Source organism: Electrona antarctica, assembly GCF_951216825.1.
Source record: "Electrona antarctica genome assembly, chromosome: 5".
Lineage (NCBI taxonomy): Eukaryota > Metazoa > Chordata > Actinopteri > Myctophiformes > Myctophidae > Electrona > Electrona antarctica.
Genome location: NC_136810.1, coordinates 55,790,665 through 55,862,064, shown reverse-complemented (window position 1 = coordinate 55,862,064; position 71,400 = coordinate 55,790,665). Strand labels below are relative to the sequence as shown.

General features: G+C 45.1%; 5 protein-coding genes across 6 annotated transcripts in view; 2 read left to right on the top strand and 3 right to left on the bottom strand.

Annotated features, from left to right (window-relative positions):
- LOC306923735 (zinc finger C3H1 domain-containing protein-like) overlaps positions 1-254 on the bottom strand; it is a 3,042-nt gene extending 2,788 nt beyond the window's left edge. The window contains exon 1 of the mRNA XM_079502008.1: positions 223-254. Within this exon, the coding sequence (XP_079358134.1) occupies positions 223-251 (29 nt within the window). The 5' untranslated portion in view covers positions 252-254. The remainder of the gene's footprint in view (positions 1-222) is intronic.
- A 12,597-nt stretch (positions 255-12,851) lies between these two features.
- LOC306923725 (leucine-rich repeat-containing G-protein coupled receptor 5-like) lies at positions 12,852-36,278 on the top strand. Its single transcript, XM_079501997.1, has 10 exons — positions 12,852-12,932; positions 15,880-15,951; positions 17,366-17,437; positions 17,981-18,049; positions 19,219-19,290; positions 24,801-24,866; positions 31,465-31,590; positions 33,736-33,893; positions 34,048-34,131; positions 34,219-36,278. The coding sequence occupies exons 1-10, from the start codon at positions 12,886-12,888 to the stop codon at positions 35,265-35,267; spliced, it is 1,815 nt and encodes a 604-aa protein (XP_079358123.1). The 5' UTR covers positions 12,852-12,885; the 3' UTR covers positions 35,268-36,278.
- A 1,405-nt stretch (positions 36,279-37,683) lies between these two features.
- Positions 37,684-41,418, bottom strand: LOC306923730 (zinc finger C3H1 domain-containing protein-like). The gene is made up of 5 exons (XM_079502003.1): positions 41,322-41,418; positions 40,758-40,859; positions 39,706-39,745; positions 39,146-39,208; positions 37,684-38,952 (listed from the first exon to the last, which is right to left on the bottom strand). The coding sequence occupies exons 1-5, from the start codon at positions 41,348-41,350 to the stop codon at positions 38,815-38,817; spliced, it is 372 nt and encodes a 123-aa protein (XP_079358129.1). The 5' UTR covers positions 41,351-41,418; the 3' UTR covers positions 37,684-38,814.
- Positions 41,419-51,751: 10,333 nt separating this feature from the next.
- LOC306923728 (leucine-rich repeat-containing G-protein coupled receptor 5-like) lies at positions 51,752-58,302 on the top strand. 2 transcript variants are annotated; one of them, XM_079502000.1, is made up of 6 exons: positions 51,792-51,815; positions 52,180-52,245; positions 53,799-53,924; positions 55,740-55,897; positions 56,054-56,137; positions 56,224-58,302. In XM_079502000.1, the coding sequence occupies exons 1-6, from the start codon at positions 51,811-51,813 to the stop codon at positions 57,270-57,272; spliced, it is 1,488 nt and encodes a 495-aa protein (XP_079358126.1). In that variant the 5' UTR covers positions 51,792-51,810; the 3' UTR covers positions 57,273-58,302. The 2 variants fall into 2 exon arrangements, with proteins under 2 accessions (XP_079358127.1, XP_079358126.1); XM_079502001.1 differs by lacking the exon at positions 52,180-52,245 and having other exon boundaries at positions 51,752-51,815.
- Positions 58,303-60,560: 2,258 nt separating this feature from the next.
- LOC306923733 (zinc finger C3H1 domain-containing protein-like) lies at positions 60,561-63,837 on the bottom strand. The gene is made up of 5 exons (XM_079502006.1): positions 63,741-63,837; positions 62,976-63,077; positions 61,918-61,957; positions 61,357-61,419; positions 60,561-61,170 (listed from the first exon to the last, which is right to left on the bottom strand). The coding sequence occupies exons 1-5, from the start codon at positions 63,767-63,769 to the stop codon at positions 61,033-61,035; spliced, it is 372 nt and encodes a 123-aa protein (XP_079358132.1). The 5' UTR covers positions 63,770-63,837; the 3' UTR covers positions 60,561-61,032.
- Positions 63,838-71,400: the final 7,563 nt, after the last annotated feature.

The window sequence follows — 71,400 nt, the reverse complement described above, 5'->3', positions numbered from 1 at the left end:
ACCCCAATATGACCTCGTGCACATGTTCATTCCAGAGGCAAAATACTCCTCTAGAATCTAGTCTAGATACCCTGCACTAACACACTTCACACAATGAAGCTACAACCATTTAAGTTACCACAGAAAGACCAGTGATAAGTCATCCCCCAATAGGCTGAAGGTGTGCTCCACTCATGCTAGGCATGCATGTGCAGGGTGGGCGATGACAGTGGTGAACGGTACCTTAGGCCCAGCTCGGTGTTGTTGGGCATGGAGTATCTCAGTCTCTCCAGGACCACGGCATGCTGGGACTTGTGCAGGCAGCTTAAATAGTGGGTGACCACCTGAAGAAGGGGCCGACGCAGAAGCAGAGCATTAGCAGTGCTTTGGGAGGCAATCACACAGAGATGCAGCGTGCAGTGTTGTTCCTACATATTTGTTTTACCAATGAATTTCCAAAACCTTTCCAAAAACCAGTCCAGAATATTAAACCCAATTTCCAGGCTTATAACAATCATTCAGCGCAATAAAAAGTCTCTTAGGTTAAGGTTAGGTTTAGGTGTGCTGCCCCGTGGGAGGTTAGGTTTAGGGTGAGGGTTTGAGATAGGTTGTAGTTGTAGGACTAATGACTGGTCTAACCAATGACTAAACCAAAAACTGTCTGAAAAAAACTGCACACGTCTCTTACTCAAAGACAGGCAGTGTAGCAAAAAATAAAGCATAGAATATAGAAATGTTAAAATTCCATACCAAATTTCATGACAATTTACACCACCTATCCTAGGGCATAGCATCACGCTGCAGCACGGTGTGAGCTTGTAGATCTGTTCTTTTTTTATCACGTCAAAATTTGTATAATGTTATACACGTTTTGTAAAATGTTTTTATTAACAAAATCAATAATCTAATTTCAAAACTTTCCATAAATGTGGGATCCCTGATCATGGAAAAAAAACAATTCAATTGAGATTTTACTGGCTTACATTATATAGTTACATTATACAGACAGACAGACAGACAGACAGACAGACAGACAGACAGACAGACAGACAGACAATACGAGCTTGTAGATCTGCTATTTAAAACCTTTGCTTCTGTAGAACGCCACAACGGTAAGGCCTTCCGGTCTGATTTTCAAATATGTTATAGAGCTCCCCGAGACGCACGCGTGGAACTGTAGTACGTCCTCGGGCGACCTTTCTAGTCGACATGGCGCGAGCGAACGTTCCACTACACCGAGTGGCGCGCTACGAGCTTGTAGATCTGCTATTTAAAACCTTTGCTTCTGTAGAACGCCACAACGGTAAGGCCTTCCGGTCTGATTTTCAAATATGTTATAGAGCTCCCCGAGACGCACGCGTGGAACTGTAGTACGTCCTCGGGCGACCTTTATAGTCGACATGGCGCGCGCGAACGTAAAAACCTTTGCTTCTGTAGAACGCCACAACGGTGAGGCCTTCCGGTCTGACCTACAAGCTCACAGCGCGGCACTCTGTGCCACTTCTTGGTCTGCTATTTTTGGAAAATCTCGATAGATAATTCTGTGGGTCACCCAGGAAGCCTTGGAGGTGTCGGCCTGGGCCTGCTGTGTGGCAAAAGGGCACAGGGACTTGTTGTATGGTTAACCCATTCTGGGTTCAGGAAACCCCTTTTGGTGTTTTAAACATTATGTTATAATTTAGCAGATCTACAAGCTCATAGCGCAGTGCCGAGTGCCGCGCGCCGCGCTATGAACTTGTAGGTCTGCTATTTTTGGAAAATAATGTGGTACTGTGAACACATGTAGCGTCTTTACACTCTAGTGAAATAGTGCCTTTCATATTGAATGTAAACACACAACAGGACTATAAGGTGAGGCAGTCAGCAGGTCACAGCGCTGTAGGGATTCGAACCCTATACCCAGGCGGACGCTCGGATAGTGCACATTACTACCAGCGCTTTTGTTGCTCTGCCAAAACCATGCCTTGCATGTGAATTATTTTGTTACGACTGTACTTACACTGTTGTACATGTAGCGGCCCCTATCCCACCCCGATGTCAGAAAACAAGAGGCGCCAGACATCTACCTAGGTCCGTTTAGTGGTTACCCTTAAATAAGAGTTGAATGTTGAGTTGAACAGTATTGCCTCAGCACAGTATCTGTCAATTAAACACAATACAAACATACAGTTGCAGCGCTGCAATATAGAAAATAAGAAAGAGAGCTCTTGAAATAAAAGGAATGAATTGAATTGTCCTTAAGGGTGTTAAAACCCTTACCCTAATTATTCCCTTTTGTTAAGGGTTGATCCCTAAATCCTTAGTGTGTGTGTTCAGTTTCTCAGTTCAAGGTGTGTGTGCGAGACCTCGGGGAGAGGTATTAGTATACGTGAGTGAGGGGACTGCTGCTCGGGCAGAGACAGCAGTGGTTCTTATCTGTATCTGTCGATGAAACCGTGAACAGACGGATCCTCTGTAGCTGGTCCTGCGGTTGGCCACACCGCTCCACAACCATGCACAGACGTCGATCACTTCACTGGACTAAGCTCGCCATCAGATTTCAGACTGGGGTTTCTCTGGGTTGTCAAGAAACCAATCTACACGAAGTGCAGAATAGCAAATTACTCTGTGTTCTTATGAGACCTCATTCATTTTCTCCCAATATCTTTTAGTATACAGTATAACCAAGAAAGGATATACTTCAAATACAATGAAATAATAATGTACAGTATAGCTACTGATCATAGTAATACATACATGAAATGAAATAGCATAAAATGCAAAAACATATAAATAACATGTCACATTAATTATATGCACAATGAATTTCTTATGTTCACCTGTTAAATGTAACATAACCATTTTTAGGCTTTTTAACCTTTCTAATACTCCATTGTTGTAAATTGTATAATCAACTTTACTCCAAGAGTGACTTGAACCATTGAAACCAAATGGTTGTAATGTAAACACCATAGGCTACTGTATGTACAAACTAGTGCTTCTACATGCTACTGCATCATCACAGCTAGTGGATGCAGTTAGCTTAATGCTAATTCCGATTAGCATAGTTAGCTTCTTATCCATGCTACAGTACTTAATACCATATCAGTAATTTAGTCTGTTTTTAGATCAATAATAAACATTACTGTATTCTGGTGACTGGTTTAGCACAATACAAACTCGGACTCATTACATAACATGCAAATCACACCACCACTCAATATAAAAATAAAACGTTGTCTTATAAAGCAGCATATACTTTGTTTACATTCAGACCCATGGCTTTGTACAACTACTGGCCAAAGTTGAATAATACATGTTCATATAGTTGTAAAACATTCACCATAAAAGCCAAAATCGCGACAGAGTCAGCTATTCATTCATTACAAACTATTCCACAGACCTTGATGTGACTGTTAGCTGTGATAAAGTAAAGTAAACAAAGTGATGATGAATGACACGACACGAAACACACACACACACACACACACACACACACACACACACACACACACACACAAACACACGCACACACAGGAAGTCAGAGAAACGAGTCAAAGAAAAGACCATCCACACCCACTCTGTGGCCAGATATAGTTATTACATGGCCAGTGAGCTGTATGAAGGCATATGCCTCTCCCCTCCTCTCCTCTCCTTTCTTTTTGAATGAACAGACAAAACACAAAACACAACAGGTTCATTAATGTTATTCTTCACAAACTAGACATTTTATTCATATTTAGAAAATGCAGAATCCAATGGCGTCGGTCTGGGCTCTCCACGCCGTTTGCAAAGGTCAATGGTCAGCAAAAAGACTGCCTCTTCCCTCCCTCCTCTCCTCTCCTCTCTCCCCTCTCTCCACAGAAGTGAAATCAGACAAAACACACCTTTAAAACATGTTCCCTAACCCTATTCTTCGCAAACGAGACATTTTATTCATATTTAGAGCGTCCCAAATTCAATGGGGCCGGTCTCGACTTTCCAGGACGTTTGCAAAGGTCAATGGTCAGCAAAAAGACTGCAACGGTGACCCTTTGGGCCAAATTCTTAAAAACACGGGGTGATATATATTTTTAAAAATATGTAAGAACCTCCAATATCCATATTCAGGACATGTCGAATCCAATGGAACCGGTCTCGAATTTTCACGACGTTTGCAAAGGTCAAAGGTCATCCGAAAGACTGCCACGGTGACCTTTGGGCCAAATGCCTTAAAAATTAAGTGATAGATATTTTTTTAAATATGTAACACCCCCGAATATCCTTATTCAGGCCATGGCGAATAAAATGGCGTTGGTCTCGATTTTGTGGGACTCTTACAAGCGTCCGATAAAGGGAACTACACTGCAATGCTAGGCCTCGGGTCAGATTTGAGGTTCCCGAGGTCGCAGAAGAAAACTCAGACCATCACGAAGATCGGCTCGTCGCCGCGATCACAGAGGTGTTCGGCCCATCCCAAACAGACTTACGATCGTCGGCGTAGGCGCGCGTGAACGTCAAACTTTGCTTCACTGTAACGCCACGACGGTGAGGCCTTCCGGGCTGATTTTCGGATATGTTATAGAGCTCCCGGAGACGTCCTCGGGCGACCTTTCTAGGAGGCGCGGTCTCGTTTCACTTTTTCAGCCAGGACGCTGTTAGAGTCTATGGGTCTATGACGTGTCTGCATGCACATAGCCAAAGTGAAGGACGTTTTGTACGACTGTCGGAGGCGTACGTCCGAGAACCGTTTGTCTCGGCTGGCTCTCCGACATATCCGAACGTCGGACCGTGATGTTTTATCGTTGGCACGTTGTCGCGCAAAGTCGGCAATTTGTAGGCGTTCGTTCAAGGCTACCGCCGCAACCGTATGTCTGTTTAGCCCGAAACCTATACGGCTGCGATTGCGGCCGCGACCCGGCAACAGTGATGGTCTCGGATTTGTTCTGCGAATTTCGCGACTTTTCTCGCTAACTTAGGCCTTACTTTGTGGGAGCGGTTTATGCAAATGAAGGGCGTGGTTCCGGCTACTTTGTGGGTGTGGGCTATGCAAATTAGTGGGTGTCGCTTATGCAAATTAATGGGTGTCGCCCGCCTACTTTGTGGGAGCGGTTTATGCAAATGAAGGGCGTGGTTCCGGCTACTTTGTGAGAGTGGGTTATGCAAATTTAATGGGCGTGGTTTCGGCTACTTTGTGGCTGTGGTATATGCAAATTAGTGGGTGTCAATTAGGCAAATTAGTGGGTGTCACCCCGCCTACTTTGTGGGAGTGGTTTATGCTAATGAAGGGCGTGGTTCCGGCTACTTTGTGGGTGTGGGCTATGCAAATTGGTGGGTGTTGCCCGCCTACTTTGTGGGAGCGGTTTATGCAAATTAAGGGTGTGGTTCCGGCTACTTTGTGGGTGTGAGCTATGCAAATTAGTGGGTGTCGCTTATGCAAATTAGTGGGTGTCGCCCGTCTAGTTTGTGGGAGTAGTTTATGCAAATTAAGGGCGTCGTTCCGGCTACTTTGTGGGTGTGGGCAATGCAAATTAGTGAGTGTCGCTTATGCAAATTAGTGGGTGTCACTTGTGCAAATTTCTGGGTGTCGCTTATGCAAATTAGTGGGTGTCGCCCGCCTACTTTGTGGGAGATGTTTATGCAAATGAAGTGTGTGGTTCCGGCTACTTTGTGGGTGTGGGCTATGCAAATTAGTGGGTGTCGCTTATGCAAATTAGTGGGTGTCGCTTATGCAAATTAGTGGGTGTCGCCCGCCTACTTTGTGGGAGCTGTTTATGCAAATGAAGGGCGTGGTTCCGGCTGCTTTGTGGGTGTGTTTTATGCAAATGAAGGGGCATGTTTCCCGCTACTTTGTGGGAGTGGGTTATGCAAATTAGTGGGTGTCAAGTATGCAAATTAGTGGGTGTCACTTATGCAAATTAGTGGGTGTCGCTTATGCAAATTAGTGGGTGTCGCCCGCCTACTTTGTGGGAGCGGTTTATGCAAATGAAGGGCGTGGTTCCGGCTACTTTGTGGCTGTGGTTTATGCAAATGAAGGGGCGTGGTTCCCGCTACTTTGTGAGAGTGGGTTATGCAAATTTGATGGGTGTGGTTCCGGCTACTTTGTGGCTGTGGTATATGCAAATTAGTGGGTGTCAATTATGCAAATTAGTGGGTGTCGCCCGTCTAGTTTTCGGGATTTGTTTTTGCAAATTAAGGGCGTCGTTCCGGCTACTTTGTGGGTGTGGGCAATGCAAATTAGTGAGTGCCGCTTATGCAAATTAGTGGGTGTCACTTATGCAAATTTCTGGGTGTCGCTTATGCAAATTAGTGGGTGTTGCCCGCCTACTTTGTGGGAGCTGTTTATGCAAATGAAGTGTGTGGTTCCGGCTACTTTGTGGGTGTGGGCTATGCAAATTAGTGGGTGTCACTTATGCAAATTAGTGGGTGTCGCTTATGCAAATTAGTGGGTGTCACCCGCCTACTTTGTGGGAGCTGTTTATGCAAATGAAGGGCGTGGTTCCGGCTACTTTGTGGGTGTGGTTTATGCACATGAAGGCGCGTGTTTCCCGCTACTTTGTGGGAGTGGGTTATGCAAATTAGTGGGTGTCAAGTATGCAAATTAGTGGGTGTCACTTATGCAAATTAGTGGGTGTCGCTTATGCAAATTAGTGTGTGTCGCCCGCCTACTTTGTGGGAGCTGTTTATGCAAATGAAGGGCGTGGTTCCGGCTACTTTGTGGGTGTGGTTTATGCAAATGAAGGGGCGTGTTTCCCGCTACTTTGTGGGAGTGGGTTATGCAAATTAGTGGGTGTCAAGTATGCAAATTAGTGGGTGTCACCCCGCCTACTTTGTGGGAGTGGTTTATGCTAATGAACGGCGTGGTTTCGGCTACTTTGTGGGTGTGGGCTATGCAAATTAGTGGGTGTCACCCGCCTACTTTGTGGGTGTCAATTATGCAAATTAGTGGGTGTCGCCCCGCCTACTTTGTGGGAGTGGTTTATGCAAATGAAGGGGCGTGGTTATGCAAATAAAGTAGCCGAAACATACATAAGCCACTCCGGCAAAGTAGCCGAAACACGCCCTTCATTTGCATAACACGCCCCTTCATTTGCATACCACTCCCCTTAATTTGCATAAGCAAATCCCACAAAGTAGCCGAAACACGCCCTTCATTTACATAAGCCACTCCCGCAAAGTAGCCGAAACACACCCTTAATTTGCATAAACAGCTCCCACAAAGTAGGCGGGCGACACCCACTAATTTGCATAAGCGACACCCACTAATTTGCATAAGTGACACCCACTAATTTGCATAGCCCACACCCACAAAGTAGCCGGAACCACACACTTCATTTGCATAAACAGCTCCCACAAAGTAGCCGAAACACACCCTTAATTTGCATAAACAGCTCCCACAAAGTAGGCGGGCGACACCCACTAATTTGCATAAGCGACACCCACTAATTTGCATAAGTGACACCCACTAATTTGCATAGCCCACACCCACAAAGTAGCCGGAACCACACAGTTCATTTGCATAAACAGCTCCCACAAAGTAGCCGAAACACACCCTTAATTTGCATAAACAGCTCCCGCAAAGTAGCCGAAACACCCCCTTAATTTGCATAAACAGCTCCCACAAAGTAGGCGGGCGACACCCACTAATTTGCATAAGCGACACCCACTAATTTGCATAAGTGACACCCACTAATTTGCATAGCCCACACCCACAAAGTAGCCGGAACCACACACTTCATTTGCATAAACAGCTCCCACAAAGTAGGCGGGCGACACCCACTAATTTGCATAAGCGACACCCACTAATTTGCATAAGCGACACCCACTAATTTGCATAGCCCACACCCACAAAGTAGCCGGAACCACACCCTTCATTTGCATAAACAGCTCCCACAAAGTAGGCGGGCGACACCCACTAATTTGCATAAGCGACACCCATAAATTTGCATAAGTGACACCCACTAATTTGCATAAGCGACACCCACTAATTTGCATAACCCACTCTCACAAAGTAGCGGGAACCACGCCCCTTCATTTGCATAAACCACACCCACAAAGTAGGCGGGCGACACCCACTAATTTGCATAAGCGACACCCACTAATTTGCATAGCCCACACCCACAAAGTAGCCGGAACCACACACTTCATTTGCATAAACAGCTCCCACAAAGTAGGCGGGCGACACCCACTAATTTGCATAAGCGACACCCACTAATTTGCATAAGTGACACCCACTAATTTGCATAGCCCACACCCACAAAGTAGCCGGAACCACACACTTCATTTGCATAAACAGCTCCCACAAAGTAGGCGGGCGACACCCACTAATTTGCATAAGCGACACCCACTAATTTGCATACGCGACACCCATAAATTTGCATAAGTGACACCCACTAATTTGCATAAGCGACACTCACTAATTTGCATTGCCCACACCCACAAAGTAGCCGGAACCACGCCCTTAATTTGCATAAACTACTCCCACAAACTAGACGGGCGACACCCACTAATTTGCATAAGCGACACCCACTAATTTGCATAGCTCACACCCACAAAGTAGCTGGAAGTACGCCCTTAATTTGCATAAACCACTCCCACAAAGTAGGCGGGCGACACCCACTAATTTGCATAATTGACACCCACTAATTTGCATATACCACAGCCACAAAGTAGCCGAAACCACGCCCATCAAATTTGCATAACCCACTCCCACAAAGTAGCGGGAAACACGCCCCTTCATGTGCATAAACCACACCCACAAAGTAGCCGGAACCACGCCCTTCATTTGCATAAACAGCTCCCACAAAGTAGGCGGGCGACACCCACTAATTTGTATAAGCGACACCCACTAATTTGCATAAGTGACACCCACTAATTTGCATAGCCCACACCCACAAAGTAGCCGGAACCACACCCTTCATTTGCATAAACAGCTCCCACAAAGTAGGCGGGCGACACCCACTAATTTGCATAAGCGACACCCACTAATTTGCATAAGCGACACCCATAAATTTGCATAAGTGACACCCACTAATTTGCATAAGCGACACTCACTAATTTGCATTGCCCACACCCACAAAGTAGCCGGAACCACGCCCTTAATTTGCATAAACTACTCCCACAAACTAGACGGGCGACACCCACTAATTTGCATAAGCGACACCCACTAATTTGCATAGCTCACACCCACAAAGTAGCCGGAACCACGCCCTTAATTTGCATAAACCACTCCCACAAAGTAGGCGGGCGACACCCACTAATTTGCATAATTGACACCCACTAATTTGCATATACCACAGCCACAAAATAGCCGAAACCACGCCCATCAAATTTGCATAACCCACTCCCACAAAGTAGCGGGAAACACGCCCCTTCATGTGCATAAACCACACCCACAAAGTAGCCGGAACCACGCCCTTCATTTGCATAAACAGCTCCCACAAAGTAGGCGGGCGACACCCACTAATTTGCATAAGCGACACCCACTAATTTGCATAAGTGACACCCACTAATTTGCATAGCCCACACCCACAAAGTAGCCGGAACCACACACTTCATTTGCATAAACAGCTCCCACAAAGTAGGCGGGCGACACCCACTAATTTGCATAAGCGACACCCACTAATTTGCATAAGCGACACCCACTAATTTGCATAGCCCACACCCACAAAGTAGCCGGAACCACACCCTTCATTTGCATAAACAGCTCCCACAAAGTAGGCGGGCGACACCCACTAATTTGCATAAGCGACACCCACTAATTTGCATAAGCGACACCCATAAATTTGCATAAGTGACACCCACTAATTTGCATAAGCGACACTCACTAATTTGCATTGCCCACACCCACAAAGTAGCCGGAACCACGCCCTTAATTTGCATAAACTACTCCCACAAACTAGACGGGCGACACCCACTAATTTGCATAAGCGACACCCACTAATTTGCATACGCGACACCCATAAATTTGCATAAGTGACACCCACTAATTTGCATAAGCGACACTCACTAATTTGCATTGCCCACACCCACAAAGTAGCCGGAACCACGCCCTTAATTTGCATAAACTACTCCCACAAACTAGACGGGCGACACCCACTAATTTGCATAAGCGACACCCACTAATTTGCATAGCTCACACCCACAAAGTAGCTGGAACCACGCCCTTAATTTGCATAAACCACTCCCACAAAGTAGGCGGGCGACACCCACTAATTTGCATAATTGACACCCACTAATTTGCATATACCACAGCCACAAAGTAGCCGAAACCACGCCCATCAAATTTGCATAACCCACTCCCACAAAGTAGCGGGAAACACGCCCCTTCATGTGCATAAACCACACCCACAAAGTAGCCGGAACCACGCCCTTCATTTGCATAAACAGCTCCCACAAAGTAGGCGGGCGACACCCACTAATTTGTATAAGCGACACCCACTAATTTGCATAAGTGACACCCACTAATTTGCATAGCCCACACCCACAAAGTAGCCGGAACCACACACTTCATTTGCATAAACAGCTCCCACAAAGTAGGCGGGCGACACCCACTAATTTGCATAAGCGACACCCACTAATTTGCATAAGCGACACCCATAAATTTGCATAAGTGACACCCACTAATTTGCATAAGCGACACTCACTAATTTGCATTGCCCACACCCACAAAGTAGCCGGAACCACGCCCTTAATTTGCATAAACTACTCCCACAAACTAGACGGGCGACACCCACTAATTTGCATAAGCGACACCCACTAATTTGCATAGCTCACACCCACAAAGTAGCCGGAACCACGCCCTTAATTTGCATAAACCACTCCCACAAAGTAGGCGGGCGACACCCACTAATTTGCATAATTGACACCCACTAATTTGCATATACCACAGCCACAAAATAGCCGAAACCACGCCCATCAAATTTGCATAACCCACTCCCACAAAGTAGCGGGAAACACGCCCCTTCATGTGCATAAACCACACCCACAAAGTAGCCGGAACCACGCCCTTCATTTGCATAAACAGCTCCCACAAAGTAGTCGAAACCACACCCACAAAGCAGGTGCATAAGCAAAATGTGAGGTGTGTGTGTATAGTAGTAGTAGTAGTAGTAGTAGTAGTAGTAGTAGTAGTAGTAGTAGAAGTAATACAACATACGAGATGATGCCTGATCTTCTGACATCCATAGTTGGTTGACTGGATGGCGTTGTCCTCACCTGGAGAGAAATGCCCCCGGAAATATGATCCATCCATCCATCCATCCATCCATCCATCCATCCATCCATCCATCTATTTATTTATTTATTTATTTATTTATTTATTTATTTATTTATTTATTTATTTATTTATTTATTTATTTATTTATTTATTTATTTATTTATTTATTTATTTATTTATTTATTTATTTATTTATTTATTTATTTATTTATTTATTTATTTATTCATTCATTCATTCATTCATTCATTCCCCCCGGAAATAAATAAATAAACAATGCTAATCATCCATCCATGTGTGACAATTGTTTGACACACATCATGTCATGTCATGTCATGTCATGTCATGTCATGTCATGTCATGTCATGTCATGTCTGTCTATAGCAAGAGGTGGAGGGGGGGGGGGATTCAGTATTGACCATATTAAGCCAGGTCTCACGGAAGACAGCACTAATATAATAAACAAACGTGAACGGAGCACTGCTGCCAACATAGTACACGCATAATGTGGCCATACTGGCATACTCACCATAGCCTGGTCAAGGTTTCCCCCTGGTGGACGTGTAATTTCCAACTATTGCCAGCACATGGAAACTAGGGGCTACTGATATATACTATTCTCTGCCTATCGGGACGTAACTCGGACGGCGCTGAGTCGGGTCTTAAATACATTTCAATTGTACATTTAGGTAAAGTGTGATTTATTTGGATTTATCCTTATTATTGTGAAAGATGTCCCCAAATGTAAATTATTCATTTATTATTATTATTTTAATAATTATTATAAATGTGCAAAAAATATATATATAATTTATTTGACATGATTTCCTCTGATAAGTCCTAGTAGTAAAAAGTAGTAGTAAGGTTGAAATCGTTTTTTTGCAAGTAGAAATTAATCCGGGTTTTACAGGGTTAGTCATTCATTCATTCATTCATTCATTCATTCATTCATTCCCCCCGGAAATAAATAAATAAACACGGCTAATCATCCATCCATGTGTGACAATTGTTTGACACACATCATGTCATGTCATGTCTATCTATAGCAAGAGGTGGAATTGAGGTCAGATCTTCTACACAAAGCAAAACAAAAGGGAGCAGTGCACCACCCTGTGGCACCAACTGGCACTGCTGACTGTTACAAGTTGACAGAGTGGATTATCTTGGATTATGTCCGCCAAAATACATTCCAATAGTACATTTACTTGACCAAAAGGTAAAGTGTGATTTATTTTGATTTATCCTTAGTCCTTTAGTCCTTGTCTTGACTTTTGACTTGTTGGCTAAAAGGTAAAGAGTGATTTATTTTTGATTTATCCTCAATCCTCTGTCCGAGGTCACGAATCTTGACTTGTCCCGAACCAGCGTCCTCTCACACCATAGGTAACTCACAGAACCACTGAGCCACCGTGGAATACTCTGAGTCAAGGATTGAGGGTATATTTATCGTCTTGTTTTTTTGTGAGACCTGTGGGTCTGTTCTCTTCTTAGTACATTTGTCTTCATAAATTGTAACAAGTGTATTTCACCAATATTGTCATAATGTACTTCTGTATGTTACTATGTGTTTGTTATGGAAAGGGAAAAGTGTTTTAAAGGCGTAGTGAAATGGAAATGGTGGACATTTTATTTTGAAGTTTCAGACGGTTGCTATGAAGTTTCTGAACCAATCAGAGTGTCGCATCCCTTCAGGGGATGGGACGGTAGCTATGCTACGCAGGACAGCGTGTGGATGTTTGTTTACAAATCAGATATTCGGCCAGCTTTACCAGTTTACTCGTAGGTGGCTTATTTCTACCCTATAATGTTTTCAGATACATTTCTTAGCGTGATGATTAAGTTGAAACCGAGTAATACACTCTCTGGATGTTATCTAGAATGGGAATAAAAACGGAAGATTTCTGTAATCAGTAGCAGCTGTGCAGCACGCCAGTGTAAACCAGGTGTAGTACCAGAACGAGCACTTTGTTTTTCCTGTCTTCATTGCATGTGAACAGCCTGTACATTTAGCCAATAATGTTGAAAAAAACGAAATGTTATCATGCTGTCGGTTCTACATGACAACTCACCTTTGCATATAGAAAATAAATGTCATATTTGACCACCACTCTGACAGCTGTCTGATGCTCCACACAATGTACACAAATTGAACATACAGTAAATAATCCAAATAATATTCCTATTTCTGACTAATACCACGTGATACAAGACATCAAAACGGTTGCATTGTGAGTATGAATGGACACACTGAAATATTCTCTCACTCTTCTATTATAGACATAGACGTAGACAAGTGACTGACGAAAAATACATGGAAACTAAATTAAAACTATTCAAGGGACTGAAATGAGTTTGCTGCCAAAAACACAACACTGCATGATGTCACCGTCTCCTCCTACAAGCTCTAACGTGCCACTTGTAGGTCTGCTATTTTTGAAAAATAGCAGACCTACAAGCTCGTAGCGTGCCACTTGTAGCAGACCTACAAGCTGTAGCGTGCCACTTGTAGCAGACCTACAAGCTGTAGCGTGCCACTTGTAGCAGACCTACAAGCTCGTTAGCAACTACACACACCTGTTGCAAGGTCCCCTTTTGGTGTTTTAAATGTTTACTGGGGACCCCCTGGAAATCCCACAAGGGCCCCTGGTGGTCCACGGACCCTGAATTGAGAAGCACTGGTATACATTCTAAACAATTGTATTCAGTCAGCTTTTATAAATTACATTTTAAACGTGAAAACAGTCTCTTGTAATAGATATTATAGTTGTAGTTAAAGTACACAGTGTGAATGGCCCTTAACATAACACCAATGCTGAATAGTACTAGGGAGAACATGATAGTATCCGTCCATAGACTGGCCTCTGGTGACCAGATAGGAGCATTACTGCATCTACATTAAGGACAAGTATACAGCCTACTGTACATCCTCAGGGTTCATTGATATAATCTCTTCACATTTATGTACTCTTAGTTTAACCCATTTAGGCCTGACGTCAAAATAAAAAAAATGTCTTCTAAATTCTGACAGTTTTCTGAAATACCTATGATTTCTGTATTAGTGGTGCTCAATATTTCATGCCAAGGACCCCAAAAATGATATGTAATTGGCCTCCGACCCCCATCTGAAAATATGTTCCCCCTAGGTCTGCTATTTTTGGGGGCCACTGTATGTCTGTCTGTCTGTCTAACAATCTGTCTTGTCTGTCTGTCTGTCTGTCTGTCTGTCCGTCTAAAATAGCAGACCTACAAGCTCGTAGCACGGCACCGAGTGCCGCGCTACGAGCTTGTAGGTCTGCTATTTTTGGGGGCCCGGCCACTGTCTGTGTGTCTGTCTGGTCTGTCTGTCTGTCTAAAATAGCAGACCTACAAGCTCGTAGTCTGCTATTTTGGGGGCCACTGTCTGTCTGTCTGTCTGTCTGTCTGTCTGTCTGTCTAACAATCTGTCTTGTCTGTCTGTCTGTCTGTCTGTCTGTCTGTCTGTCCGTCTAAAATAGCAGACCTACAAGCTCGTAGCACGGCACCGAGTGCCGCGCTACGAGCTTGTAGGTCTGCTATTTTGGGGGCCACTGTCTGTCTGTCTGTCTGTCTAACAATCTGTCTTGTCTGTCTGTCTGTCTGTCCGTCTAAAATAGCAGACCTACAAGCTCGTAGCACGGCACCGAGTGCCGCGCTACGAGCTTGTAGGTCTGCTATTTTTGGGGGCCACTGTCTGTCTGTCTGTCTGTCTGTCTGTCTGTCTGTCTGTCTAAAATAGCAGACCTACAAGCTCGTAGCGCAGCACCGAGTGCCGCGCTACGAGCTTGTAGATTTGCTATTTTGGGGGCCACTGTCTGTCTGTCTGTCTAACAATCTGTCTTGTCTGTCTGTCTGTCTGTCTGTCTGTCTGTCTGTCTAAAATAGCAGACGTACAAGCTCGTAGCGCGCCACTCAGTGGCGCGCTATGAGCTTGTAGATCTGCTATTTTTCAATAGCTAAATCATAACATAATGTTTAAAACACCAAAAGGCGTTCCCGCCCAGAATGGGTTAAACCCTCTATACTTGGTAAATGAATACTAAGTTGACCATGGGGTCGGTTCTGTATACTTCGCCCTCATTTGACCAGGGTCGGTTCTGTATACTTCCCCCTCAGTTTGACCAGGGTCGGTTCTGTATACTTCCCCCTCAGTTTGACCAGGGTCGATTCTGTATACTTCCCCCTCAGTTTGACCAGGGTCGGTTCTGTATACTTCCCCCTCATTTTTCCCTTGTACACCAAATCTGTTTGGTGTCCGAACACAGCCCATACATACATGTATAATATAATGTGTCACGCACGACGCGTTGTTGTGCTCTGCAATTGTTTGCCGAATGTTCCCCTCAGACGGGGATGCGTAACAAACGAAAAGGAGTTTCATCTTTAATTTTGAATCAATTGAACAGAAAACAGGGCGGGTGTGTAGACAGGGCTCAATGTATTCAGAAACTCAGAAACAGAACTTTATTGGCAACGTTTCGGTCAAAGACCTGATGCCTGAAGAAGGTCTTTGACCGAAAAGTTGCCAATAAAGTTCGTATTGCAAGTGCAGACGGTGTGCGGGTCTTCTTTGTGCACTTTGTGTGCATTTTTCTGAATCAATTGAACAGAATATACTACTACACTGTACACAAATGCATCAATGCAACTTCTGCAGCCAAAACTGCGTATGCTTTTGCCTGATGTGATCTCGCATGCTCATCTTCCTCAGAATTCTTCAGAGCAACCACATCACATCCATCCCAGGACATGCCTTCATTGGAAACCCTTCCATAGAGACCATGTAGGTTACTGTAGCATAGGTTACCTTCCATAGAGACCATGTAGGTTACCGTAGCATAGGTTACCTTCCATAGAGACCATGTAGGTTACCGTAGCATAGGTTACCTTCCATAGAGACCATGTAGGTTACCGTAGCATAGGTTACCTTCCATAGAGACCATGTAGGTTACCGTAGCATAGGTTACCTTCCATAAAGACCATGTAGGTTACCGTAGCATAGGTTACCTTCCATAGAGACCATGTAGGTTACCGTAGCATAGGTTACCTTCCATAGAGACCATGTAGGTTACCGTAGCATAGGTTACCTTCCATAGAGACCATGTAGGTTACCGTAGCATAGGTTACCTTCCATAGAGACCATGTAGGTTACCGTAGCATAGGTTACCTTCCATAGAGACCATGTAGGTTACCGTAGCATAGGTTACCTTCCATAAAGACCATGTAGGTTACCGTAGCATAGGTTACCTTCCATAGAGACCATGTAGGTTACCGTAGCATAGGTTACCTTCCATAGAGACCATGTAGGTTACCGTAGCATAGGTTACCTTCCATAGAGACCATGTAGGTTACCGTAGCATAGGTTACCTTCCATAGAGACCATGTAGGTTACCGTAGCATAGGTTACCTTCCATAGAGACCATGTAGGTTACCGTAGCATAGGTTACCTTCCATAGAGACCATGTAGGTTACCGTAGCATAGGTTACCTTCCATAGAGACCATGTAGGTTACCGTAGCATAGGTTACCTTCCATAGAGACCATGTAGGTTACCGTAGCATAGGTTACCTTCCATAGAGACCATGTAGGTTACCGTAGCATAGGTTACCTTCCATAGAGACCATGTAGGTTACCGTAGCATAGGTTACCTTCCATAGAGACCATGTAGGTTACCGTAGCATAGGTTACCTTCCATAGAGACCATGTAGGTTACCGTAGCATAGGTTACCTTCCATAGAGACCATGTAGGTTACCGTAGCATAGGTTACCTTCCATAGAGACCATGTAGGTTACCGTAGCATAGGTTACCTTCCATAGAGACCATGTAGGTTACCGTAGCATAGGTTACCTTCCATAGAGACCATGCACGGTAGGTTACCGTAGCATTCCCAAACCCTTTCCATAGAAACCATGTAGGTTACCGTAGCATCCCATAGAACGTAATCGTTCTACATAATGAGCACGATTCAGAAGTATATAGATTACTCTTCATAAATGTAAAGAGTCAAGACATGTAATACATTAATAACTTGTTTACGTTTGCAATTCTCCATCATACATGATCATTTATTTTCTTTGTCTGTTCTCCCTTACATCTCATTATTACTAAATGGTTCATTGCAAATAAAAGGCATTTATTCACCATCAACTTCATTAACAGTGGTGCTAATTAAGCCGTGTTATTCTTCCCCCCAAAAGAAACCTCCAGAACAATCCTGTCCAGGTTCTAGACCAGTCAGCCTTCCAGCGTCTCCCGGAGCTCAGAACCCTGTAAGTCCCCATCAGTCCCACACCAGAACCCTGTAAGTCACCATCAGTCCCACACCAGAACCCTGTAAGTCACCATCAGTCCGACACCAGAACCCTGTAAGTCACCATCAGTCCCACACCAGAACCCTGTAAGTCACCATCAGTCCCACACCAGAACCCTGTAAGTCACCATCAGTCCCACACCACGCTTACTGAGTGAGAGAACCCTGTAAGTCACCATCAGCCCCACACCACGCTTACTGAGTGAGTATATCTTCACATGCCGTACGGATTGTTGTCGTGTGTCACACATCTTACAGACCATTTGTTTGTCGGTTGGGATCCTAACTTCCTTGCTACGGGGCGTAGTATAGTAAGCCCTATGGCTTTGTTTGTCTGGAAAAACATGTCGTGCTACCATTGGTATTTTTCAATCACATATTTATTTCTAACTTCACGTGCTAGTAAACACCAGACCAAACACATGCTCTAAAACCCCTCGGACATGTGTCTTTTTTCTTCTTTCTCTCTCTCCCTCTCCTGCGATCTCATCTGTGTGTTTAGATCTCTCAGTGGAGCCAAAGACATCACAGTCTTCCCAGACCTCACTGGAGCGAACAGACTGGAGACCCTGTAAGTCCCCTACACTACAACAAGCCACCCCAGGATCCCTTATTATTATCCTATTCTGGACGGGAACCCCTTTTGGTGTTTTAACTATTGAAAAATAGCAGATCTACAAGCTCATAGCGTGGCACCGAGTGCCGCGCTACGAGCTTGTAGGTCTGCTATTTTTTGAAAAATCGTGAAAATGTGGCGCAAATCTTTGAATATATTCTTTCAAATATTTGCTTCTGGGGGGGTCCCAGCTGGAACAACATATTTTGAGATGGGGGTCGGAGGCCAAATACATTTTTTGGGGGGTCCTTGAAATGAAATAGTTTGAGCACCACTGACATAGAAACATGTTTTTTTCCCCAGAAAACTCATGATTTAGATTTTAGAAGACATTTTGTAGAATCGAGCTCAGGCCTAAATGGGCTATTATGGTGTCCCGCACCAGCAGCCCCACAAGCAGCCCCCCCCTCTGATTCATTTGCCAACATGTATGTGTTGTTGACGTGTGTGGAGAGTGTTGAAGTTGTGGAGAAAGCCCTAATCCAATGTTTCCCATCCTGCTGCCTGGCCACCCTCCCTGCTCTGCAGAGCTGCTGCCTGTTTGGATTGTATTTCACTGGAGGGGTTTCTTTGTGATGTTTTGGGGGAGAGAGGCAGAGAGGGTGGTCGTCGGGTCATTTGAAAGATCATCGTGTGATTAAAACCCATTTTGGGCGGGAATTATCCCTTTTGGTGTTTTAAGGATTATGTTATGCTTTAGCTATTGAAAAAATAGCAGATCTACAAGCTCATAGCGCGGAGCTTGTAGGTCTGCTATTTTTGAATAATCGTGAAAATGCGGCACACATCTTTGAATAGGTCTTTGTAGGTCTTTGTAGGTCTTCTAAATCATGACAGTTTTCTGAAAAACCTCATGTTTCTATATCAGTCGTTCTCAAACATTTTCATGTCAAGGACCCCCAAAATATGTGATTGGCCGCCGACCCCCATCTGAAAATATGGTGTTCTAGGGACCCCCCCCAGAAGCAAAGATTTGAGTTAAAAACGTTCCCTCTGAAATAATATATTTAAAAGATTTGCACCACATTTTCACGACTTTTCAAAAATAGCAGATCCACAAGCTTGTAATCACCTGCTATCACTTGTTGATCTCACTGATGCAATATTCCAATCTCTTGGTTCAGAAGCGTCACAGGCACCCACATCTCCTCAGTACCCAGTTCCATCTGTCAACTCCTGCCCAGCCTACAGCAGCTGTAAGTGTTCCTTCATGCCACAACCTTTAGAGCATTACAAATGCATTGACATACACATTGATACATTTCAGTCAGACAACTCTTAGAGTGAATTTAGAATATATATTTATTGAGCATAATTGAGCATAGATATATGAAGCATAAATTGGCGTCAGGGCTCTGTCCCTATTCATTCACTGTAACATTAACATTTGAGTTAAATTATAAGGCGAGGCGGGGTTGGCGAAAGGGCCTTTCTGTGTGGAGTTTGCATGTTCTCCCCGTGTCCCCTAGGGCAGGGGTTCTCAACCGATTTTTCACGATTTTTCAAAAATAGCAGACCTACAAGCTCGTAGCGTGCCGCTTGTAGATCTGCTATTTTTAAATAGCTAAATTATAACAATGCTTAAAACACCAAAAGGGGTTCCCGCCCAAAATGGTTTAAGGTTATTGTAGCAGTCAATTTATATTGGGGGTCGGGAGGGGGCGGGGCGGGGGTCCCGAGACATTGCCAAAGCATTTCCGGGGGTCCCCGGCCAAAAACGTTGAGAACCCCTGCCCTAGGGTAGGTACCCTCACAAAAAACATGCAGTAATCCTGGTCTCTAAACTGCCTCCCACCTGGCCAGCCGGGGCGCCTGATGAAGGGGAAAGGAACTGGTTGGAAAACGTGTTCCTTCCACGCGCTACGTCCAACCAGGGAAACTCCCCCCTGTCAGGTGGACAGGGGGGAGCAACTTGGACACTCGGGCATGAAGGAAGCATGAGTTCAAGTCCGTTGCTCTCCCCATGTCCCCCATATACGGGAACTAGGTTGGCGGAGGGTGTGTAGAGCCCAGGATCACATTAGATAATTGACACAGGTGAAAAATGGTTTACAAAATCGTGGGATAAAAACAAATAAATTATAAGCCAAGTACAACAGGGAATGAATAAGATCCCCATGCAGGGGGATCTAGAAACAGAGCCTGTATACAGGTGGATGCTGGGGAGGCGGTGCTGGGATTTGCAAAAACTTCATGAGCAGCTAGGTTAGCAGGGAGCGAGGCAGGGAGACAGCAGCAGCAGCAGCGTACGACCGCACAGCGGGAGAGAAGCCAGGAAAGAGCAGGTAGGCAGATAGGTTTAAATAGCAGCTCTGATCAGGTAAAGAGTGCATGAGACCAGTCACCTGATCAGGTAGGCTCGCTCACGAGTTGCCTGCCTGAACTAGCTCCGCAGGCTTCGCGTCATTATTAGGATACGAGCAACTTCATTTTCTATTTTCCCCTTCTTTCATCATACAATAATGAATTGCATTTTTATAGCGTTTTTCCCAAGTGCTCAAAGCACTTTACAATGGTTCATTCATTCATATGTTGGGAGGTGAAGCGGTGAACAGTCGACGCCAGCGTCCTCACTTCCCACATTCACACACCAATGGTGGCGAGCTCACACTGACCAACTCATTGGAGGCAATGTAGGGTTCAGTGTCAGTGCCCAAGGACACTTCGACATGTGGCCAGGAGGAGCCGGGATTCGAACCGCCGACCCAGGGATCATTGGACGACCAGCTCTAGCTCCTGAGCCACAGCCGCAATAGAGCGTCGCAGTCCTGCCCCCTCGAGAGACTCCTCATAGACTTTTCAGAAAGTATTTGTTTTTCTTCTTTGTAATTATTTGTTTGGTCCAAAATATTGTGTTTGTTGTCATGATTTGTCACGACTCGAGTTGGCTTCGTACGACGCTTAAAAGGTATTTAAAAAAATACTTTTTGAAATGTCTATGGGAAAAATGCATTGGGAATTATTTCCTGGGCCTGGCGTCGTCATGAAAGGGGGCAGGACTGCGACGCTCTATATAATTCCGTATTTGATGATTAACAACAACAATCCTCAATGTCATGGTTAATAAACAGCCCCATGGGGGGCGCGGTGGCACAGTCTGTAGCACTGTCGCCTCACAGCTAGAAGGTCCCGGGTTGGATTCCCGTCGGGGACGCTTTGGTGTGTTCTCTTGTCCACATCATCAGCGCCGCCACACATACCCTATAAGTGGGGTTGGCGAAAGTGTCTTTCTGTGTGGAGTTTGCATGTTCTCCCCCCGTGTCCCCTAGGGTAGGTACCCTCACATGTTCTCCCCGTGTCCCCTAGGGTAGGTACCCTCACATGTTCTCCCCGTGTCCCCTAGGGTAGGTACCCTCACATGTTCTCCCTGTGTCCCCTAGGGTAGGTACCCTCACATGTTCTCCCCGTGTCCCCTAGGGTAGGTACCCTCACATGTTCTCCCCGTGTCCCTTAGGGTGGGTACCCTCACATGTTCTCCCCGTGTCCCCTAAGGTAGGTACCCTCACATGTTCTCCCCGTGTCCCCTAGGGTAGGTACCCTCACATGTTCTCCCCGTGTCCCCTAGTGTAGGTACCCTCACATGTTCTCCCCGTGTCCCCTAGGGTAGGTACCCTCACATGTTCTCCCCGTGTCCCCTAAGGTAGGTACCCTCGCATGTTATCCCCGTGTCCCCTAGGGTAGGTACCCTCACATGTTCTCCCCGTGTCCCCTAGGGTAGGTACCCTCACATGTTCTCCCCGTGTCCCCTAGGGTAGGTACCCTCACATGTTCTCCCCGTGTCCCCTAGGGTAGGTAACCTCACATGTTCTCCCCGTGTCCCCTAAGGTATAGGTACCCTCACATGTTCTCCCCGTGTCCCCTAGGGTAGGTACCCTCACATGTTCTCCCCGTGTCCCCTAGGGTAGGTACCCTCACATGTTCTCCCCGTGTCCCCTAGGGTAGGTACCCTCACAAAAAACATGCTGTAATCCTGGTCTCTATACTGCCTCCCCCTGGCCAGCCGGGGCACCTGATGGAGGGGAAATAAGGATGGTTGGAATAACGTGTTCCTTCCACGCGCTACGTCCTACCTGGGGGAACTCTCCCCCTGCCAGGTGATAAGAAGAGGCCTGCTCACTCCTCCTCATGCATTGAAGGAAGCACGAGCTCAGTTCAGGGCTCTCCCCAGGTTGGCAGAGGGAGAGTAGCGCCCAGGATTACAGCTTAGGCAATTGACACTGGCTGAAAAATTGGTTACAAAATCATAGGATAAAAAAAAAAGTAAAACAATGTGAAAAGGGTGCCATTTCTTCTTACGCCTTGGCAATTGGATGATTTGAGGCATTTTGTTCCAAAAATGTGTTTGGCAAAAATCCACTTGGTTGGTGGCGCTATAACAGGCCAAAGTGAAAAGGGTGGGATATATTCCTCAGCCTAGTAGGAAAGTCCGTGAAAGATTTCACGTAAATTGCAAGCTGCATTCATGATTTGAGGCTTTTTGTTCAAAACGGGGCCAATCCTGCAAACTTTGAAAGCCAATATTAGCCAATTAGTATGGAATATCGGACAGATATGTCTTGAACACATGACTTTAGAGATAGTGTGTAACGATTTGCGGGATTTTTGGACAGAATCTGGAGGAGTAATATAAAAAAAATTGTTTTTCAAAAGTCGGCCTCCTGGTGGCGCTATAACAGGCCGATCTGGAAGATTCGTGGAGGTTCATCGCTGGCATCCAGGGAGTGTGTGTGCAAAAGTTGGCATGGACCGGGTTAACGGTGCCGGAGATTAGCTGCAGACGGACGGACAGACACAAGGACACACAGACTCACACACACACACGGACGGAGTGCAAAACATACTCTCTCCCCATGCCTTCGGCCTGGTGGAGACAACTAAACATACTCTCTCCCCATGCCTTCGGCCTGGTGGAGACAAACATACTCTCTCCCCATGCCTTCGGCCTGGTGGAGACAACTAAACATACTCTCTCCCCATGCCTTCGGCCTGGTGGAGACAACTAAACATACTCTCTCCCCATGCCTTCGGCCTGGTGGAGACAAACATACTCTCTCCCCATGCCTTCGGCCTGGTGGAGACAACTAAACATACTCTCTCCCCATGCCTTCGGCCTGGTGGAGACAACTAAACATACTCTCTCCCCATGCCTTCGGCCTGGTGGAGACAACTGAACATACTCTCTCCCCATGCCTTCGGCCAAGTGGAGACAACTAAACATACTCTCTCCCCATGCCTTCGGCCAAGTGGAGACAACTAAACATACTCTCTCCCCATGCCTTCGGCCTGGTGGAGACAAACATACTCTCTCCCCATGCCTTCGGCCTGGTGGAGACAAACATACTCTCTCCCCATGCCTTCGGCCTGGTGGAGACAAACATACTCTCTCCCCATGCCTTCGGCCTGGTGGAGACAACTAAACATACTCTCTCCCCATGCCTTCGGCCTGGTGGAGACAACTAAACATACTCTCTCCCCATGCCTTCGGCCTGGTGGAGACAACTAAACATACTCTCTCCCCATGCCTTCGGCCTGGTGGAGACAACTAAACATACTCTCTCCCCATGCCTTCGGCCTGGTGGAGACAACAATAAACACCCCCACCAGCCACAGAAGATCAGAAGACAAAATGTATCTAAACAAAGCATCGGAGGCATTAGTCATGCATTTCATATTTTGTCTCCGTTTGTGTTTTTTTTCATATGATTTTTATCCCACGATTTTGCAACCCATTTCTTTCACCCAGTGTCAATTATCTAATGTAATCCTGGGCGCTACACTTCCTCTGCCAACCTGGGGGGGGGGGGGGGGCAGCGGACTGACCTCATGCTTCCTTCTATGCATGAGGAGTCCAAGCTGCTTCTTTTCACCTGACAGGGGAGAGTTTCCCCGGCCGGACGTAGCGCATGGAAGGAACACGTTATTCCGACCAGTTCCTTTCCTCTCCATCAGGCGCCCCGGCTGGCCAGGGGGAGGCAGTTTAGAGACCAGGATTACTGCATGTTTTTTGTGAGGGTACTACCTACCCTAGGGGACACGGGGAGAACATGCAAACTCCACACAGAAAGGCCCCTTCGCCAACCCCGCCTCGGGTATGGGCACTGATGACGCGGAGGAGAGAACACGCCCCCAGCGCCCACAGCGGGAATCGAACTCAGGACCTTCTGGCTGTGAGGCGACAGCACTACCGACTGTGCCCCATATTCTGTCTCAGTTGATAGGCCTGTCTCTACACTCTCTTATCTAACTTCAACAACTTAATTTTCAATAATGCATGCAAACATCATATCCCATCAATAACCAAATAGACACAATAGGGCATAGCAGTGGCCGTGGGTTTCTGGTTCCACTGAAAAATCGGCCATTCATTTTTTTCCCATAGAGATTTACAAAAATATTTAATCAAGCCTTCCAGGATCCTGGTGAATCATGACCATAAAACCTTTGATCTGTGAATAAATGAAAATGAAAACCTCTAAACAAAGATTATCACCAGGATAATAACAGACATAAAAAAAAATGTGTACTAAAATCTCTATGGGGAAAACCACGCCCACTGCCAGGCCCCTATAACACAATACAATAACCCAACCCTTATGTCCAGATTATTCCATTCTTTGGGAAGGCATGTTTAGATGCTGAATTGGACATTTATTTCCTTTGGGAAAATGTCCATGTAACCTGTGTGTGTGTGTGTCTCATCTAAAAGGGACCTGTCTTACAACTGGATACGGTGTTTACCCAACCTCACTGGATGTGGAAAGATCCAAAGACTGTGAGTCATCTGTTTTAGTATTGTAAAATAGTCACAGTCAATAGCAGAAGCTTTTAGTCGCCCAGATGAAACCTCAGAGGAGACTTTGTTTTAACCAATTTAGGCCTGACGTCGAAATTAAAAAAATGTCTTTTTAAAATGTTTTTTTTCCCTGAAAAACCTCATGTTTCTATCTCAGTGGTGCTCAATATTTCATGTCAAGGACCCCAACATTTTTTTGTAATTGGCCGCCGACCCCCATCTGAAAATGTTGTTCCAGGGACGCCCCAGTCCAATTTGAGTTAAAAACTGAAACTCTGAAAGAATATATATTATTCAAAGATTTGAGGCACATTTTCCCGTTAAAAAAAAAATAGCAGACCTACAAGTTCATAGCACGGCACTCGGTGCCGCGCTATGAGCTTGTAGATCTGCTATTTTTCAATAGCTAAAGTACAACATAATGCTTAAAACACCTGAAGAATCTGTTCTATAATCAACGGCCCATACACAGACCTTGAATACTTAGACTAAAAAACACGCAGGACGGAGAACGAAGCCAACAGCAGAGACAGGCAGATGAAGGTTCCGGAGTTCCAGTTTATTTGCAGAGAGAGTACAAGACATCATTCGCAGCCATGGCCTGGCCCACCCGCCTCACGGCGTGTGAGCCACTGAACTAACTGTTACAAACATTTGCAGTAGACCTTATACAATTCAAACACAGAGACAACAAAGGGAAGAATGCAAAGGTGATCCCAACCCCCCTTTACCAAATTGTCACACATGTCTAAATAAGGTAGTGGTCACCAGGAAGCAAGCACAGAACAGTAGGTGCCCTGCAGGCCTGGCCGTTTACTATCAGCAAGCCAGATCTTTAGGGTCCCCCCTGCAGCTGCCCATACATTCCTGTCTAAACACATCATGTCACTCTCTCGTGCCCTGAGAGACAAAGATCCACTTTAGTTTAAAACATGGTTATTTAGGCTATATTAATGTTAATTGTGATTTCCAGATACATCAGACCTCCCTTTGAGGCAACCATGCCTCATAAAAACGAATATGGAAACACAATTGACCCTCGTCCTCCCTTTGGCACTGACTGGAACATTAAAAATATGACACAAAGAAATCAAACAATTACAGTGGAATTCAAACTTCTAGGCATTCAAATCACATAACTCGTTACCAGTGTTCTCATTCCATTACAGTATTATCATCGGTGTGCTTATAGAACTCCCTTCTGTGTTCAATTTAATTTCAGGCTAAAACATTACATAGGAAATACAATGAATAAAAATAAGTAAGTAAGTAAATAGTAAAAAATACATTCCAGCCCGAAAACCACAGTAAGAATCTCTCTTACACACTAACAACTTCTCTGTACTGTAATCAACACTTTTAACCTTTACATAACTCAAAACATGATCATTGACATAAATGATAACCCGTAAACATATATCTGACATTTAAACACAATACACCGTCGCTGTATCCAACCCCTTTTGCTTCACTCCAAAGCACCCAATTATTGAATACAAAGTGTGTTACAGTTCTTCAAACTTTACATCTGATGCTCTTAGCATCAGTTAATGTTAAGGATAAATTTTACCATAGTCATTCATAAAATGATTCATTTTTGTTTAGTTAACTCATCTTTTTAGGACATGCAGAAATCATCTATAATTATTTCAACACTCTAGATTCCCCAAGGCTCGTACAAATAACAGCACTGTTACCACCGGCGACCATAAACCCTAACTAAGTTTTTCCAGATCCCGTGCATGCTACTATTATTCACTTACGTTAAAATCCTAGAGTAATTTATATAACTTTAGAGTTTTCCCCACATGTCATAGCAGAAATACCTTCGTTGACTTTTCCCATTCACAAATTTATTCGAACAAAAATAAGAACGTTATGCACAATTAGGATGATTAATACTTATGCGTACGACAGGAGCGCTGTCTTTCGCCTGACAAAGAAACATCAACTAATTTTACTCCGGTAAATATTTCTATTCAGCTCCAAATCTCCCTTAGGCATATCATCCCCATTAAGCCAACTTCTCTAATTAAATACCTGACACATAAAATCAACACACATGCCCATTATATGTTGAACTAGACAAACGTAGACATACATTTGGAATCAAATGGAACGATATCCATCTGATATAATAAAATCTTCTGTAACGTTTCTTCTCCTTTTGTCTCACCTTCGTCATCAGTCAGCGCACACGGGCCAAACGAGGTTTGTGATGCAGTACACTTATGCACCGCATGGCATAGGCCGCTCTGTTGTCGAGAGTTGCCCTTTGTCCGAAAACTTTCATTCTGATCCGAATTCACTTTCATCACCTCCTCCCTTTCAGTCATGATAATACAACATGACTAAAAAACGAGAAAGTGATTCAGTGTCATCACAGGAGCCTGTAGACTTCTGCGAGGCAGAAACTTGCGATTCGCCGCGTTGCGAGCTTGTAGATCAGCTCTGTCGAGCCGCTGAATGGAACGAAGCCACGACGCCTCGCCGCCGGCGCCTGTCGAGTCGAGACGCGCCGAGAAGAGCCAATGAAGTGGCCATCGCCTCCCTTGGACCGCAGACCGCCGACTAACGCCCTTGGGCCGGGGCACGCTGTGCTCCGTAGCACCCCTCTCCCCGCCGTCCAGCCGCTGTCCATCGCCCTCTGGTCACGATCGCCGAGAGCATCAAGCCGTTGCCCATCGCCGCTCCTCGGTGCAGGCCGCCTCCGTCGTGGTGGTGATGAATGAAACCCCCCCCACCGCGCCGGGCAGGCCGTCGCCATCGTCTCGCTGGTTCGACTGCAGTGCGCATAGCGCCGTCGTCGTCGCCGTTCCCCTCCGTCCAAAAAATTGCCGACCGAAATATCTATTAGACTGAATCGTCATTGTCCACTGGCTCTCTCGCCTGACGCAAAGATGCACCAACACGACCGAGCTCGGCACCACTTTGAAGAATCTGTTCTATAATCAACGGCCCATACACAGACCTTGAATACTTAGACTAAAAAACACGCAGGACGGAGAACGAAGCCAACAGCAGAGACAGGCAGATGAAGGTTCCGGAGTTCCAGTTTATTTGCAGAGAGAGTACAAGACATCATTCGCAGCCATGGCCTGGCCCACCCGCCTCACGGCGTGTGAGCCACTGAACTAACTGTTACAAACATTTGCAGTAGACCTTATACAATTCAAACACAGAGACAACAAAGGGAAGAATGCAAAGGTGATCCCAACCCCCCTTTACCAAATTGTCACACATGTCTAAATAAGGTAGTGGTCACCAGGAAGCAAGCACAGAACAGTAGGTGCCCTGCAGGCCTGGCCGTTTACTATCAGCAAGCCAGATCTTTAGGGTCCCCCCTGCAGCTGCCCATACATTCCTGTCTAAACACATCATGTCACTCTCTCGTGCCCTGAGAGACAAAGATCCACTTTAGTTTAAAACATGGTTATTTAGGCTATATTAATGTTAATTGTGATTTCCAGATACATCAGACCTCCCTTTGAGGCAACCATGCCTCATAAAAACGAATATGGAAACACAATTGACCCTCGTCCTCCCTTTGGCACTGACTGGAACATTAAAAATATGACACAAAGAAATCAAACAATTACAGTGGAATTCAAACTTCTAGGCATTCAAATCACATAACTCGTTACCAGTGTTCTCATTCCATTACAGTATTATCATCGGTGTGCTTATAGAACTCCCTTCTGTGTTCAATTTAATTTCAGGCTAAAACATTACATAGGAAATACAATGAATAAAAATAAGTAAGTAAGTAAATAGTAAAAAATACATTCCAGCCCGAAAACCACAGTAAGAATCTCTCTTACACACTAACAACTTCTCTGTACTGTAATCAACACTTTTAACCTTTACATAACTCAAAACATGATCATTGACATAAATGATAACCCGTAAACATATATCTGACATTTAAACACAATACACCGTCGCTGTATCCAACCCCTTTTGCTTCACTCCAAAGCACCCAATTATTGAATACAAAGTGTGTTACAGTTCTTCAAACTTTACATCTGATGCTCTTAGCATCAGTTAATGTTAAGGATAAATTTTACCATAGTCATTCATAAAATGATTCATTTTTGTTTAGTTAACTCATCTTTTTAGGACATGCAGAAATCATCTATAATTATTTCAACACTCTAGATTCCCCAAGGCTCGTACAAATAACAGCACTGTTACCACCGGCGACCATAAACCCTAACTAAGTTTTTCCAGATCCCGTGCATGCTACTATTATTCACTTACGTTAAAATCCTAGAGTAATTTATATAACTTTAGAGTTTTCCCCACATGTCATAGCAGAAATACCTTCGTTGACTTTTCCCATTCACAAATTTATTCGAACAAAAATAAGAACGTTATGCACAATTAGGATGATTAATACTTATGCGTACGACAGGAGCGCTGTCTTTCGCCTGACAAAGAAACATCAACTAATTTTACTCCGGTAAATATTTCTATTCAGCTCCAAATCTCCCTTAGGCATATCATCCCCATTAAGCCAACTTCTCTAATTAAATACCTGACACATAAAATCAACACACATGCCCATTATATGTTGAACTAGACAAACGTAGACATACATTTGGAATCAAATGGAACGATATCCATCTGATATAATAAAATCTTCTGTAACGTTTCTTCTCCTTTTGTCTCACCTTCGTCATCAGTCAGCGCACACGGGCCAAACGAGGTTTGTGATGCAGTACACTTATGCACCGCATGGCATAGGCCGCTCTGTTGTCGAGAGTTGCCCTTTGTCCGAAAACTTTCATTCTGATCCGAATTCACTTTCATCACCTCCTCCCTTTCAGTCATGATAATACAACATGACTAAAAAACGAGAAAGTGATTCAGTGTCATCACAGGAGCCTGTAGACTTCTGCGAGGCAGAAACTTGCGAATCGCCGCGTTGCGAGCTTGTAGATCAGCTCTGTCGAGCCGCTGAATGGAACGAAGCCACGACGCCTCGCCGCCGGCGCCTGTCGAGTCGAGACGCGCCGAGAAGAGCCAATGAAGTGGCCATCGCCTCCCTTGGACCGCAGACCGCCGACTAACGCCCTTGGGCCGGGGCACGCTGTGCTCCGTAGCACCCCTCTCCCCGCCGTCCAGCCGCTGTCCATCGCCCTCTGGTCACGATCGCCGAGAGCATCAAGCCGTTGCCCATCGCCGCTCCTCGGTGCAGGCCGCCTCCGTCGTGGTGGTGATGAATGAAACCCCCCCCACCGCGCCGGGCAGGCCGTCGCCATCGTCTCGCTGGTTCGACTGCAGTGCGCATAGCGCCGTCGTCGTCGCCGTTCCCCTCCGTCCAAAAAATTGCCGACCGAAATATCTATTAGACTGAATCGTCATTGTCCACTGGCTCTCTCGCCTGACGCAAAGATGCACCAACACGACCGAGCTCGGCACCACTTTGAAGAATCTGTTCTATAATCAACGGCCCATACACAGACCTTGAATACTTAGACTAAAAAACACGCAGGACGGAGAACGAAGCCAACAGCAGAGACAGGCAGATGAAGGTTCCGGAGTTCCAGTTTATTTGCAGAGAGAGTACAAGACATCATTCGCAGCCATGGCCTGGCCCACCCGCCTCACGGCGTGTGAGCCACTGAACTAACTGTTACAAACATTTGCAGTAGACCTTATACAATTCAAACACAGAGACAACAAAGGGAAGAATGCAAAGGTGATCCCAACCCCCCTTTACCAAATTGTCACACATGTCTAAATAAGGTAGTGGTCACCAGGAAGCAAGCACAGAACAGTAGGTGCCCTGCAGGCCTGGCCGTTTACTATCAGCAAGCCAGATCTTTAGGGTCCCCCCTGCAGCTGCCCATACATTCCTGTCTAAACACATCATGTCACTCTCTCGTGCCCTGAGAGACAAAGATCCACTTTAGTTTAAAACATGGTTATTTAGGCTATATTAATGTTAATTGTGATTTCCAGATACATCACACCAAAAGGGGTTCCCGCCCAAAATGGTTATTGTGTTTTCCCAGTAATGTCATTGGTGAGATCCATGTGGAGACCTACTGTAGCTTCAGATCCATGTGGAGACCTACTGTAGCTTCTTGGAGATGAAGAAGGCACTCAGGTCACTGTTGAGTGACCCGAGTGCCTCAGATGCACGCGTAAATATAGAAAATACCCTTTGGAAGAGATTATTTGGGGAATACATTGTTTTTTATTATAGAAATGTACTATGTAAATGTAAATATGAAAAGTGGAACAGTGAGTCTGTACAGTGCAGTACACTATGCAAACTATTGTAATTAGACTGTTAGTTAAGCTGTGTGAATCGTGCGATGTCGTGTGTGTGTGTGTGTGTGTGTGTGTGCGAGCATGTGTGTGTGTGTGCGTGCGTGTGGGAAAGTATTGCAATGACCAATGAGTCTCAAATGAGTGTAGAGGGCACTGAAGGAACTATAGTCTTGTTTATGTATGGAATGATTTGGATGATTCATGTAAAAACTAAAAAGTGAACAACTTGGTAAGACGATGCATTTGAATCCCCCCCCCCCCCCCCCCCCCCCAACCTCACCTCTCTCACCTTCAGTGACCTCACCTCCAACCGGCTGTCTTCCTTCTCCCTGGAGGGTCTTCATGGACTCACCCACTTGAAGCTGTCTGGGAACCTTCAGCTCAGAGACCCTCTCCCCCTGCACCTCCTGCCCAGGCTCAGGTACTGTAGAACCTTCAGCTCAGAGACCCTCTCCCCCTGCACCTCCTGCCCAGGCTCAGGTACTGTAGAGCCTTCAGCTCAGAGACCCTCCCCCCCTGCACCTCCTGCCCAGGCTCAGGTATAGGAGCCTTCAGCTCAGAGACCCTCTCCCCCTGCACCTCCTGCCCAGGCTCAGGTACTGTAGAACCTTCAGCTCAGAGACCCTCTCCCCCTGCACCTCCTGCCCAGGCTCAGGTACTGTAGAGCCTTCAGCTCAGAGACCCTCCCCCCCTGCACCTCCTGCCCAGGCTCAGGTATAGGAGCCTTCAGCTCAGAGACCCTCTCCCCCTGCACCTCCTGCCCAGGCTCAGGTATAGGAGCCTTCAGCTCAGAGACCCTCTCCCCCTGCACCTCCTGCCCAGGCTCAGGTATAGGAGCCTTCAGCTCAGAGACCCTCTCCCCCTGCACCTCCTGCCCAGGCTCAGGTATAGGAGCCTTCAGCTCAGAGACCCTCTCCCCTTGCACCTCCTGCCCAGGCTCAGGTATAGGAGCCTTCAGCTCAGAGACCCTCTCCCCCTGCACCTCCTGCCCAGGCTCAGGTATAGGAGCCTTCAGCTCAGAGACCCTCTCCCCCTGCACCTCCTGCCCAGGCTCAGGTATAGGAGCCTTCAGCTCAGAGACCCTCTCCCCCTGCACCTCCTGCCCAGGCTCAGGTATAGGAGCCTTCAGCTCAGAGACCCTCTCCCCCTGCACCTCCTGCCCAGGCTCAGGTATAGGAGCCTTCAGCTCAGAGACCCTCTCCCCCTGCACCTCCTGCCCAGGCTCAGGTATAGGAGCCTTCAGCTCAGAGACCCTCTCCCCCTGCACCTCCTGCCCAGGCTCAGGTATAGGAGCCTTCAGCTCAGAGACCCTCTCCCCCTGCACCTCCTGCCCAGGCTCAGGTATAGGAGCCTTCAGCTCAGAGACCCTCTCCCCCTGCACCTCCTGCCCAGGCTCAGGTATAGGAGCCTTCAGCTCAGAGACCCTCTCCCCCTGCACCTCCTGCCCAGGCTCAGGTATAGGAGCCTTCAGCTCAGAGACCCTCTCCCCCTGCACCTCCTGCCCAGGCTCAGGTACTGTAGGGCAGTTGTTGCCGAAACGTTTCAGCCCGTGAGCCAAAAAAATAAATGACCAAACTAAAGAAAATAAATAATTTTCACTAACCAAACTAGTGAAAATAGAGGGTATGCACATGCATAAAGTGAATGGCAAATCGAATGACAAAGTGAGTGACAAAAAGTGAGTTTAATGTCGTTTAACGTCGTCTAATGCAATCAAATACAACTTTTCTGTTTGGGTGTATTGGCTGTCAAGGCCAGAAAGTCGTTTTTTGTCACTTAGTAGGCGTTCCCGCTTAACTTCCGGGTTTGAAGATGTCACACGCATACCCTCTATAGCAGATCTACAAGCTCACAACGCTTCACGCCGCGTTGTGAGGTTGTAGATCGGCTACTTAAACACTTGTTTTCTAGTGACCAGCTCCGTTCCCTCCCAACTCCAAATAAGAAATACAGATCCTTAGGCTGAATCCTCCCTGAATACGAGCCCTTATAGACTCCTCTGACGGTTCCCTACAAATATAGGAGATATCAGTTACACACCCCATAACATTGCCGTTTTAAACGTTCTACTCTAATGTTAAAGGACTACTTCACCACTTTTCCAACCTATCTTCATATAATAGGTCCTATAATAGGCGCACATTTTTTCTACTTGGTCTGTGTCTCAGAGGAGGGCTGTGGGCAGTTCAGAAACCGTCCTCCAGTGACATCATCGATGGGGAATAAAAGCTAATAGAAACTGCAGGCTTTCTAGTCCTTAAAAGTTGCAATGCGAAAATAGAAGCCATCGTTCTCACGATAATGAAAATCTAAACATTTTTGTAAAAAAAAATCTTGTTTAAAAAAATATCTGCCTAATGATGATGTCACTGGAGGACGGTTTCTAAACTGCCCACAGCCCTCCTATGAGACACAAACTGAGTAGAAAAAAATTGTGCCATTTTATCATGATTATTAGTGAGGACCTATTATATGAAGATAGGTTGAAAAGTGGTCCTTTAATACTTTGCTGTGTAGCATACTGTCTGTGGAGTGATGAATGACTCATGTGGTGTACCATATGCAGGGTAGCGGAGCTGCCCTTTGCCTACCAGTGCTGTGTGTTTGCACCCTGCTGGGCCAAGTCAAGGAGCCCCTTCTCGCCCTGGAACCTTGGAAGTGTTGACGACAACAGCAAGCCAAGTCTGAATCAACAAGAGAGCTATGACGACGTAACCTTCCAGGGTGAGTCAAAACCTTTTTGAGGGGCACTATAGTGAAAAGCCCCTCCTATATACAGCTTTTCGTCCCGTCACGTCTCACATTTGCCAATGTTTGCATTTACACAAACCCGGAAAGCTGGCCATAAAGATTAATCTATATTGCACTATTTTCTCAGAATATGGCAGTCCAGACGACTTGGCAATGGAACCAAGTGTAGATGCTACAGAACATGCTGCTGTTCGCTGTTCTCCTGTCCCTGGTGAGTATATGTTTTTCCACCTCCACTATTGAAATAAGGGACAGCAACAAAAACAAAATCTCATCACATTTTTGTCTCCATCTCTAGGTCCATTCCATCCGTGCCAGAGCTCGCTTGCTACCTACTGGTATCAGTTTGTCATCTGGCTCATCATCGTCCTCTCCGTCACTTTCAATTTCCTGGTGCTGTTCTCGATCTTCTGCTCTGCATCGAGACCCCCCCCCGTCCAGCATCTTCTGGGTGTCCTACACTGGGTCCACTTAATCACGGGTCTCTCGAGTGGCACTCTGGCCGTGGTAGACGTTCTGACCGTGGCGGACCGTGGCGGCGGTTGTCCGTGGTGGGAGGTGGAAGCGCGTCCGTGGACCACAAGCGTCCTGTTCGCGCTCTCCTCCGAAGCCGGGGTCCTCCTCATGACGGCCGTCGTCTTCGAGCAGATGCGATGCAGCGATGAGCCCAAGGCGGCGCCCGGCAGGAATCTCCTGCTGGGGCAAAGAAGGGGCGTTCAGGTTGTAGCGGCGGTCTGTTGTACCCTGGCGCTGTGCGCCGCCGCTAGTCCCTTCCTGTTCAGAGCTGATGAACACAGTCTCACTTCCATCTGCATGTCCGTCTCTCATCATAACCACTCCATCTGTTGGGGTTACGACTCGACGCTGTTATCACTCAACTTCCTCTGTTACCTGTTGATGACGGTCACGCACTGTTGTGTGAACCAGCAGCAGCCCGGGGGTGAAAAGATGACCTTAAAGCCCAATAGAGTCCACCAGGATCGTGCCACCAGCATGACCAAAACGGTGACCGCCGTCCTCCTTTCCAATTGCCTGCTTTGCTTCTCCGCAACTCTCCTCGCCTTCACGCTTCATCATCATCAGCATCCTTTCCTAGTCGTCTCCAGCCCAGAGTTTGTCAGGTTCACAGCGTTGCTGACCGTGTGCCTGCCCGCCTGTCTGGACCCTCTGCTCTACATGTTCCTCAGTGTGCGTTTCAGAGAGGATCTCGGCGGCTTTCTTCCGTGGACTTCACACAGAACACACAGATCCCGCCACGGCAGCCACGACGTCGCGTCCGTCGACTCGGAGGGTCCAGAGACGCGGTCGTGTACGACGTCGACGCAGGACCTTGTAGTCCCCGTTTGATGGTGGAAGAAGTCGACCGTGTCGTTCTGGCTGAGTCTGAGTTTTACAGAATCCAACATGTTCTCGCTTAAATTGCTTTTTGATACACACCATGACTCTACAAAAAGTTAACAGTACCTTGTGTTTATTTTCCCCATTTTTAGTTTTGTTTACCATTCAATATTTATGCTCACTTCTTATAATACATGTTAATCATTTTCATACATTTTATATGAAATGCACTGTTCCAATTTTTCTTTTACTAGTTCTTACTGACCCTTTTTATTTACACCTTACGGCATACATGGGAAACTGGCGGCCCGGGGGCCACATGCGGCCCCCCACCATCACTTAATGCGGCCCGCAGGTTAATGACACATTATTGATTACAATTGAATTACTTCAGTCTATATGTAGCTTTAATGACTAGTAATAAAATGTCATTGTCTTTTTATATCCAATATATTTGTATTTAGTTCATAAAGTTAACTATAACTAAATGCATTTGAAATTATATAAAATGGCAAAAAAAATAGCAAAACATTCAGTATTTCTATTAAAATAGCAAAAATTGCCGATCTACAAGCTCAAAACACATCGCAGTGCGACGCGTTTTGAGCTTGTAGATCGGCTATTTTTTGCTATGACAGTGATATGCAACGTGGCCCTCTGGAATGAGATTGGGAATATAGTGGCCCTCTCCATTGTCAAAGTCGCCCACCCCTGCCTTACGGTAATTGTAACTTTGTGGCTTGCTGCTTGTCAGATTGTTTTTATACGGGTCTGTGAAGCACTTCTAAACATTGTTTTGTGCTATACAAATTAAATGTATTAATATTACCATGTAATGAAGGCACCATGAGCTGACTATCAAACAGCCATTGATTGGACACGCTAGGTCAGGTGGTCAATTTTAGGGCTAAAAAGTGACCCCTGTGTAGTGTTCCTCTGTGACCACATTACATTATATTCAAATTCTTTATTTATGAAAGATGATTGTGTTTGATTTCAAATAAAATGTCTCACATTATTGCTTTTAGCTGTATCGTTCATTCCATGATACAAAATGGATTAACTCATTAAAACCGGGAAAGCATGTGTCATTTCAAGCTATACTGTATATATATATTTTTTACCTTTTTCAAAAATCTTGAACGTGTTGAAAAAATCACACCCGTGTGAACTGAGTGGTGCAAATCCCCCCCCCCCCCCCCTCTCGCTCATATTAGCAGGCAACAGTGCAGCACTATCTCTCTCTCTCTCCGTTTCTGGCACAACAGCGCCACTTTTGGTACTCATTGGTACTGGTGCTCATAGTCAGTCACACAGGTCACATAGGTAGGTTAACACGGACATTGCTGTTCCTTGGAGTGGTTGCACCACTCAAAAATGTTGAACATTTTCAGATGGCGGTCTGTGGTCAAATACATAGCATTTTAGGGGTCATTGGCACAAAAAAAAGAGGTTTTAATGGATAAAAGGAATGCGAGGACCAGTGTAGTTCCTGAATACATGTGTACTTGGTGGCATTATTGATGCCCACATGGCTTTGATGCCCACATGGCTTTATTGATGCCCACTTGATGCCCACATGGCTTTATTGATGCCCACTTGATGCCCACATGGCTTTATTGATGCCCACTTGATGCCCACATGGCTTTATTGATGCCCACTTGGCGTTATTGAAGCCCACATCCCATCCGAGTGGCATTGTATCCTTATGCCATTAATGTACTGAAATGCACACGTTGCATTTGGGTCAAGTGGTCTCTCTCGGGGGGCATACAGTACGTTGGTGCGACATACCAGTGGTCTGACATGCGTTAAGATGCATGCGTGGCCTGCAGTTAAGACTCACTCGGCCTCCGCGTGCGGTTAGGATTAGGGTAGGGTGTCGGACTGTTGGTACGACAGACCAATAAGATATGCACCATTTCCCTTTCACAGACTCCCACATTTGCAGTGTAATTTTTTCCAGAATATTCTTGTTTAGTCCTAGTCTTTTGAATAACACACCATTTAGTCTTAGTCCCACTTAGTCTTCTGAAATGGTTTAGTCGTCGTCTAGTCAACTAAATACCAAAATCTTAATGCAATGTTAATTTTGCTAGAAAAGACTTAGTCCAAGTCTTTTGAACAACCCACCATGTAGTCTGTCCTATTTAGTCTTCTGAAATGGTTTAGTCTTAGTCGACTACATATCAAAAACCTTAGTCTATTTAGTCTTAGTCTACTAAATATCAAAAACCTTAGTCGACTTAGTCTTGTTTAGTCTTAGTCGACTAAATATCAAAAACCTTAGTCGACTTAGTCTTGTCTTAGTCAATAAAATGAACACTGCACGACCGTCGACTGACTAGAACCCCATGCGCCCACACCGCCAAACAAAGTAACTTCACAGACAATAAAAAAACCACAAAAACAGAAATCTTTTCATTAGAGCATAATTTAATATAAACATTTTTTAATACAACATACAAAATAAAAGTTTGAAGGACTTTTAAATTTTGCCCTGTCCTCGTTCGTTAACTTAATAATATATACTCCAAAAAAAATAAAAAATAAAGATTGCACAGGAAAGCATGTACTGTATAAAGCTACAGGCTGCTGACTATCTTTGTCCTGGTATATTATTAATATTAATAATGAGTTTAAAGGGCCTTCCCCGTTGATCGGCTGGCCTGAAGGTATCATCACAGCGTTCTTCAGCAGTCTCTGTGGCAGTCTCAAAAAAGTATTGGCAAACAAACGAACGGACGAACGAACGGGGCCAAATAGAATACTGGGCAGGTTCAGCCATGTTCCACATGGACTGTGATTTTCAAACAGTTTTTTTTTTTTTTTGATGATTGTTTAAATTTCTTTTTGATCACTTTTTTTTTATAAACAAAATGAAACAATCTCTTCCTTTTTGTGTGAAAAACAAAAACAAAAATAGATATTATTGTACAAGTTCTTTGCAGCAGCATCACTACAGGGGAAACTGTCCTTTAAAAACACGAGATATGTTTAAACGACACCACAGTGACAATCATAGTCCGTTCCAAATGCCAAACCCCAGGTAAACAAGGGGGGGGGGGGGGGGAGGGATATCAAAAATAAAAAGGTGACGGTACAAACAAAAAGAGGGAGAACATGTAAATTAAAACAGGGGGGGGGGGGGGGGGGATAAAAAGGTAAGACTTAATGTCACTGAGCAGAGGATCTATACTTACGTACACCACGATGTTAAGGATGATATAAGCGGGGCGCCCCCCCAACACATTTTGTGGTCATTTGAGGAGAGGTGGGTCATTGGCGGCTTCCGTTGACGACTGTTCCTTGATTCCTGGCGCCGCCTGGCGGCCGCTACAGGGAGGTGCAGGAGTAGTGCAGGCAACCAACCAACCAACCAACCGAGCCTTCACGTCAAGTTTCCCTGGCTTACCTAGGCAGTGGCGGCAGTTTGATTTCGTCTGGTCTGATTGGATAAATCTAGTTCCAAACTAGCGCTTCTTTTACTTCTCGTTGGAGAAAAATGGGCACGCACTGAGGGTTGTGTGTGTGTGTGTGTGTGCTGTAGTGTGTGTCAGGAATCCTCGCCCTGAACTCTGCCGGGGCCTAAATTTAGGGTCTCACTTAGACTCACTCCCACCTCTCGGGCCTTGTCAACAAGCTTCCTCAGTCTATCCGTTTTACCTCCCTCCGCAGCTTCAAACAGCAGGCACTGGAAAGGAGGGAAGAGACAGGGGGAGCGAGGGGAGAGGGTGTCAGAGGAGTTAGGGAAGGAGGGAGGGGAAAGGAGGGGGGGGGGGTGGGGGAGGAAGGGTAGCAGGTGAACATAGGTGTAATACCGCTCAAGGTGCAACAAATTGTGTTGTGTTTGAGTATGTGATATGTGTTTTTTTGTGGGAAATTACATCTTTCCATATGGTGGCACACAGTGGAAGACTTTGGAGAGCTTGCCGATACAGATTTCGGACCTATAAGAAAATAACAAAAAGGCGGGGGAGGGGGGGAAAAGAAAAAGAAAAAAAAAGAAGACCACCAAACGCAGGGATGGTGGTGTCAGTTAAAAGGACGAGGACAAAAAAAAACAACACACACACACAAGAACAAAAAGGGATCAAGTCAGAGATTGCTTTTTGCTTCCTAGAGAAAAAGCGACCTGAGCCACACATCACGAAATCACAAAAGCAAAAAAATGTTTCAAACTGTGACACTCTAAAAGAACAGCATACATTACAACCCGTTTGTTTTGTGTGACAAATAACCCTGCAGGGGAAGAAATGAGATTCAACAACATCAAAATGGCCAGAACAGTTAAGTCAGACAAGGGAAGACTTACTGACTGACTGGAAGAAAAGGCAAGCACAAGGTTAGGATGTCAATTCGTCAATTCATTATTTTTTGTCATTATTTGATTCTCAGTGATTCTTACCCCGGATCCCCCCCACCCCCCCCTCCATCACTAACTCACCTCTGATGGCTCCTTTAGCTCCCTCTCCACAGCTATTGCTCTGCCGAGAAATGCAGCAGAAAGGCTTGTGAGATTCACGGCAGGACAACTCCCTAAACTCTCTTAACACATTATGTGCCCTTTTAAATCTTTCAAAATGGCGACCCAGGGTGCCCACTTTTTAGAACCCCTTTTTGACATTTTTTTTTATAAAAAAACAAAACCATAGACGTCCTGGGCACTACATGCGGTAATTCACAGGACGTCTGTGGACGTCTTGGGCACAAAATGTGTTAAAAGACAGTAATGGCTAGCAAGCAAGGAGAGGAAACTAATTTTTTCGCTTTGCTTGTCACCAGGTTTGCTGTTTTTTCTTTTTATCACAGAACCTCTGAATGGTGGTTGCTTAACACACCCTTTCAAAATAGTGACCCAGGGTGCCCAATGTTATTTTTGTCTTTTTTTTTTTTTAAGATGTCCAGACGTCCTGGGCACCGCATAGCGGTAATTCCCAGGACACAGGAAGTGGTAAGCTGCCCAAAGAGGCTTACAGTTGGAGGCCATCGATATTGTCCTTTTCTTTTTGCTGAGGTTTGCGTGATCTGCGCAAAACCCCTTTTGGTGTTTTAAACATTATGTTATAATTTAGCTATTGAAAAATAGCACATCTACAAGCTCATAGCGCGCCACCGAGTGGCAGGTCTGCTATTTTTGAAAAATCGTGAAAATATTCAGAAGGATTTTTTTTAAATTTTGAGGTCAGGCCTAAATGGGTCAAATGATAAGGGACAATATCGGTGGCACCCAACTGTATATTGAGGACAAACTTTTATCAGCGTATGCCTGCCTTGTGGCTGGTGTTAGCTTCCCATCCTGGCTAGAGCTAACAAACTGACCAGCAGCAATTTATAAACCCTCAATGTGAGATCATTACCATTTATATGTTTTTACAAAGACATTATTTCAGGTCCGATACGTTTCTCTCTGAATCAATCATTTCTTCATGCTTTTTCTTTTCTTTTCTTTCTTTCTTTTTACATTTCTGAGCAGCGAGGAGAGATCTTGGGACTTACATTTTCCAGGAAGCCAGACATTTTGGAATACTACTGCTCAACATTCTGGCCTGGAATTTCAGGTGTTCAATGTTGCCGTCCTGCCATTCATGGTGCAGCAACCTGTACAGTGACAAAGCAACACTAACCGTCTGTCAACAGCATGGAACTAGAAACCCCACAAACTTGGCCTCCGATCAGTGCGCGGCAGACTTATCCTCGACACACAGAAGCCTCAAACATAACCGGTACATCCAACAGCCTTTAACTTACTTTAGACTAGTCATTGGTTAGACATAAGGTTGGTGAGGGGTGCGTTAAAACGACCGGATTAGGGTTGGTGAGGGGTGCGTTAAAACGACCGGATTAGGGTTGGTGAGGGGTGCGTTAAAACGATCATTCCAGAGGCAAAATACTCCTCTAGAATCTAGTCTAGATACCCTGCACTAACACACCAATGAAGCTACAACCATTTAAGTTACCACAGAAAGACCAGTGATAAGTCATCCCCCAATAGGCTGAAGGTGTGCTCCACTCATGCTAGGCATGCATGTGCAGGGTGGCGATGACAGTGGTGAACGGTACCTTAGGCCCAGCTCGGTGTTGTTGGGCATGGAGTATCTCAGTCTCTCCAGGACCACGGCATGCTGGGACTTGTGCAGGCAGCTTAAATAGTGGGTGACCACCTGAAGAAGGGGCCGACGCAGAAGCAGAGCATTAGCAGTGCTTTGGGAGGCCAATCACACAGAGATGCAGCGTGCAGTGTTGTTCCCACATATTTGTTTTACCAATGAATTTCCAAAACCTTTCCAAAAACCAGTCCAGAATATTAAACCCAATTTCCAGGCTTATAACAATCATTCAGCGCAATAAAAAGTCTCTTAGGTTAAGGTTAGGTTTAGGTGTGCTGCCCCGTGGGAGGTTAGGTTTAGGGTGAGGGTTTGAGATAGGTTGTAGTTGTAGGACTAATGACTGGTCTAACCAATGACTAGTCTAAACCAAAAACTGTCTTAAAAAAAACTGTCTCTTACTCAAAGACAGGCAGTGTAGCAAAAAATAAAGCATAGAATATAGAAATGTTAAAATTCCATACCAAATTTCATGACAATTTACACCACCTATCCTAGGGCATAGCATCACGCTGCAGCACGGTGTGAGCTTGTAGATCTGTTCTTTTTTATCACGTCAAAATTTGTATAATGTTATACACGTTTTGTAAAATGTTTTTATTAACAAAATCAATAATCTAATTTCAAAACTTTCCATAAATGTGGGATCCCTGATCATGGAAAAAAACAATTCAATTGAGATTTTACTGGCTTACATTATATAGTTACATTATACAGACAGACAGACAGACAGACAGACAGACAGACAGACAGACAATACGAGCTTGTAGATCTGCTATTTAAAACCTTTGCTTCTGTAGAACGCCACAACGGTAAGGCCTTCCGGTCTGATTTTCGAATATGTTATAGAGCTCCCCGAGACGCACGCGTGGAACTGTAGTACGTCCTCGGGCGACCTTTCTAGTCGACATGGCGCGCGCGAACGTTCCACTACACCGAGTGGCGCGCTACGAGCTTGTAGATCTGCTATTTAAAACCTTTGCTTCTGTAGAACGCCACAACGGTAAGGCCTTCCGGTCTGATTTTTTAATATGTTATAGAGCTCCCCGAGACGCACGCGTGGAACTGTAGTACGTCCTCGGGTGACCTTTATAGTCGACATGGCGCGCGCGAACGTAAAAACCTTTGCTTCTGTAGAACGCCACAACGGTGAGGCCTTCCGGTCTGACCTACAAGCTCACAGCGCGGCACTCTGTGCCACTTGTTGGTCTGCTATTTTTGGAAAATCTCGATAGATAATTCTGTGGGTCACCCAGGAAGCCTTGGAGGTGTCGGCCGGTGTTGCTGGGCCTGCTGTGTGGCAAAAGGGCACAGGAACTTGTTGTATGGTTAACCCATTCTGGGTTCAGGGAACCCCTTTTGGTGTTTTAAACATTATGTTATAATTTAGCAGATCTATCTACAAGCTCATAGCGCAGCGCCGAGTGCCGCGCTATGAACTTGTAGGTCTGCTATTTTTGGAAAATAATGTGGTAATGTGAACACATGTAGCGTCTTTACACTCTAGTGAAATAGTGCCTTTCATATTGAATGTAAACACACAACAGGACTATAAGGTGAGGCCGTCAGCAGGTCACAGCGCTGTAGGGATTCGAACCCTATACCCAGGCGGACGCTCGGATAGTACACATTACTACCAGCGCTTTTGTTGCTCTGCCAAAACCATGCCTTGCATGTGAATTATTTTGTTACGACTGTACTTACACTGTTGTACATGTAGCGGCCCCTATCCCACCCCGATGTCAGAAAACAAGAGGCGCCAGACATCTACCTAGGTCCGCTTAGTGGTTACCCTTAAATAAGAGTTGAATGTTGAGTTGAACAGTATTGACAGCATGTATTGCCTCAGCACAGTATCTGTCAATTAAACACAATACAAACATACAGTTGCAGCGCTGCCATATAGAAAATAAGAAAGAGAGCTCTTGAAATAAAAGGAATGAATTGAATTGTCCTTAAGGGTGTTAAAACCCTTACCCTAATTATTCCCTTTTGTTAAGGGTTGATCCCTAAATCCTTAGTGTGTGTGTGTGTTCAGTTTCTCAGTTCAAGGTGTGTGTGCGTATAGAGACCTCGGGGAGAGGTATTAGTATACGTGAGTGAGGGGACTGCTGCTCGGGCAGAGACAGCAGTGGTTCTTATCTGTATCTGTCGATGAAACCGTGAACAGACGGATCCTCTGTAGCTGGTCCTGCGGTTGGCCACACCGCTCCACAACCATGCACAGACGTCGATCACTTCACTGGACTAAGCTCGCCATCAGATTTCAGACTGGGGTTTCTCTGGGTTGTCAAAGAACCAATCTACACGAAGTGCAGAATAGCAAATTACTCTGTGTTCTTATGAGACCTCATTAATTTTCTCCCAATATCTTTTAGTATACAGTATAACCAAGAAAGGATATACTTCAAATACAATGAAATAATAATGTACAGTATAGCTACTAATCATAGTAATACATACATGAAATTAAATAGCATAAAATGCAAAAACATATAAATAACATGTCACATTAATTATATGCACAATTAATTGCTTATGTTCACCTGTTAAATGTAACATAACCATTTTTAGGCTTTTTAACCTTTTTAATAGGCCTACTCCATTGTTGTAAATTGTATAATCAACTTTACTCCAAGAGTGACTTGAACCATTGAAACCAAATGGTTGTAATGTAAACACCATAGGCTACTGTATGTACAAACTAGTGCTTCTACATGCTACTGCATCATCACAGCTAGTGGATGCAGTTAGCTTAATGCTAATTCCGATTAGCATAGTTAGCTTCTTATCCATGCTACAGTACTTAATACCATATCAGTAATTTAGTCTGTTTTTAGATCAATAATAAACATTACTGTATTCTGGTGACTGGTTTAGCACAATACAAACTCGGACTCATTACATAACATGCAAATCACACCACCACTCAATATAAAAAACGTTGTCTTATAAAGCAGCATATACTTTGTTTACATTCAGACCCATGGCTTTGTACAACTACTGGCCAAAGTTGAATAATACATGTTCATATAGTTGTAAAACATTCACCATAAAAGCCAAAATCGCGACAGAGTCAGCTATTCATTCATTACAAACTATTCCACAGACCTTGATGTGACTGTTAGCTGTGATAAAGTAAAGTAAACAAAGTGATGATGAATGACACGACACGAAACACACACACACACACACACACACAGGAAGTCAGAGAAACGAGTCAAAGAAAAGACCGTCATCACAGCCACAGCCCATCCACACCCACTCTGTGGCCAGATATAGTTATTACATGGCCTGTGAGATGTATGAAGGCATATGCCTCTCCCCTCTTCTCCTCTCCTCTCTTTTTGAATGAACAGACAAAACACAAAACACAACATGTTCATTAATGTTATTCTTCACAAACTAGACATTTTATTCATATTTAGAAAATGCAGAATCCAATGGCGTCGGTCTGGGCTCTCCACGCCGTTTGCAAAGGTCAATGGTCAGCAAAAAGACTGCCTCTTCTCTCCCTCCTCTCCTCTCCTCTCTCCCCTCTCTCCACAGAAGTGAAAACAGACAAAACACACCTTTAAAACATGTTCCCTAACCCTATTCTTCGCAAACGAGACATTTTATTCATATTTAGAGCGTCCCAAATTCAATGGGGCCGGTCTCGACTTTCCAGGACGTTTGCAAAGGTCAATGGTCAGCAAAAAGACTGCAACGGTGACCCTTTGGGCCAAATTCTTAAAAAAACGTGGTGATATATATTTTTAAAAATATGTAAGAACCTCCAATATCCATATTCAGGACATGTCGAATCCAATGGAACCGGTCTCGAATTTCCACGACGTTTGCAAAGGTCAAAGGTCAGCCGAAAGACTGCCACGGTGACCTTTGGGCCAAATGCCTTAAAAATTAAGTGATAGATATTTTTTTAAATATGTAACACCCCCGAATATCCTTATTCAGGCCATGGCGAATAAAATGGCGTTGGTCTCGATTTTGTGGGACTCTTACAAGCGTCCGAGAAAGGGAACTACACTGCAATGCTAGGCCTCGGGTCAGATTTGAGGTTCCCGAGGTCGCAGAAGAAAACTCAGACCATCACGAAGATTGGCTCGTCGCCGCGATCGCAGAGGTGTTCGGCCCATCCCGAAAAGACTTACGATCGTCGGCGTAGGCGCGCGTGAACGTCAAACTTTGCTTCACTGGAACGCCACGACGGTGAGGCCTTCCGGGCTGATTTTCGGATATGTTATAGAGCTCCCGGAGACGCACGCGTGGATCTATAGAACATCCTCGGGCGCGGTCCGAGGATGTGGGTGTGGGCTATGCAAATTAGTGGGTGTCGCTTATGCAAATTAGTGGGTGTCGCCCGTCTAGTTTGTGGGAGTAGTTTATGCAAATTAAGGGCGTGGTTCCGGCTATTTTGTGGTTGTGGGCAATGCAAATTAGTGAGTGTCGCTTATGCAAATTAGTGGGTGTCGCCCACCTACTTTGTGGGATCGGTTTATGCAAATGAAGGGCGTGGTTCCGGCTACTTTGTGGGTGTGGTTTATGCAAATGAAGGGGCGTGGTTCCCGCTACTTTGTGAGAGTGGGTTATGCAAATTTGATGGGCGTGGTTTCGGCTACTTTGTGGCTGTGGTATATGCAAATTAGTGGGTGTCAATTATGCAAATTAGTGGGTGTCGCCCCGCCTACTTTGTGGGAGTGGTTTACGCTAATGAAGGGCGTGGTTCCGGCTACTTTGTGGGTGAGGGCTATGTAAATTAGTGGGTGTCGCCCGCCTACTTTGTGGGAGCGGTTTATGCTAATGAAGGGCGTGGTTCCGGCTACTTTGTGGGTGTGGGCTATGTAAATTAGTGGGTGTTGCCCGCCTACTTTGTGGGAGCGGTTTATGCAAATGAAGGGTGTGGTTCCGGCTACTTTGTGGGTGTGGGCTATGCAAATTAGTGGGTGTCGCTTATGCAAATTAGTGGGTGTCACTTATTCAAATTTATGGGTGTCGCTTATGCAAATTAGTGGGTGTCGCCCGCATACTTTGTGGGAGCTGTTTATGCAAATGAAGTGTGTGGTTCCGGCTACTTTGTGGGTGTGGGCTATGCAAATTAGTGGGTGTCACTTATGCAAATTAGTGGGTGTCGCTTATGAAAATTAGTGGGTGTCGCCCGCCTACTTTGTGGGAGCTGTTTATGCAAATGAAGGGCGTGTTTCGGCTACTTTGCGGGAGTGGCTTATGTAAATGAAGGGCGTGTTTCGGCTACTTTGTGGGATTTGCTTATGCAAATGAAGGGGAGTGGTATGCAAATGAAGGGGTGTGTTATGCAAATGAAGGGCGTGTTTCGGCTACTTTGCCGGAGTGGCTTATGTATGTTTCGGCTACTTTATTTGCATAACCACGCCCCTTCATTTGCATAAACCACTCCCACAAAGTAGGCGGGGCGACACCCACTAATTTGCATATACCACACCCACAAATTAGCCAAAACCATGCCCATCAAATTTGCATAACCAACTCCCACACAGTAGCGGGAACCACGCACCCTCATTTGCATAAACCACTCCCACAAAGTAGCCGGAACCACACCCCTTCATTAGTATAAACCACTCCCACAAAGTAGGCGGGGCAACATCCACTAGTTTGCATAATTGACACCCACTAATTTGCATATACCACACCGACAAAGTAGCCGAAAACACGCCCATCACATTTGCATAACCCACTCCCACAAAGTAGTGGGAACCACGCCCCTTCATTTGCATAAACCGCTCCCACAATGTAGGCGGGCGACACCCACTAATTTGCATAAGCGACACCCACTAATTTGCATATACCACACCCACAAAGTAGCCAAAACCACGCCCATCAAATTTGCATAACCCACTCCCACAAAGTAGCGGGAAACACGGCCCTTCATTTGCATAAACCACACCCACAAAGTAGCCGGAACCACGCCCCTCATTTGCATAAACAGCTCCCACAAAGTAGGCGGGCGACACCCACTAATTTGCATAAGCGACACCCACTCATTTGCATAAGTAACACCCACTAATTTGCATAGCCCACACCCACAAAGTAGCCGGAACCACACACTTCATTTGCATAAACAGCTCCCACAAAGTAGGCGGGCGACACCCACTAATTTGCATAAGCGACACCCATAAATTTGCATAAGTGACACCCACTAAATTTGCATAAGTGACACTCACTAATTTGCATTGCCCACACCCACAAAGTAGCCGGAACCACGCCGTTAATTTGCATAAACTACTCCCACAAACTAGACGGGCGACACCCACTAATTTGCATAATCGACACCCACTAATTTGCATAGCCCACACCCACAAAGTAGCCGGAACCACGCCCTTAAATTTGCATAAACTACTCCCACAAACTAGACGGGCGACACCCACTAATTTGCATAAGCGACACCCACTAATTTGCATAAGCGACTCCCACTAATTTGCATAGCCCACACCCACAAAGTAGCCGGAACCACGCCCTTCATTAGCATAAACCACTCCCACAAAGTAGGCGGGGCGACACCCACTAATTTGCATAAGCGACACCCACTAATTTGCATATCCCACACCCACAAAGTAGCCGGAACAACGCCCTTAATTTGCATAAACTACTCCCACAAACTAGACGGGCGACACCCGCTAATTTGCATAAGCGACACCCACTAATTTGCATAGCCCACACCCACAAAGTAGCCGGAACCACGCCCTTAATTTGCATAAACTACTCCCACAAACTAGACGGGCGACACCCACTAATTTGCATAAGCGACACCCACTAATTTGCATAGCCCACACCCACAAAGTAGCCGGAACCACGCCCTTAATTTGCATAAACTACTCCCACAAACTAGACGGGCGACACACACTAATTTGCATAAGCGACACCCACTAATTTGCATAAGCGACTCCCACTAATTTGCATAGCCCACACCCACAAAGTAGCCGGAACCACGCCCTTCATTAGCATAAACCACTCCCACAAAGTAGGCGGGGCGACACCCACTAATTTGCATAAGCGACACCCACTAATTTGCATATCCCACACCCACAAAGTAGCCGGAACCACGCCCTTAATTTGCATAAACTACTCCCACAAACTAGACGGGCGACACCCGCTAATTTGCATAAGCGACACCCACTAATTTGCATAGCCCACACCCACAAAGTAGCCGGAACCACGCCCTTAATTTGCATAAACTACTCCCACAAACTAGACGGGCGACACCCACTAATTTGCATAAGCGACACCCACTAATTTGCATAGCCCACACCCACAAAGTAGCCGGAACCACGCCCTTAATTTGCATAAACTACTCCCACAAACTAGACGGGCGACACCCACTAATTTGCATAAGCGACACCCACTAATTTGCATATCCCACACCCACAAAGTAGCCGGAACCACGCCCTTCATTAGCATAAACCCCTCCCACAAAGTAGGCGGGCGACACCCACTAATTTGCATAAGCGACACCCACTAATTTGCATATCCCACACCCACAAAGTAGCCGGAACCACGCCCTTAATTTGCATAAACTACTCCCACAAACTAGACGGGCGACACCCACTAATTTGCATAAGCGACACCCACTAATTTGCATAGCCCACACCCACAAAGTAGCCGGAACCACGCCCTTAATTTGCATAAACTACTCCCACAAACTAGACGGGCGACACACACTAATTTGCATAAGCGACACCCACTAATTTGCATAAGCGACACCCACTAATTTGCATAGCCCACACCCACACAAAGTAGCCGGAACCACACCCTTCATTTGCATAAACCGCTCCCACAAAGTAGGCGGGCAACACCCACTAATTTACATAGCCCACACCCACAAAGTAGCCGGAACCACGCCCTTAATTTGCATAAACTACTCCCACAAACTAGACGGGCGACACACACTAATTTGCATAAGCGACACCCACTAATTTGCATAAGCGACACCCACTAATTTGCATAGCCCACACCCACACAAAGTAGCCGGAACCACACCCTTCATTTGCATAAACCGCTCCCACAAAGTAGGCGGGCAACACCCACTAATTTACATAGCCCACACCCACAAAGTAGCCGGAACCACGCCCTTCATTAGCATAAACCACTCCCACAAAGTAGGCGGGGCGACACCCACTAATTTGCATAAGCGACACCCACTAATTTGCATATCCCACACCCACAAAGTAGCCGGAACCACGCCCTTAATTTGCATAAACTACTCCCACAAACTAGACGGGCGACACCCACTAATTTGCATAAGCGACACCCACTAATTTGCATAGCCCACACCCACAAAGTAGCCGGAACCACGCCCTTAATTTGCATAAACTACTCCCACAAACTAGACGGGCGACACACACTAATTTGCATAAGCGACACCCACTAATTTGCATAAGTGACACCCACTAATTTGCATAGCCCACACCCACAAAGTAGCCGGAACCACACCCTTCATTTGCATAAACCGCTCCCACAAAGTAGGCTGGCAACACCCACTAATTTACATAGCCCACACCCACAAAGTAGCCGGAACCACGCCCTTCATTAGCATAAACCACACCCACTAAGCAGGTGGGACACAGCCCACTAATTTGCATAAGCAAAATGTGAGGTGTGTGTGTATAGTAGTAGTAGTAGTAGTAGTAGTAGTAGTAGTAGTAGTAGTAGTAGAAGTAATACAACATACAAGATGATGCCTGATCTTCTGACATCCATAGTTGGTTGACTGGATGGCGTTGTCCTCACCTGGAGAGAAATGCCCCCGGAAATATGATCCATCCATCCATCCATCCATCCATCCATCCATCCATCCATCCATTTATTTATTTATTTATTTATTTATTTATTTATTTATTTATTTATTTATTCATTCATTCATTCATTCATTCATTCATTCATTCATTCATTCATTCATTCATTCATTCATTCATTCATTCATTAATTCCCCCCGGAAATAAATAAATAAACAAGGATAATCATCCATCCATGTGGACAATTGTTTGACACACATCATGTCATGTCATGTCATGTCTGTCTATAGCAAGAGGTGGGGGGGGGGGGGGGGGGGCACCAAAACATATTAAGGTATCACGGCAGACAGCACTAATATAATAGACAAACGTGAATGGAGCACTGCTGCCAACATAGTACACGCATAGTGGCCATACTGGCATACTCACCATAGCCTGGTCAAGGTTTCCCCCTGGTGGACGTGTCATTTCCAACTAAGGGCTAATAAACTAATAAACTAATAAACTAAGGGCTAATAATATATACTATTCTCTGCCTATCGGGACGTAACTCGGACGGCGCGTCTTAAATACATTTCAATTGTACATTTAGTTGACAAAAAGGTAAAGTGTGATTTATTTTTGATTTATCCTTAGTCCTTAGTCCTTGTCTTGACTTTTGACTTGTTGACTAAAAGATAAAGAGTGATTTATTTTGATTTATCCTCAATCCTTGACTAAAAGGTAAAGAGTGATTTATTTTGATTTATTTCTTTTGGATCCTTAGTCCTTGGACCGAGGACCCGAATCTTGATCTTGACTGCAGACTTGTTGACTGTCTCGAACCAGCATCCGACAGCAGGCACCATAGGAAGCTGCCCAAACCACTGAGCCATCGTGGAATACTCTTAACCATGGATTTGGGGTAATTTTATCTTTTTGTTTTTTTGGAAGGGAAGGGAAAAAAAAGAAAAAGTCTATTTTACCAATGCAAAGAGTGAAATATTGTCATAATGTACGTTGTGTTTGTTTTGGAAAGGAAAAAGGGTTTTAATGTACTTTTTAGTGACGTTAGGGTATCAAGGGTTTGTTTAACAGTACTTGTGAGGACTCTCTCTCTCACACACACACACACACACACACCAGAGACTGGCAGCTGATTGGCTCATTCAGGGTTGCCAGGTTGGTGGCTGTCAGGTTGTCTAATGCCTGCTGCATTGTGTGTGTGTGTGTGTGTGTGTGTGTGTGTGTGTGTGTGTGTGTGTGTGTGTGTGTGTGTGTGTGTGTGTGTGTGTGTGTGTGTGTGTGTGTGTGAACCAGCTACACTGGCATTTAAACACATTCATATTGTAACTGTTGCCACTATAGGTGATATAGTTTGCTTTATTCCTAAAAGGTCATAATTAAGTCACATTTACGTTTAAAACATTATTTCATGTATTTGTGTCAAGTTGTTGTAATGCTTTTATTTTGAAGAGTCAAAGTCATGTTCCGTGTCTCGTTTGGTCTGCTCATGTAAATTGGGTAGGCCTACACAGGTTTTTTGTGTAAGCAATCAAGCCACAAGCAGCAGCAGGGTGCAGCAGCTCCGTTTGCACTGGTCACACAAAGAGACTAAGTTACAAGAGACTGTCATAAGAAAGGTTATAAGGACCTAAGACTGAAGAGATTCCCTTCTTTGTTATTTGCACGCAGCCAATGAGGTATTTGTTGTTTGTTTTATGTCTGTATTTTACTTTGGTGCTGTGCATGTCATGTCGTATTTATGTTAATTGTAACGTGCTTGTTTTATTGTATTGTTTATAGTTTTCACAGTGAATTTGGAGGATCCACAAGTCTTCAAATAAATCAGTTTCAAGGAAACCACTTGTGTCTGTCTGTGCTCGGAGGGAGTTACACATATAATATGACAGCACCACACGTGTACACACAGAGGCATTGCCTAAAACACATTAAAACACTCAAACATTCCAGGTGACTAAATGAAAACTATTCAAGGGACTGAAATGAGTTTGCTGCCAAAAACACAACACTGCATGATGTCTCCTCCGTTCTTTATTTCCCCAGAGAGCAGACACGGTCCCCACAGGACAGGTCAGGTCAAAGGTCATTCCGACTGACTGACAGTCAGAGGTCAGACACTCAGCGAGTCACGTTGATTGATTCATTTACAAACACAAGTTGTGTGTGTAACGTTTTGGTACGCTTGTAATCTTACTTTAGATTAGAACACAGGACGCTCTGACCAACGCTTGCGGGGGATACATAACAACTGACTGGTTTATTGAAGTGTGCCAATCAACCACAACTCACACATACCGGCATGCGCATGCGCACAACAGACTTGGCATAATGGCATATGTAGTCCTATTAGTTTGACACATTAGTAGTTCACTTTACATGACACCTCCCCTCTTAAGTAAAGAAATCCCAAAGTCTTTTACAAAGGCAATATCACCAATCAAAAACCTCAGCTTAACTTTTTCTTTCAATTACAAAACCATATGCATCAAGGATGTTCAGGTGGGGGTGAAGAGGCCGGAGGTCAAGAGGTCAACACAATTATACTGTCAGTCTTTTGGGTTTTATTAACCCATTCTGGATGGGAACCCTTTTTGGTGCATTATGTTATACTTTAGAAAAAATAGCAGACCCGCAAGCGGTGGCGCGCTACGAGCTTGTAGGTCTGCTATTTTGGGGGCCACTGTCTGTCTGTCTGTCTGTCTGTCTGTCTAAAATAGCAGACCTACAAGCTCGTAGCGCGGCACTTGTAGGTCTGCTATTTTTGGGGGCCTCTGTCTGTCTGTCTGTCTAACAATCTGTCTTGTCTGTCTGTCTGTCTGTCTAAAATAGCAGACCTACAAGCTCGTAGCGCGGCACCGAGTGCCGCGCTACAAGCTTGTAGGTCTGCTATTTTGGGGGCCACTGTCGGTCTGTCTGTCTGTCTGTCTAACAATCTGTCTTGTCTGTCTGTCTGTCTGTCCGTCTAAAATAGCAGACCTACAAGTTCATAGCGCGGCACTCGGTGCCGCGCTATGAGCTTGACCTACTGTAGCTTCCTGGAGATGAAGGCACTCAGGTCACTGTTGAGTGACCTGAGGAATACATTGTTTTTTATTATAGAAATGTACTCAAAGTGTGCTTACTGTATGCGTACAGTAGGGGCAGTGTCAGGGAAGCCTCTAAGTGCATGGAGCAGCAGAGAGAATCGAATGCTCATGGAATATACTTCCAAAGCCGTATATAACGTAGTAATTAGTTAGTATGAGAACTTTGCCTAAACCTTGTATCTTCTCCTTTTCTTTTCATGAATAAACCATATCTTTTATTTTACATTACACAATAACAGTAATAATTGTATTACTAAATATGAAAAGTGGAACAGTGAGTCTGTACAGTGTGCAGTACACTATGCAAACTATTGTAATTAGACTGTTAGTTAAGCTGTGTGAATCGTGCGATGTCGTGTGTGTGTGTGTGCGAGCATGTGTGTGTGTGTGCGTGCGTGTGGGAAAGTATTGCAATGACCAATGAGTCTCAAATGAGTGTAGAGGGCGCTGAAGGAACTATAGTCTTGTTTATGTATGGAATGATTTGGATGATTCATGTAAAAACTAAAAAGTGAACAACTTGGTAAGACGATGCATTTGAATCCCCCCCCCCAACCTCACCTCTCTCACCTTCAGTGACCTCACCGCCAACCGGCTGTCTTCCTTCTCCCTGGAGGGTCTTCATGGACTCACCCACTTGAAGCTGTCTGGGAACCTTCAGCTCAGAGACAATCTCCCCCTGCACCTCCTGCCCAGGCTCAGGTACTGTAGAACCTTCAGCTCAGAGACCCTCCCCCCCTGCACCTCCTGCCCAGGCTCAGGTACTGTAGAGCCTTCAGCTCAGAGACCCTCCCCCCCTGCACCTCCTGCCCAGGCTCAGGTACTGTAGAACCTTCAGCTCAGAGACCCTCCCCCCTGCACCTCCTGCCCAGGCTCAGGTACTGTAGAGCCTTCACCTCAGAGACCCTCTCCCCCTGCACCTCCTGCCCAGGCTCAGGTACTGTAGAACCTTCATCTCAGAGACCCTCCCCCCCTGCACCTCCTGCCCAGGCTCAGGTACTGTAGAGGCTTCAGCTCAGAGACCCTCCCCCCCCCCCTGCACCTCCTGCCCAGGCTCAGGTATAGGAGCCTTCAGCTCAGAGACCCTCTCCCCCTGCACCTCCTGCCCAGGCTCAGGTACTGTAGAGCCTTCAGCTCAGAGACCCTCCCCTCCTGCCCAGGCTCAGGTACTGTAGAAACTTCAGCTAAGAGACCCTCTCCCCCTGCACCTCCTGCCCAGCCTCAGGTATAGGAGCCTTCAGCTCAGAGACCCTCTCCCCCTGCACCTCCTGCCCAGGCTCAGGTACTGTAGAGCCTTCAGCTCAGAGACCCTCCCCTCCTGCCCAGGCTCAGGTACTGTAGAACCTTCAGCTCAGAGACCCTCTCCCCCTGCACCTCCTGCCCAGGCTCAGGTATAGGAGCCTTCAGCTCAGAGACCCTCTCCCCCTGCACCTCCTGCCCAGGCTCAGGTACTGTAGGGCAGTTGTTGCCGAAACGTTTCAGCCCGTGAGCCAAACAAATAAATGACCAAACTAAAGTGAAAATAATTTTCACTAACCAAACTAGTGAAAATAGAGGGTATGCACATGCATAAAGTGAATGGCAAATCGAATGACAAAGTGAGTGACAAAAAGTGAGTTTAATGTCGTTTAACGTCGTCTAATGCAATCAAATACAACTTTTCTGTTTGGGTGTATTGGCTGTCAAGGCCAGAAAGTAGTTTTTTGTCACTCAGTAGGCATTCCCGCTTAACTTCCGGGTTTGATGATGTCACACGCATACCCTCTATAGCAGATCTACAAGCTCACAACGCTTCACGCCGCGTTGTGAGGTTGTAGATCGGCTACTTAAACACTTGTTTTCTAGTGACCAGCTCCGTTCCCTCCCAACTCCAAATAAGAAATACAGATCCTTAGGCTATAAGGCCTCCCTGAATACGAGCCCTTATAGACTCCTCTGACGGTTCCCTACAAATATAGGAGATATCAGTTACACACACCATAACATTCCCGTTTTAAACATTCTACTCTAATGTTAAAGGACTACTTCACCACTTTTCCAACCTATCTTCATATAATAGGTCCTCACTAATAATCGTGAAAAAATTGCGCAATTTCTTTCTACTCGGTCTGTGTCTCAGAGGAGGGCTGTGGGCACTTCAGAAACCGTCCTCCAGTGACATCATCGATGGGGAATAAAAGCTAATAGAAACTGCAGGCTTTCTAGTCCTTAAAAGTTGCAATGCGAAAATGGAAGCCATCGTTCTCACGATAATGAAAATCTAAACATTTTTGTAAAAAAAAATCTTGTTTAAAAAAATATCTGCCTAATGATGATGTCACTGGAGGACGGTTTCTAAACTACCCACAGCCCTCCTATGAGACACAAACTGAGTAGAAAACAATTGTGCCATTTTATCATGATTATTAGTGAGGACCTATTATATGAAGATAGGTTGAAAAGTGGTCCTTTAATACTTTGCTGTGTAGCATACTGTCTGTGGAGTGATGAATGACTCATTTGGTGTACCATATGCAGGGTAGCGGAGCTGCCCTTTGCCTACCAGTGCTGTGTGTTTGCACCCTGCTGGGCCAAGTCAAGGAGCCCCTTCTCCCCCTGGAACCTTGGAAGTGTTGACGACAACAGCAAGCCAAGTCTGAATCAACAAGAGAGTTATGACGACGTAACCTTCCAGGGTGAGTCAAAACCTTTTTGAGGGGCACTATAGTGAAAAGCCCCTCCTATATACAGCTTTTCGTCCCGTCACGTCTCACATTTGCCAATGTTTGCGTTTACACAAACCCGGAAAGCTGGCCATAAAAATTAATCTATATTGCGCTATTTTCTTATAGAATATGGCAGTCCAGACGACTTGGCAATGGAACCAAGTGTAGATGCTACAGAACATGCTGCTGTTCGCTGTTCTCCTGTCCCTGGTGAGTATATGTTTTTCCACCTCCACTATTTAAATAAGGGACAGCAACAAAAACAAAATCTCATCACATTTTGTCTCCATCTCTAGGTCCATTCCATCCGTGCCAGAGCTCGCTTGCTACCTACTGGTATCAGTTTGTCATCTGGCTCATCATCGTCCTCTCCGTCACTTTCAATTTCCTGGTGCTGTTCTCGATCTTCTGCTCTGCATCGAGACCCGCCCCCATCCAGCATCTCCTGGGCGTCCTACACTGGGTCCACTTCATCACGGGACTCTCGAGTGGCACTCTGGCCGTGGTAGACGTTCTGACCGTGGCGGACCGTGGCAGCGGGTGTCCGTGGTGGGAGTTGGAAGCGCGTCCGTGGACCACAAGCGTCCTGTTCGCGCTCTCCTCCGAAGCCGGGGTCCTCCTCATGACGGCCGTCGTCTTCGAGCAGATGCGACGCAGCGATGAGCCCAAGGCGGCGCCCGGCAGGAATCTACTGCTGGGGCAAAGAAGGGGCGTTCAGGTTGTAGCGGCGGTCTGTTGTACCCTGGCGCTGTGCGCCGCCGCTAGTCCCTTCCTGTTCAGAGCTGATGAACACAGTCTCACTTCCATCTGCATGGCCGTCTCTCATCATAACCACTCCATCTGTTGGGGTTACGACTCCACGCTGTTATCACTCAACTTCCTCTGTTACCTGTTGATGACGGTCACGCACTGTTGTGTGAACCAGCAGCAGCCCGGGGGTGAAAAGATGACCTTAAAGCCGAATAGAGTCCACCAGGTTTGTGCCACCAGCATGACCAAAACGGTGACCGCCGTCCTCCTTTCCAATTGCCTGCTTTGCTTCTCCGCAACTCTCCTCGCCTTCACGCTTCATCATCATCAGCATCCTTTCCTAGTCGTCTCCAGCCCAGAGTTTGTCAGGTTCACAGCGTTGCTGACCGTGTGCCTGCCCGCCTGTCTGGACCCTCTGCTCTACATGTTCCTCAGTGTGCGTTTCAGAGAGGATCTCGGCGGCTTTCTTCCGTGGACTTCACACAGAACACACAGATCCCGCCACGGCAGCCACGACGTCGCGTCCGTCGACTCGGAGGGTCCAGAGACGCGGTCGTGTACGACGTCGACGCAGGACCTTGTAGTCCCCGTTTGATGGTGGAAGAAGTCGACCGTGTCGTTCTGGCTGAGTCTGAGTTTTACAGAATCCAACATGTTCTCGCTTAAATTGCTTTTTGATACACACCAATGACTCTACAAAAAGTTAGCAGTACCTTGTGTTTATTTTCCCCATTTTTAGTTTTGTTTACCATTCAATATTTATGCTCACTTCTTATAATACATGTTAATCATTTTCATACATTTTATATGAAATGCACTGTTCCAATTTTTCTTTTACTAGTTCTTACTGACCCTTTTTATTTACACCTTACGGCATACATGGGAAACTGGCGGCCCGGGGGCCACATGCGGCCCCCCACCATCACTTAATGCGGCCCGCAGGTTAATGACACATTATTGATTACAATTGAATTACTTCAGTCTATATGTAGCTTTAATGACTAGTAATAAAATGTCATTGTCTTTTTATATCCAATATATTTGTATTTAGTTCATAAAGTTAACTATAACTAAATGCATTTGAAATTATATAAAATGGTTACTTTTTAGGATTCCAATTCAAAAATAGCAAAACATTCAGTATTTCTATTAAAATAGCAAAAATTGCCGATCTACAAGCTCAAAACACATCGCAGTGCGACGCGTTTTGAGCTTGTAGATCGGCTATTTTTTGCTATGACAGTGATATGCAACGTGGCCCTCTGGAATGAGATTGGGAATATAGTGGCCCTCTCCATTGTCAAAGTTGCCCACCCCTGCCTTACGGTAATTGTAACTTTGTGGCTTGCTGCTTGTCAGATTGTTTTTATACGGGTCTGTGAAGCACTTCTAAACATTGTTTTGTGCTATACAAATTAAATGTATTAATATTACCATGTAATGAAGGCACCATGAGCTGACTATCAAACAGCCATTGATTGGACACGCTCGGTCAGGTGGTCAATTTTAGGGCTAAAAAGTGACCCCTGTGTAGTGTTCCTCTGTGACCACATTACATTATATTCAAATTCTTTATTTATGAAAGATGATTGTGTTTGATTTCAAATAAAATGTCTCACATTATTGCTTTTAGCTGTATCGTTCATTCCATGATACAAAATGGATTAACTCATTAAAACCGGGAAAGCATGTGTCATTTCAAGCTATACTGTATATATATATTTTTTACCTTTTTCAAAAATCTTGAACGTGTTGAAAAAATCACACCCGTGTGAACTGAGTGGTGCAAATCCCCCCCCCTCTCTCTCATTAGCAGGCAACAGTGCAGCACTATCTCTCTCTCTCTCCGTTTCTGGCACAACAGCGCCACTTTTGGTACTGGTGCTCATAGTCAGTCACACAGGTCACATAGATAGGTTAACACGGACATTGCTGTTCCTTGGAGTGGTTGCACCACTCAAAAATGTTGAACATTTTCAGATGGGGGTCTGTGGTCAAATACATAGCATTTTAGGGGTCATTGGCACAAAAAGAGGTTTTAATGGATTAAAGGAATGCGAGGACCAGCGTAGTTCCTGAATACATGTGTACTTGGTGGCATTATTGATGCCCACATGGCTTTATTGATGCCCACATGGCTTTATTGATGCCCACTTGATGCCCACATGGCTTTATTGATGCCCACATGGCTTTATTGATGCCCACATGGCTTTATTGATGCCCACTTGATGCCCACATGGCTTTATTGATGCCCACTTGATGCCCACATGGCTTTATTGATGCCCACATGGCTTTATTGATGCCCACATGGCTTTATTGATGCCCACTTGATGCCCACATGGCTTTATTGATGCCCACATGGCTTTATTGATGCCCACTTGATGCCCACATGGCTTTATTGATGTCCACTTGGCGTTATTGAAGCCCACATCCCATCCGAGTGGCATTGTATCCTTATGCCATTAATGTACTGAAATGCACACGTTGCATTTGGGTCAAGTGGTCTCTCTCGGGGGGCATACAGTACGTTTGTACGACATACCAGGGGTCTGACATGCGTTAAGATGCATGCGTGGCCTGCAGTTAAGACTCACTGGGCCTCCGCGTGCGGTTAGGATTAGGGTAGGGTGTCGGACTGTTGGTACGACAGACAGTTAAGACTCACTGGGCCTCCGCGTGCGGTTAGGATTAGGGTAGGGTGTCGGGTACGACAGACCAATAAGATATGCACCATTTCCCTTTCACAGACTCCCACATTTGCAGTGTCATTTTTTCAGAATATTCTTGTTTAGTCCTAGTCTTTTGAATAACACACCATTTAGTCTTAGTCCCACTTAGTCTTCTGAAATGGTTTAGTCGTCGTCTAGTCAACTAAATACCAAAATCTTAATCTTTTAATTTTAGTCTTAATGCAATGTTAATTTTGCTAGAAAAGACTTAGTCTTTTGAACAACCCATCATGTAGTCTTAGTCCTATTTAGTCTTCTGAAATGGTTTAGTCTTAGTCGACTACATATCAAAAACCTTAGTCGACTTAGTCTTGTTTAGTCTTAGTCGACTAAATATCAAAAACCTTAGTCGACTAAATATCAAAAACCTTAGTCGACTTAGTCTTGTCTTAAGTCAATAAAATGAACACTGCACGCCCGTCGACTGACTAGAACCCCATGCACCCACACCGCCAAACAAAGTAACTTCACAGACAATAAAAAAAACCACAAAAACAGAAGTCTTTTCATTAGAGCATAATTTAATATAAACATTTTTTAATACAACATACAAAATAAAAGTTTGAAGGACTTTTAAATTTTGCCCTGTCCTCGTTCGTTAACTTAATAATATATACTCAAAAAAAAATAAAAAATAAAGATTGCACAGGAAAGCATGTACTGTATAAAGCTACAGGCTGCTGACTATCTTTGTCCTGGTATATTATTAATATTAATAATGAGTTTAAAGGGCCTTCCCCGTTGATCGGCTGGCCTGAAGGTATCATCACAGCGTTCTTCAGCAGTCTCTGTGGCAGTCTCAAAAAAGTATTGGCAAACAAACGAACGAACGGGGCCAAATAGAATACTGGGCAGGTTCAGCCATGTTCCACATGGACTGTGATTTTCAAACAGTTTTTTTTTTTTTTGATGATTGTTTAAATTTCTTTTTGATCACTTTTTTTTTATAAACAAAATGAAACAATCTCTTCCTTTTTGTGTGAAAAACAAAAACAAAAATAGATATTATTGTACAAGTTCTTTGCAGCAGCATCACTACAGGGGAAACTGTCCTTTAAAAACACGAGATATGTTTAAGCGACACCACAGTGACAATCATAGTCCGTTCCAAATGCCAAACCCCAGGTAAACAAGGGGGGGGGGGGGGGGGAGGATATCAAAAATAAAAAGGTGACGGTACAAACAAAAAGAGGGAGAACATGTAAATTAAAACAGAGGGGGGGGGGGGGATTAAAAAGGTAAGACTTAATGTCACTGAGCAGAGGATCTATACTTACGTACACCACGATGTTAAGGATGATATAAGCGGGGCGCCCCCCCAACACATTTTGTGGTCATTTGAGGAGAGGTGGGTCATTGGCGGCTTCCGTTGACGACTGTTCCTTGATTCCTGGCGCCGCCTGGCGGCCGCTACAGGGAGGTGCAGGAGTAGTGCAGGCAACCAACCAACCAACCGAGCCTTCACGTCAAGTTTCCCTGGCTTACCTAGGCAGTGGCGGCAGTTTGATTTCGTCTGGTCTGATTGGATAAATCTAGTTCCAAACTAGCGCTTCTTTTACTTCTCGTTGGAGAAAAATGGGCACGCACTGAGGGTTGTGTGTGTGTGTGTGTGTGCTGTAGTGTGTGTCAGGAATCCTCGCCCTGAACTCTGCCGGGGCCTAAATTTAGGGTCTCACTTAGACTCACTCCCACCTCTCGGGCCTTGTCAACAAGCTTCCTCAGTCTATCCGTTTTACCTCCCTCCGCAGCTTCAAACAGCAGGCACTGGAAAGGAGGGAAGAGACAGGGGGAGCGAGGGGAGAGGGTGTCAGAGGAGTTAGGGAAGGAGGGAGGGGAAAGGAGGGGGAGGGGAGGAAGGGTAGCAGGTGAACATAAGTGTAATACCGCTCAAGGTGCAACAAATTGTGTTGTGTTTGAGTATGTGATATGTGTTTTTTTGTGGGAAATTACATCTTTCCATATGGTGGCACACAGTGGAAGACTTTGGAGAGCTTGCCGATACAGATTTCGGACCTATAAGAAAATAACAAAAAGGCGGGGGAGGGGGGGAAAAGAAAAAGAAAAAAAAAAGAAGACCACCAAACGCAGGGATGGTGGTGTCAGTTAAAAGGACGAGGACAAAAAAAAACAACACACACACACAAGAACAAAAAGGGATCAAGTCAGAGATTGCTTTTTGCTTCCTAGAGAAAAAGCGACCTGAGCCACACATCACGAAATCACAAAAGCAAAAAAATGTTTCAAACTGTGACACTCTAAAAGAACAGCATACATTACAACCCGTTTGTTTTGTGTGACAAATAACCCTGCAGGGGAAGAAATGAGATTCAACAACATCAAAATGGCCAGAACAGTTAAGTCAGACAAGGGAAGACTTACTGACTGACTGGAAGAAAAGGCAAGCACAAGGTTAGGATGTCAATTCGTCAATTCATTATTTTTTGTCATTATTTGATTCTCAGTGATTCTTACCCCGGATCCCCCCCACCCCCCCCTCCATCACTAACTCACCTCTGATGGCTCCTTTAGCTCCCTCTCCACAGCTATTGCTCTGCCGAGAAATGCAGCAGAAAGGCTTGTGAGATTCACGGCAGGACAACTCCCTAAACTCTCTTAACACATTATGTGCCCTTTTAAATCTTTCAAAATGGCGACCCAGGGTGCCCACTTTTTAGAACCCCTTTTTGACATTTTTTTTTAATAAAAAAACAAAACCACAGACGTCCTGGGCACTACATGCGGTAATTCACAGGACGTCTGTGGACGTCTTGGGCACAAAATGTGTTAAAAGACAGTAATGGCTAGCAAGCAAGGAGAGGAAACTAATTTTTTCGCTTTGCTTGTCACCAGGTTTGCTGTTTTTTCTTTTTATCACAGAACCTCTGAATGGTGGTTGCTTAACACACCCTTTCAAAATAGTGACCCAGGGTGCCCAATGTTATTTTTGTCTTTTTTTTTTTTTAAGATGTCCAGACGTCCTGGGCACCGCATAGCGGTAATTCCCAGGACACAGGAAGTGGTAAGCTGCCCAAAGAGGCTTACAGTTGGAGGCCATCGATATTGTCCTTTTCTTTTTGCTGAGGTTTGCGTGATCTGCGCAAAACCCCTTTTGGTGTTTTAAACATTATGTTATAATTTAGCTATTGAAAAATAGCACATCTACAAGCTCATAGCGCGCCACCGAGTGGCAGGTCTGCTATTTTTGAAAAATCGTGAAAATATTCAGAAGGATTTTTTTTTAATTTTGAGGTCAGGCCTAAATGGGTCAAATGATAAGGGACAATATCGGTGGCACCCAACTGTATATTGAGGACAAACTTTTATCAGCGTATGCCTGCCTTGTGGCTGGTGTTAGTTTCCCATCCTGGCTAGAGCTAACAAACTGACCAGCAGCAATTTATAAACCCTCAATGTGAGATCATTACTATTTATATTTTTTTACAAAGACATTATTTCAGGTCCGATACGTTTCTCTCTGAATCAATCATTTCCTCATGCTTTTTCTTTTCTTTTCTTTTTCTTTTTTTCTTTTACATTTCTGAGCAGCGAGGAGAGATCTTGGGACTTACATTTTCCAGGAAGCCAGACATTTTGGAATACTACTGCTCAACATTCTGGCCTGGAATTTCAGGTGTTCAATGTTGCCGTCCTGCCATTCATGGTGCAGCAACCTGTACAGTGACAAAGCAACACTAACCGTCTGTCAACAGCATGGAACTAGAAACCCCACAAACTTGGCCTCCGATCAGTGCGCGGCAGACTTATTCTCGACACACAGAAGCCTCAAACATAACCGGTACATCCAACAGCCTTTAACTTAGTTTAGACTAGTCATTGGTTAGACATAAGGTTGGTGAGGGGTGCGTTAAAACGACCGGATTAGAGTTGGTGAGGGGTGCGTTAAAACGACCGGATTAAGGTTGGTGAGGGGTGCGTTAAGGGTTGGGAGAGGGTTTAGGTGTGCTGCCCCGTGGGAGGTTGACAGTTTTTGGTTTAGACTAGTCATTGGTTAGACCAGTCATTAGTCCTACAACTACAACCTATACCTCCCACGGGGCAGCACACCTAAACCTAACCTTAACCCATGTCTAACCAATGACTAGTCTAAACTAAGTATGCACCCCAATATGACCTCGTGCACATGTTCATTCCAGAGGCAAAATACTCCTCTAGAATCTAGTCTAGATACCCTGCACTAACACACCAATGAAGCTACAACCATTTAAGTTACCACAGAAAGACCAGTGATAAGTCATCCCCCAATAGGCTGAAGGTGTGCTCCACTCATGCTAGGCATGCATGTGCAGGGTGGCGATGACAGTGGTGAACGGTACCTTAGGCCCAGCTCGGTGTTGTTGGGCATGGAGTATCTCAGTCTCTCCAGGACCACGGCATGCTGGGACTTGTGCAGGCAGCTTAAATAGTGGGTGACCACCTGAAGAAGGGGCCGACGCAGAAGCAGAGCATTAGCAGTGCTTTGGGAGGCCAATCACACAGAGATGCAGCGTGCAGTGTTGTTCCCACATATTTGTTTTACCAATGAATTTCCAAAACCTTTCCAAAAACCAGTCCAGAATATTAAACCCAATTTCCAGGCTTATAACAATCATTCAGCGCAATAAAAAGTCTCTTAGGTTAATATGTGGTGTATTATGAATCATAACATAGGCATAACTACATGGTTAGTCACAATTGTACATATAACTCTAAACTTCTGCAAGCCTGATCCATGATCCAGTGTCTCACCAAAGTAACTGACTAAAACGGTCTAAAGGCTATCTGTGGGTAGGGTCAGCGACCACAGCCTTGCCTTACGGCAGCTGTAGAAATACCTAGGCTATTCAGGAAGACCACCTGGGGCTTCCTGGTTGACCTGGGCCAATCTTTATTAGGCATTCTATTATTATAGTGCCTGTCACAGATGGGGGTCTTTGACTTAACTGACACACACACACACACACACACACACACACACACACACACACACACACACACACACACACACACACACACAGTGACACCCACATGTTAGAATTGTATAAGATGGGACACAGAAGAGTTGGGAGGGGAAGGTTGGTTGGTTGGTTGGAGTGGGAGAACGGAGGACAGGCTTGGCCTGGCCTGAGAATGCTGTATGGAACTGATGGAAAGATGACTTGCTGCTTGTAACTTGATGTAACTATGGGAGCTGCCTTGATTGAATAAAGAAGGACTTTGCCTGGATATCGCGACTCACTTCATGCTATATTAAGGAAAATAAGGTTATAATCCACAGACCTGTTTAAGGATAGATTCCACAAGTGGCGCCCGGCGTGGTCTTGATGACGTGGAGGGATATTCTACGGCACGGAAACCGAACCTGCGAAGGATCTGTGGATTTCCCTAAATTTTTCTTTTTTTTTGGAGTGAGTTCTGCGACCCCAAGACTGACAATGATGCTGAGACGAGTCTGTTGTTGAGGCCTGGTGTTACGTGAGGACTGAGGAGTGAGCTTCTGTTAGGGAGTTTAGGGGTTTGAGTTGAGCGATAGTGTGTGCATGGTACAGTATGATTGTGGGCGTATGTGCTTTGTCTGTCTGTTTGTGTCTGTGGGTCTATGTTCATATTATGTGTTAGGGCTGGTCGGTCATCATTGAGCTGTGATTGAATGCCAAATAGTTCTCGCTTTAGTCCATTTGTTGCTATTTTAATTGTGCGGTCACTGGTAATTTTGGTTATCATGGCTGTATAAATTGTTTTTTGGGGGTGATTTGGCATTTATTCTTGGTTCACCGGTGCTCTCCTGGTTTACGGTAAAGAGGGACAGTGTCTGTGTGTTTCTCTTCTGGGGACACACACGCTGGGGGGTCTTCCTTTGTCTCAGGGCATGGTAGTGGGGAGAATTTTACTTTTTGTTTGGGTGGTTTAATTTGGGCTGGCTTCTGGTATAATTTTTTTTTCTTTTGGGTATTTCTGAAACGTGTGAAACATGTTTCAGAGGGGGGAGGAATATAGATATTAAATTGGGGATTTAATTCAGGTTAAATTGGGTTTAATTTGGGGTTCAAGCTTAATTTAGAGTTTAGTATGAGAATACATTTCTCATTGTAAATCATCACAGTTAGGATATTTCATTTATCCTTTGTAAAATTAGATAGGTTCATTTGGATTGTTAAGCCTAAAAGTTTTTATTTTAGTCAAAATATATATATAGTCTGTATAAGTAAGTTGACCTTAGGAACAAAACTACAGCCTATTGCTTAGATGTAAATGGGTGATTGAGTGCATTTGACGTGCTGGTGTCAAGTCACTGAGATGATCAAGGGGGGTCTCTTCCCTAAGTCAGTGAGCTGCTAGTCTAAAAAAAATATATATAGAGGCATTTCTATGTTTATTTTTATGTGTAGTTTGTCTCTCATTTCTTTATGTTACACTGTCCTGTGTGGATGGTGTGAGAGAGAAAGTATTACATGTTTTTACATGAGTTTGTAGACTATCTACTCATTCTTTGGGGCTAGTATGCAAATGAGTATGCGTGTCTGTGACTGTGTGAGGTGAGAGGAGACTGCAGTCAGAGTACAGAGTGTATCACCCAGAATTTATGACAGTGAGTGAGATTATCTACAATTTAGTAGTTATGGCCGCAGAGGGTACTCCAGTGCACATTGTGCAAAACAAATACTCATCTAAGAATATTTCCAGAATTTCAGAAAAATGGCATCAGCGTTGGCCTGACAGGCCATGGCCAAAAGGGGGCTCTTTCGATGTAGAAGTCCTTAGAATTATGAAGACTATTGTGTGTGCGTACAGAACAGATCAGACGACAAAAGAGAGAGTAAGGAAAAGGCAAGAAGAACTATCAGTTTTAGACTTGTTTTGTAAAGAAGGTCGAAGACGAAGATTGAAGATTCAAGTAAAAATAGGTCGACAGCTGAGAACGAGTCATATTGACAGTGAGGACATGAGCAGGAAATTGTTCGTACCATTGTCTCCTGTGTCAGTACTGCCCGATGAGAAGATTTCCGCTGATTGCAGCACAGACAACCAGTGCATTGACACTGAGGATCACAGCAACAACTCAGCACAGACTGAGGTGGACAACAGGGACGTGAGAACATCTGAGCAGTTAAAACCTGGGCTACAAGCAGACTGTATTAAAGAGGAGCTGGGATCGGTCCGGCGCCTGAAAATGGACTTGATCAGTGAATTGACTGTGTCGACGAGGGCACACAGACATTTTCTGCGTATGATTGAGACGCAGTTGAATGAACTTTCAGTGAGGGAGAAACAGTTGATCGGTGATCTCAGTGACAAGGCTGCGCACAGCCACAGAGACAGTTCACGTGGAGGTGATGACGTCTACAGAAGGGCAGCCCGCCCTGGCGCGGACATGAACATTGACTCTGATTCTGACTCTCTTTCTGATTCTGACCCTGACGAGAAGGTTAGGCCTACACAGACCGACCGGAGGAAAAGGATTCAAAGTCATGAGAGGACAAGTGGGAGTAAGAGGACGAGGAAAGAGGACTTCAACGAAAGCGAACAAGAGGAGGTGATGATTGCGCCCATTAAAATACTGCCTGTGGTTGTCCGAGGACAGAATCTTGACTACAGACCATGGTCTAATATGGACATGACGGACTTGGTGACAAAGTTGCCGCCACTGCAGGAGGGGGCTTACGCATGGATGGCCAAACTCGACGTACTTATGGTGGGTTCTCAGCTAACCGTAGGGGATATGAAACAATTATTAGCACACCTTGTGGGAATGCAGAAGTTGAATAGCCTCCTGATCCGTGTGGGAATGCAGGCTTATGTCAACACCACTGTAGGAGACGCAGATTTGTATGTGGGACACAAGGGGTTCCTGGATCGTGCACTAAGGGAACTTTACCCCACAGACCTCAATCCTGACAGGATTTTGATTGACTCTTTGGCTGACAACGAGAATCCACGCTCATATGTAGCCCGTGTGCACCAGACGTGGATGGATGTAACGGGGAACGATGCCAGCCGTCCAGGTCACGAGCGGGCCCTGGTTAGGGACAAGATTCTGAAAGGTTTGCCCTGGTCCGTGCAGACTAAATTAGAGGAGGTGGTCTCCCTTTCAACCCTGCCTTTGGAGACGTACACAGACCATATTGTTCACTGCGTCGACCTGTTCCGGGAAAAACAGGAGTCCGAAATACTCAAAGCTTTGGACCTTGTTCGACAAATGAATGAGAACACGGTGTCACTACAAGCAGAAAAGCTGAAAAAGATTCAAGGAGAGAGACTGATTCAGCCAGAAGTTGCACCTTTTCAGCAGCAGCAGTCAGAAGTGCTGCCATGGAGAATGAGGGCATCACCAAGTCAACAACAGGTGTCATCCTATCAATGGGCTGCACCATGGGGAGTACAGCCGTATTCTTCAAAGCAAGGATATATTTCGAGACTGAAAGGAGTTTGCCATAACTGTGGTACATTTGGTCATTTTTCTGGACAGTGTGACCAGGGACCACAGCGAGAGACTCTGAGAGGCTGCACGCTAAGACGCCCCTCTCTGTGTTGTTGAAAGCACATGGCTTTTGATCTGTCACCTAGCTGTCATCTGACACTGACCCAATGTATTGTCGCCCCATTTGGGCTTTTGACACTTTGAGGTTTAGTTTAGGGAAAGAAAGGGGGTACTTCAGTTTAGGAATGAAAAGATTTTGGTTGATTTGTTTAAAAATAATAGTTAATGGTAATAATATGAGTATTTTAGATAACTTCATTGAATATTACAGTGAAATCCAATCCAAAAATGAGAATTATATTCTAATTAGTAATACAAATGTTGTTTAATTGTTAGTTAAAATAGGCCTGAAATAGGATAGTATGTCCAATATTACTTTGTAATTATTCTGCTATTACTAGGTACCGGTAATATATTGCAGACAATGTTGAACTGATGGGGATAATATTAATACGGACTAAAACCTCACCATGAGTATTACATGTTAGCTCTTAGTTTGTGTGCAACTTTCCGGGGTCGGAGGGATGGTTTCTGCAGGACCATTCATCCATTATTCCATGAAAGTTGCTCACTAACTAAGAAGGGGGGGAGAAGGGAATATTATTTCTTATTAAGTCGATATTGGAATCCACTTCCAAACAAATATTGATGTCTATACAGGTACAGGGATCAGCCTATCTCACCCTCTCCCTTGCTCAGCTGCCAGGGGGGAGGGGGGGGTCAGAGGTGTAATTAGCCTAGGAACAGTTCACTTGAATTTACAGAAGCTGGGTGTGACAACAAACAGCTTCGGACTGATAGGGTCATTGTCTAACAGATGTCAAATAACATAGCTTTTGATTTTGTTCATTTTGTTTTAGGTTTGATTTTGTGTTAATATTACTGTTTTCAGTTTCTGAATAGTGTCCAGGGGGGAAGAGGTACCTACAAAAGGGGATTCAGTTTAATTTGAACATTTGGGGATTTTTGGGGAAAAAGGAAAAAAAGTGAACATTTTTTGGAAAATTAATATTTTGGGCAGAAGTTATGATTCATATTTTATACTAATAGTATTAAGGACTATTAGTAGGGGGGAATATGTGGTGTATTATGAATCATAACATAGGCATAACTACATGGTTAGTCACAATTGTACATATAACTCTAAACTTCTGCAAGCCTGATCCATGATCCAGTGTCTCACCAAAGTAACTGACTAAAACGGTCTAAAGGCTATCTGTGGGTAGGGTCAGCGACCACAGCCTTGCCTTACGGCAGCTGTAGAAATACCTAGGCTATTCAGGAAGACCACCTGGGGCTTCCTGGTTGACCTGGGCCAATCTTTATTAGGCATTCTATTATTATAGTGCCTGTCACAGATGGGGGTCTTTGACTTAACTGACACACACACACACACACACACACACACACACACACACACACACACACACACACACACACACACACACACACACACAGTGACACCCACATGTTAGAATTGTATAAGATGGGACACAGAAGAGTTGGGAGGGGAAGGTTGGTTGGTTGGTTGGAGTGGGAGAACGGAGGACAGGCTTGGCCTGGCCTGAGAATGCTGTATGGAACTGATGGAAAGATGACTTGCTGCTTGTAACTTGATGTAACTATGGGAGCTGCCTTGATTGAATAAAGAAGGACTTTGCCTGGATATCGCGACTCACTTCATGCTATATTAAGGAAAATAAGGTTATAATCCACAGACCTGTTTAAGGATAGATTCCACAGTTAAGGTTAGGTTTAGGTGTGCTGCCCCGTGGGAGGTTAGGTTTAGGGTGAGGGTTTGAGATAGGTTGTAGTTGTAGGACTAATGACTGGTCTAACCAATGACTAGTCTAAACCAAAAACTGTCTTAAAAAAAACTGTCTCTTACTCAAAGACAGGCAGTGTAGCAAAAAATAAAGCATAGAATATAGAAATGTTAAAATTCCATACCAAATTTCATGACAATTTACACCACCTATCCTAGGGCATAGCATCACGCTGCAGCACGGTGTGAGCTTGTAGATCTGTTCTTTTTTATCACGTCAAAATTTGTATAATGTTATACACGTTTTGTAAAATGTTTTTATTAACAAAATCAATAATCTAATTTCAAAACTTTCCATAAATGTGGGATCCCTGATCATGGAAAAAAACAATTCAATTGAGATTTTACTGGCTTACATTATATAGTTACATTATACAGACAGACAGACAGACAGACAGACAGACAGACAGACAGACAATACGAGCTTGTAGATCTGCTATTTAAAACCTTTGCTTCTGTAGAACGCCACAACGGTAAGGCCTTCCGGTCTGATTTTCGAATATGTTATAGAGCTCCCCGAGACGCACGCGTGGAACTGTAGTACGTCCTCGGGCGACCTTTCTAGTCGACATGGCGCGCGCGAACGTTCCACTACACCGAGTGGCGCGCTACGAGCTTGTAGATCTGCTATTTAAAACCTTTGCTTCTGTAGAACGCCACAACGGTAAGGCCTTCCGGTCTGATTTTCGAATATGTTATAGAGCTCCCCGAGACGCACGCGTGGAACTGTAGTACGTCCTCGGGCGACCTTTCTAGTCGACATGGCGCGCGCGAACGTTCCACTACACCGAGTGGCGCGCTACGAGCTTGTAGATCTGCTATTTAAAACCTTTGCTTCTGTAGAACGCCACAACGGTAAGGCCTTCCGGTCTGATTTTTTAATATGTTATAGAGCTCCCCGAGACGCACGCGTGGAACTGTAGTACGTCCTCGGGTGACCTTTATAGTCGACATGGCGCGCGCGAACGTAAAAACCTTTGCTTCTGTAGAACGCCACAACGGTGAGGCCTTCCGGTCTGACCTACAAGCTCACAGCGCGGCACTCTGTGCCACTTGTTGGTCTGCTATTTTTGGAAAATCTCGATAGATAATTCTGTGGGTCACCCAGGAAGCCTTGGAGGTGTCGGCCGGTGTTGCTGGGCCTGCTGTGTGGCAAAAGGGCACAGGAACTTGTTGTATGGTTAACCCATTCTGGGTTCAGGGAACCCCTTTTGGTGTTTTAAACATTATGTTATAATTTAGCAGATCTATCTACAAGCTCATAGCGCAGCGCCGAGTGCCGCGCTATGAACTTGTAGGTCTGCTATTTTTGGAAAATAATGTGGTAATGTGAACACATGTAGCGTCTTTACACTCTAGTGAAATAGTGCCTTTCATATTGAATGTAAACACACAACAGGACTATAAGGTGAGGCCGTCAGCAGGTCACAGCGCTGTAGGGATTCGAACCCTATACCCAGGCGGACGCTCGGATAGTACACATTACTACCAGCGCTTTTGTTGCTCTGCCAAAACCATGCCTTGCATGTGAATTATTTTGTTACGACTGTACTTACACTGTTGTACATGTAGCGGCCCCTATCCCACCCCGATGTCAGAAAACAAGAGGCGCCAGACATCTACCTAGGTCCGTTTAGTGGTTACCCTTAAAAAAGAGTTGAATGTTGAGTTGAACAGTATTGACAGCATGTAT

Bases quoted from the DNA above. Each gene is read 5' to 3' on its own strand.
- LOC306923725 (XM_079501997.1), top strand. From the start codon at position 12,886: ATGTTTGTTTACAAATCAGATATTCGGCCAGCTTTACCAGTTTACTC. The intron at 18,050-19,218 runs GTAAGTCCCCTA...CTCTTGGTTCAG, and splicing joins GCGAACAGACTGGAGACCCT to AAGCGTCACAGGCACCCACA. The intron at 34,132-34,218 runs GTGAGTATATGT...CTCCATCTCTAG, and splicing joins TCGCTGTTCTCCTGTCCCTG to GTCCATTCCATCCGTGCCAG.
- LOC306923730 (XM_079502003.1), bottom strand. From the start codon at position 41,350: ATGCCCAACAACACCGAGCTGGGCCTAAG. The intron at 40,860-41,321 runs GTACCGTTCACC...GTCACTGTACAG, and splicing joins AACACCGAGCTGGGCCTAAG to GTTGCTGCACCATGAATGGC. The intron at 38,953-39,145 runs GTAATTTCCCAC...CCTCCTTTCCAG, and splicing joins GTGCCACCATATGGAAAGAT to TGCCTGCTGTTTGAAGCTGC.
- LOC306923728 (XM_079502000.1), top strand. The intron at 53,925-55,739 runs GTACTGTAGAAC...TACCATATGCAG, and splicing joins CACCTCCTGCCCAGGCTCAG to GGTAGCGGAGCTGCCCTTTG. The intron at 55,898-56,053 runs GTGAGTCAAAAC...ATTTTCTTATAG, and splicing joins TGACGACGTAACCTTCCAGG to AATATGGCAGTCCAGACGAC.
- LOC306923733 (XM_079502006.1), bottom strand. From the start codon at position 63,769: ATGCCCAACAACACCGAGCTGGGCCTAAG. The intron at 61,420-61,917 runs GTGAGTTAGTGA...ATTTTCTTATAG, and splicing joins AGCTAAAGGAGCCATCAGAG to GTCCGAAATCTGTATCGGCA. The intron at 61,171-61,356 runs GTAATTTCCCAC...CCTCCTTTCCAG, and splicing joins GTGCCACCATATGGAAAGAT to TGCCTGCTGTTTGAAGCTGC.